Source organism: Salmo salar, chromosome 07 (genome assembly GCF_965601325.2).
Source record: "Salmo salar chromosome 07, fSalSal1, whole genome shotgun sequence".
NCBI classification, from domain to species: Eukaryota; Metazoa; Chordata; class Actinopteri; order Salmoniformes; family Salmonidae; genus Salmo; species Salmo salar.
The window spans coordinates 14,432,950-14,505,038 of NC_138297.1; the positions used below are offsets into that span (position 1 = coordinate 14,432,950).

Below are 72,089 nucleotides of genomic sequence, written 5' to 3' on the forward strand. Positions count from 1 at the left end.
TCCTCTAACCCTTCTCCTCTCATCTCTCTCCTCAAATCTCTCTCCTCTAACCCTTCTCCTCTCTCCTCTAATCTCTCTCCTCTAACCTCTCTCCTCTAACCTCTCTCCTCTAATCTCTCACCTCTAACCCTTCTCCTCTCTCCTCTAATCTCTCTCCTCTAATCCCTCTCCTCTAATCTATCTCCTCTAACCTCTCTCCTCTAATCTCTCTCCTTTTATCTCTCCTCTAATCTCTCTCCTCTAACCCTTCTCCTCGCTCCTCTAATCTCTCTCCTCTAACCTCTCTCCTCTAAACCATCTCCTCTAATCTCTCTCCTCTAAACCATCTCCTCTAACCTCTCTCCTCTAACCTCTCTCCTCTAATCTCTCTCCTCTAATCTCTCTCCTCTAACCCTTCTCCTCTCTCCTCTAATCTCTCTCCTCTAACCCTTCTCCTCTCTCATCTAATCTCTCTCCTCTAACCTCTCTCCTCTAACCTCTCTCCTCTAATCTCTCTCCTCTAACCCTTCTCCTCTCTCCTCTAATCTCTCTCCTCTAATCTATCTCCTCTAAACTCTCTCCTCTAATCTCTCTCCTCTAACCCTTCTCCTCTCTCCTCTAATCTCTCTCCTCTAACCCTTCTCCTCTCTCATCTAATCTCTCTCCTCTAACCTCTCTCCTCTAACCTCTCTCCTCTAATCTCTCTCCTCTAACCCTTCTCCTCTCTCCTCTAATCTCTCTCCTCTAATCTCTCTCCTCTAACCTCTCTCCTCTAACCTCTCTCCTCTAATCTCTCTCCTCTAACCCTTCTCCTCTCTCCTCTAATCTCTCTCCTCTAATCTATCTCCTCTAACCTCTCTCCTCTAATCTCTCTCCTCTAACCCTTCTCCTCTCTCCTCTAATCTCTCTCCTCTAATCTATCTCCTCTAACCTCTCTCCTCTAACCCCTCTCCTCTAATCTCTCTCCTCTAACCTCTCTCCTCTAATCTCTCTCCTCTAACCTCTCTCCTCTAATCTCTCTCCTCTAATCTCTCTCCTCTAATCTCTCTCCTCTAACCTCTCTCCTCTAACCCCTCTCCTCTCACCTCTCTCTTGCATGTTTGCCTTTCTTTCCATTCTCTCTTCTCCAGCCTCCCTTTTCCCTCCTTTCCTGTACCTCCTCTCTTCTCCATTCTCTATTCTTCCGCCTGCTGCTGGAGTGGAATCAGGACCTCAGGACCCACCTGGAGCTCCAGACATCACTTCTCAGCCAGGAACAGCTCTCTCTCTCTCTTTCCTTCTCTCTAGCTCTCTGATGGGGCCTACTGTATGTTTGTTTATTTGGTATACTTTGCCTCCAGAGAGAAAGAAAGAAAGAGAGAGAGAGAGAGAGAGAGAGAGAGAGAGAGAGAGAGAGAGAGAGAGAGAAAGAAAGAAAGAGACATGGAGAAAGAGAGAGTGAGAAAGAGAGAGAGAAAGAAAGAAAGCAAGATAGAGCTCCTGAGATCCCAGACCTTTTTGAGGAGGAGAGCAGAAGCTCCTCCAGACCAAAGGCAAACACTGGGCCAAAAGCCAGTAGTAGGTCACTCCAGTCTTCAAGAGAGACCCTAAATGTTTTCCCTATCAATCCATCTCTCTCTTCTCTGCTTTCTCTTGCTAGGTAGACATTAAAATTACAGGAAGGTTGTATCATCCCTAAAGCTGGACAGTTTTTAGAACCTTGTTTTGGAACTGCGACGACTCTCCGGTGGGGACCGCTGGCGAAGGGGGTTGCTGGCGAAGGGGGGTCGCCCTAATTCATCGTACGGGCAGAGGAAACAGGTCTTGTTGATACAGCCATTCGAGTCAACTGGATAACACATTAGGCCATACTAACTGGATCTGTGCTCTGCACCAGCTGTGCACGTGGCCAGAGAAACCATGCTGAGGTAACAACGTGAGCCCCCTAATAGGTATCGCATAGCCGTATTGGGAAGTGATTTACCTGAGCGGTGTGTAAACTTAATTATTAACCAGTCAACTTTGTTTAGGATATTGAGTATTATTTCGATAGTTCGTTGATTTTAGTTGGGTTTTGAGTTCCAACAACAGCCTATGACATACTGAACCAATGGAGACTGTGTGCTTAGAAGCCCACCTGTGTTTTTCTTCAACACAGGAGCCCTATTCTGGCCGGACATGTTGAGAGATCAAAGGTCAAATTGGGGCTCATATGGTCCTCGAATCAGAACACAGGGAACTGTCCTCTCTCTTCTTCTGCTCTTGCTCTCCTCCTCATCCTTCACTCATTTGCCCATTTGTCTCTTTTCTTTCAATATCATCCTCACTGACTTTGTCAGGTTGTATTTATCCATTCTTCTTACCTTCACCCCTCACACCTCCACCCCTCACACCTCCACCCCCACACCTTATCTTGATGTGAGATTACAAACCAGAACCCACATGATCTAATAAAATGAATGGCGCTGGCGAGGATGGCAGCTGTCTTATTGGCTCTTAACCAACCGTGCTATCTTGATCGTTTTTTTCACATTGTTTGTAACTTATTTTGTACATAATGTTGCTGCTACCGTCTCTTATGACCGAAAAGAGCTTCTGGACATCAGAACAACGATTACTCTCCTCAAATTGGACGAATCATTTTCTTTAATGAGTCGGACGGGAAGGATATACTCCAAACACCCGAATGGGCCCTCATCCCCGTCATTCGTTGGAGAAAGAAACTGAGATTTCGCGGGAAAGTGATCGGGGTGCCTTGTGAGGATCAGGCGACGAGTGGCTAATCTGACTTTTCCATCCTTCCTGCTAGCTAATGTTCAATTGCTGGAAAATAAATGGAATGATGTATATCCTACCAACGGGACATTAAAAACTGTAATATCTTATGTTTCACCGAATCGTGGCTGAACGACGACATTAATAACAGCTGGCGGGTTATACACTCTATTGGCAGGATAGAACAGCAGCCTCTGGTAAGACACGGGGCGGGAGCCTATGTATATTTGTAAACAACAGCTGGTGCACGATATCAAAGGAAGTCTCAAGGTTTTGCTCACCTGAGGTACAGTATCTCAAGATAAGCTGTAGATCACACCATCTACCTAGAATTTTTTCATCTGTATTTTTCATAGCTGTCTGCATACCACCACAGACCGATGCTGGCACTAAAATCGCACTCAATGAGCTGTATACCGCCATAAGCAAACAGGAAAACGCTCCTCCAGAGGCGACGCTCCTAGTGGCCGGGGACTTTAATGCAGGGAAACTTAAATCAGTTTTACCAAATTTCTATCAGCACGTTAAATGTGCAACCAGCGGGGAAAAAAACTCTAGACCACCTTTACTCCACCCACAGAGATGCGTACAAAGCTCTCCTCCATTTGGCAAATCTGACCATAATTATATTGTCACGTTCGTCATAATAATGGTCGGACCAAGGCGCAGCGTGAGTAGCGTTCCACCTAATTTATTAGAAAGTGAAACTTTAGAAAAATACAAAACAAATAAAAAATAAACGAACCGTGACTACAATGCAACTACACATAAACAATATCCCATAACCCCCAAGTGAAAAACAAGCTACTTAAGTATGATCCCCAATTAGAGACAACGATTACCAGCTGCCTCTAATTGGGAATCATACCCAATCACCAACATAGAAAAACAAACCTAGAACCCCACATAGAAATAATAAACTAGACTAAAACCCCCAGTCAGGCCCTGACCTACTCTATCATAGAAAATAAGAGCTTTCTATGGTCAGGACGTGACATATATCCTCTTGACTCCTGCTTACAAGCAAAAACTAAAGCAGGAAGCACCAGTGACTCGGTCTTTAAAAAAGTGGTCAGATGAAGCAAACAGGTCAACATTCACAAGACCGCAGGGCCAGACGGATTACCAGGACGTGTACTCCGAGCATGCCCTGACCAACTGGCAAGTGTCTTCACTGACATTTTCAACCTCTCCCTGTCTGAGTCTGTAATACCAACATGTTTCAAGCAGGCCACCACAGTCCCTGTGCCCAAGAACACTAAGGTAACCTGTCTAAATGACTACCGACCCGTAGCACTCACGTCTGTAGCCATGAAATGCTTTGAAAGGCTGGTATTGGCTCACATCAACACCATTATCCCAGAAACCCTAGACCCACTCCAATTTGCATACCGCACCAACAGTGACCTGGCGGGTTGCATCACTGCCTGGTATGGCAACTGCTTGGCCTCCGACCACAAGGCGCTACAGAGGGTAGTGCGTACGGCCCAGTACATCACTGGGGCCAAGATTCCTGCCACCCAGGACCTCTATACCAGATGGTGTCAGAGGAAGGCCCTAAAAATTGTCAAAGACTCCAGCCACCCAAGTCATAGACTGTTCTCTCTACCATCGCATGACAAGCAGTACCGGAGCGCTATATCTAGGTCCAAAAGGCTTCTAAATAGCTTCTACCCCCAATCCATAAGACTCCTGAACATCTAATCAAATGGCAACCCAGACTATTGGCATTGCCCCCCCCCCCCCCCCCCCCTCCCTCTTTTATGCTGCTGCTACTCTCTGTTAAGAATAATCACTTTAATAACTCTACGTACATGTACATATTACCTCAATTACCTCGACACCGGTGCCCCGCACATTGACTCTGTACCGGTACCCCCTGTATATAGCCCCGCTATTGTTATTACTGTTGCTCTTTAATTATTTGTTATTCTTATCTCTTACTTTTTGGGGGGTATTTTCTTAAAACTACATTGTTGGTTATGGGCTTGTAAGTAAGAATTTCACTGTAAGGTCTACACCTGTTGTATTCGGCGCATGTGACAAATTCAATTCAATTTGATTTGATTTAATCAGGTCTTTTGGGTGTTGGCTGAAAGCTAGCTATGCTTCTACAGACTCTTGTCTTGTCTTCGTCTCGTATTCCCAACGCACAACACAGCTAAGGGGATTGTGCAATAAGCACAATAAGCACAATCAGACAAAACGAGGGAGATGAAACAACTGAACCTGCTGATCTCAGATCAGATAACACCAGCATGTGGGTCCACTTAGCAGGGATGACTTTCACTCAACACCCAATACCTGAGTGGGCAACCAGACATTGCTGTCATGAAAAAATTGATATTACTCGATTTCGGTTGCAAGTAACACCTCCAACTCAACGGACCTTACAGGTGGGGACTTCGTGCTTGTTCTTGTCCATCACCATAGTACACCATAGTAACACAGTCACATCCAGACAGTGATTCTACTAGGAAAATACCTGAATTCACCAGAGCACGACCAAACAAGGCTTTTTCTCTCAGCCCGGTCGGTGAGTCGTCTTGTCTATGCTGGGGCATGTCTGACACGCCAACAAAGCAGTAGGGAGCTGGCTTGGACAGCCGCCCATCGATGGAAAGGAGAAAACAAGCATCATTTCACCATCGTGTCTCAATAAACACCATCTATAGAGTTCTTAACAAGTCTGAATAGCAACAAGTCTGAATATCAACAAGTCTGAATATCAACAGTCTGAATATCAACAAGTCTGAATATCAACAAGTCTGAATATCAACAGTCTGAATATCAACAAGTCTGAATACCAACAGTCTGAATATCAACAGTCTGAATATCAACAGTCTGAATATCAACAGTCTGAATATCAACAGTCTGAATATCAACAGTCTGAATATCAACAGTCTGAATATCAACAGTCTGAATATCAACAAGTCTGAATATCAACACGTCTGAATATCAACAGTCTGAATATCAACAGTCTGAATATCAACAAGTCTGAATATCAACACGTCTGAATATCAACAGTCTGAATATCAACAGTCTGAATATCAACAAGTCTGAATATCAACAAGTCTGAATATCAACAAGTCTGAATATCAACAGTCTGAATATCAACAGTCTGAATATCAACAGTCTGAATATCAACAGTCTGAATATCAACAAGTCTGAATATCAACACGTCTGAATATCAACAGTCTGAATATCAACAGTCTGAATATCAACAGTCTGAATATCAACAAGTCTGAATATCAACAAGTCTGAATATCAACAGTCTGAATATCAACAGTCTGAATATCAACAAGTCTGAATATCAACAAGTCTGAATATCAACAGTCTGAATACCAACAGTCTGAATATCAACAGTCTGAATATCAACAAGTCTGAATATCAACAGTCTGAATATCAACAGTCTGAATATCAACAAGTCTGAATGTCAACAGTCTGAATATCAACAAGTCTGAATATCAACAGTCTGAATATCAACAGTCTGAATATCAACAGTCTGAATATCAACAAGTCTGAATATCAACACGTCTGAATATCAACAAGTCTGAATATCAACAAGTCTGAATATCAACAGTCTGAATATCAACAAGTCTGAATATCAACAAGTCTGAATATCAACAGTCTGAATATCAACAAGTCTGAATATCAACAAGTCTGAATATCAACAGTCTGAATATCAACAGTCTGAATATCAACAAGTCTGAATACCAACAGTCTGAATATCAACAGTCTGAATATCAACAGTCTGAATATCAACAAGTCTGAATATCAACAGTCTGAATATCAACAGTCTGAATATCAACAGTCTGAATATCAACAGTCTGAATATCAACAAGTCTGAATATCAACACGTCTGAATATCAACAGTCTGAATATCAACAGTCTGAATATCAACAAGTCTGAATATCAACACGTCTGAATATCAACAGTCTGAATATCAACAGTCTGAATATCAACAGTCTGAATATCAACAAGTCTGAATATCAACAAGTCTGAATATCAACAAGTCTTAATATCAACAGTCTGAATATCAACAGTCTGAATATCAACAGTCTGAATATCAACAAGTCTGAATATCAACACGTCTGAATATCAACAGTCTGAATATCAACAGTCTGAATATCAACAGTCTGAATATCAACAAGTCTGAATATCAACAAGTCTGAATATCAACAGTCTGAATATCAACAGTCTGAATATCAACAAGTCTGAATATCAACAAGTCTGAATATCAACAGTCTGAATACCAACAGTCTGAATATCAACAGTCTGAATATCAACAAGTCTGAATATCAACAGTCTGAATATCAACAGTCTGAATATCAACAAGTCTGAATGTCAACAGTCTGAATATCAACAAGTCTGAATATCAACAGTCTGAATATCAACAGTCTGAATATCAACAGTCTGAATATCAACAAGTCTGAATATCAACAGTCTGAATATCAACAAGTCTGAATATCAACAAGTCTGAATATCAACAGTCTGAATATCAACAAGTCTGAATATCAACAAGTCTGAATATCAACAGTCTGAATATCAACAGTCTGAATATCAACAGTCTGAATATCAACAAGTCTGAATATCAACAGTCTGAATATAATATCTACAGTATATTGCTAAGGTCATAGAGAAAACTTCATTTCCATTTCTCTGCTCCTGACTAGAACAAGAAACTTCTTAAGTTTTCTCCCCATTTTCAATGGGAATGATTGGCGTGTTTGGCGGACATGAAGCGCTCCATAAAACAGCTAGTTTTGGCCCATTAAACCCAGGAGCTGGCCTGTGATTTGTACTGAGAGGAAATAAACTCTGTGTTCCTACTGCTGTTTTTAAATCAGCCCTGTAGTGTGCCTGTAGCTCATTATAACCATAATTATCTGTGATTGGATTAGCCAGCCATTTTGAATGGATAGCCACAGGGGTAACAGGGGTCATGCAGCATCTCAGTCAGGAGATCAGCTGACTGACTCATTACATTTGTTGGAGGGATGGATAAGTTATTTCCAGATGATCGGGTCAGCCGCTTGACCGCACCCCGTCTCATTTGATGAAGGTGGTTCACATTCCCTCCATATCGGCAGATCAGGGATAGTTATATACAGTACTACAGTACATTTCGCCGTAGGGACCTTCACCTCCCACATTGGTATTTCCCATAACACACTCTGGAATGTCTGACAATGACTATGCAACTTGGTAAAAAGTCTCACAGCTATTCAAAGGCAGGAAATCATGAATGTCTTGTGTAAATGTCTTTAATTGTTGGTGCAGAGAGCTATCAGAAGGTGGGCCGGTTTATCACAGAACCTGTCGTTCCAGCGAATCAAATACGCTTTCTTCAAAGCCCCAGCAGGAAGCTTCATTATTCTTTGGCAGTTTGGGGAGGCTTTTTTCATCTTCCCCTCCATATGTAAAATGAGTCACCTCAACAGGGAGGCAATTATGCAGGAAGACAGCTCAGTGGGAATGTGCTGAGAGGTTGGTTCCTGGAACAGATTGTGGGCTGGCAGGCCCCAGCATCTGCCAGTGTCTGTGTGGGGTGCCTACATGCATGGGCATTTGCACTTTAAGTCTAAAATGTCTCTGTAAAACAAATTCCTTGGAAATAGGACATACAGAGTCTTCCAATCTTCCAAAGCCAAGGGGATTTTACCTCACACACACAAACACACACATGTCTGGCTCCTTGCATCCTGTATGCCATCGCATCATCATTGTGGGCCAGTCCGGCCGGTGCATCATCGTGGGCCAGTCCGGTTGGTGCATAGAGTGGAAGCAGGTACAGTCACCGTTTGTGCCTAGTTACATCCAAATTTGGATCGCTAGACATTCTGGAGCCATTCTCCTATTTACACTAAGTCATTGGTGTCTGTCAACCTTGTTTGCCAAGCAGAAAATGAATTCACGTCTCAGACACCTTCTCTCGGGGTGGTTATGTGGGTCCATGCATTAACTCTCACTGGATCCTAGAGTCTGTTTCAGAGGCTTTCATGGACACACACACACACACACACACACACACACACACACACACACACACACACACACACACACACTGTACAATCCCACCACCGCCTCCTCCCCAGACACCTCTGGCCCAATTCACAAACTCACCAGCTCTTTATATGAAACTCAGTCAGTATCATAAAACTAAGTCTAGTTTCGTAGTACTGCTTGATTTAACCGGTGGCTGAATCCCTCTAAGAAAATAAACCATTTTTCTCTGACACCAAGTCTACTCCAGCCAAGTGGGCTGCACATTTTGGTTTATGCCCTAGCCCTACACAGCTGATTCAAATAATCAAAGCTTGATGATAAGTTGGTTATTTATAATGGCGCCGGAGGAGTTGGCTGCCGTTTTACGGGCTCTTAACCAATTGTGCTATTTTGTGTGTTTTTTCGCATTGTTTGTAACTTATTTTGTATATAATGTTTCTGCCACCATCTTTAATGACCAAAAAGAGCTTCTGGATATCAGAACAACGATTCATTACCTCGAACTGGACAAAGATTTGTTCTTTAACAAGTCGGATGCAAAGGATTTACTGCTGATACCGGACCAGGCCCAAATCCCTGTATTCACATGAAGAAGAGACGCCAATACAGGGGACGCAGGTGCCTTGTGAGAATTCGTCGGCGAGTGGGTAACCCGCCTCGACCATCTGTACTATTGACCAATGTGCAATCATTGGAAACTAAACTGGATGAGCTCCGTTCAAGACTATCCTACCAACAGGACATTAAAAACTGTAATATCTTATGTTTCACTGAGTCGTGGCTGAACGACGATATGGATAATATACAGTTGGCTGTGTTGTCCAGTTATTGAGGGGTGGAGGGTTGTGTCTACTTGTCAATATCAGCTGGTGCACCAAATCTAATAATAAGGAGGTCTCAAGGTTTTGCTCACCTGAGGTAGATTATCTCATGATAAACTGTAGACCACACTATTTACCAAGAAAGTTCTCATCTATGTTTTTCGCAGCTGTCTATTTACCACCACAAACCGATGCTGGCACTAAGACCGCACTCAACGAACTGTATAAGGCCATAAGCAAACAATAAAATGCTCATCCAGAGGCGGCGCTCCTAGTTGCTGGGTACTTTAATGCAGGGAAACTTAAATCCATTTTACATAATCTCTACCAGCATGTCACATGTGCAAAAGCCTTGAGACATGGATTGTGTATGTGTGCCATTCAGAGGGTGAATGGGCAAGACAAAAGATGTAAGTACCTTTGAACAGGATACGGTAGTATGTGCCAGGCGCACCGGTTTGTGTCGAGAACTGCAACGTTGCTGGGTTTTTCATGTGTATCAAGAATGGTCCACCACCCAAAGAATGTCAAGCCAACTTGACACAACTGTGGGAAGCATTGGAGTCAAGATGGGCCAGCATCCCTGTGGAACTCTTTCGACACCTCGTAGAGTCCATGTTCACGACGAATTGAGGCTGTTCTGAGGGCATAAGGGGGTGCAACTCAATATTAGGAAGGTATCCTTAATGTTTTGTATACACTCAGTATATATACAGTTGAAGTCAGAAGTTTACATACACCTTAGCCAAATACATTTAAACTCAGTTTTTTCACAATTCCTGACATTTAATCCTAGTAAAACTTCCCTGCTGTAGGTCAGTTAGGATCACCACTTTATTTTAAGAATGTGAAATGTCAGAATAATAGTAGAGAGAATGATTTATTTCAGCTTTTATTTCTTTCATCACATTCCCAGTGGGGCAGAAGTTTACATACACTCAATTAGTATTTGGTAGCATTGCCTTTAAATTGTTTATTAACTTGGGTCAAACGTTTCGGGTAGCCTTCCACAAGCTTCCCACAATAAGTTGGGTGAATTTTGGCCCATTCCTCCTCACAGAGCTGGTGTAACTGAGTCAGATTTGTAGGCCTCCTTGCTCACACATGCTTTTTCAGTTCTGCCCACAAATTTTCTATATGATTGAGGTCAGGGATTTGTTATGGCCACTCCAATATCTTGACTCTGTTGTCCTTAAGCCATTTTGCTACAACTTTGGAAGTATGCTTGGGGTCATTGTCCATTTGGAAGACCCATTTACGACCAAGCTTTAACTTCCTGACTGATGTCTTGAGATGTTGCTTCAATATATCCACATAATTGTCCCTCCTTATGATGCCATCTATTTTGTGAAGTGCACCAGTCCCTCCTGCAGCAAAGCACCCCCACAACATGATGCTGCCACCCCCGTGCTTCACGGTTGGGATGGTGTTCTTCGGCTTGCAAGCCTCCCCCTTTTCCCTCCAAACATAACAATGGTCATTATGGCCGAACAGTTCTATTTTTGTTTCATCAGATCAGAGGACATTTCTCCAAAAAGTACGATCTTTGTCCCCATGTGCAGTTGCAAACCATAGTCTGGCATTTTTATGGCGATTTTGGAGCAGTGGCTTCTTCCTTCCTGAGCGGCCTTTCGGGTTATGTCAATATAGGACTCGTTTTACTGTGGATATAGATACTTTTGTACCTGTTTCCTTCAGCATCTTCACAAAGTCCTTTGCTGTTGTTATGGGATTGATTTGAACTTTTCGCACCAAAGTACGTTCATCTCTAGGAGACAGAACGCGTCTCCTTCCTGAGTGGTATGACGGCTGCCTGGTCCCATGGTGTTTATACTTGCGTACTATTGTCTGTACAGATGAACGTAGTACCTTCAGGCGTTTGGAAATTGCTTCCAAGGATGAAACAGACTTGTGGAGGTCTACAATTTTTCCCATGATGTCAAGCAGTTTGAAGGTAGGCCTTGAAATACATCCACAGGTACACCTCCAATTGACTCAAATGATGTTAATTAGCCTATCAGAAGCTTCTAAAGCCATGACATCATTTTCTGGAATTTTCTTAGCTGTTTAAAGGCACAGTCAACTTAGTGTATGTAAACTTCTGACCCACTAGAATTGTGATATAGTAAATTATAAGTGAAATAATCTGTCTGTAAATAATTGTTGGGAAAATTACTTGTGTCATGCACAAAGTAGATGTCCTATCTGACCTGCCAAAACTATAGTTTGTTAACAAGAAATTTGTGGAGTGGTTGAAAAATGAGTTTAAATGACTCCAACCTAACTGTATGTAAACCTCCGACTTCAACTGTTTATACAGTGCATTCGGAAAGTATTCAGAACCCTTGACTTTTTCCACATTTTGTTATGTTACAGCCTTATTCTAAAATGTATTAAATAAAACATTTTCCTCATCAATCTACACACAATACCCCAAAATGGCAAAGCGAAAACAGGTTTTTAGAAATGTTGGCAAATGTATTAAAACAGAAATACCTTATTTACATAAGTTTTCAGCCCCTTAGCTATAAGACTCGAAATTGAGCTCAGGTACATCCTGTTTCCTTTGATCATCCTTGAGATGTTTCCAGTGGCGATTTTAGCATGTAAATCTTGGTGGGGCAAAAAATTAAAATGTGGGATGCATGCCAACAAAGCCAGTACGCAACACAACACTAAATAATACATTAATAGCACTTTAACGGTGACATTAATGAGCGAGTGAGCAACGACGATATAACTATTTGTTCAGCACTTTTGAAATGTACAGCGACAGAATTCAGAACATGGGCCGTTCGTGCAGTGTACTCCCTGTACAACAAGTCAGAACCGTAGGATAAATAAAGGGGGAATATTAACAAACAATGAAAGCTCTTACAATATTCAATGATTACATTTCTCTAAAACAGGTTATAGGCTACATGTGCACAACCAAGTTAGAACAGTAAGCGAAGTTATGAGGTGAAAATAGACCAAATGATTAGGGTGAGGCACATTGAACGGCGTTTGGGTCTTTGCATATCAAAAAAGATACACGTCATATAACAATATCTGATGCATCAAATAACACAATTCTATTATAGAATGTTGTGTGTGCTGAATTTGCACATGCAAGTCAAGCGCCACCACTACAATAAGTAGCACTGTCAAAGCTGTACAAAAAAAGTTGGCAAACAAGCACACACCGGGCCACGAACGATGTGTTTACAATACCACGATGGTGAAAATAGACCAAATTATTAGGGTGAGTCACATGGACTACTAACAGCTTAGTACACAACATACACTTAGTATTACTTTCTTAGCTACAGTATACATAAATCCCTTGCATATTACATCATTTATGCAGCAGCATACAAGACATTTTTGGACTCACCTTGTGAAGGTGGAGCAGCAGTCCCTTGTGAGCAAATTTTGTTGTCAAAATCTGCCATTCTCTGGATTTATGGTGGGAACTCTGAGAAAAAAAACACACAGCCACTCCATTGAATAGCAGGCTAACATTAGTGGTTGCTTTGCAATGCTTGCAGTTAGCCACTGATTCCTTCCAAATGAATTTGCGATTTCCAACTTGTTGTGTAATATTTATGTCCAATGGCCGATGAGCACCGATGCATTTTATCTATAATTTCTCTTCATTATTTATCTTCATATGACAATGATTAATAAGGATTTACCAGTAGATTGTCGACTTGATTCATGATGATGACTGCTAGCGAAGACTTTGAAAGTAAGATGTTGACATGATCAGTCCAATAAAAGCTACTGTTCTTATAACGTTATTTGACGTCATATTATCTGTGGCCAATGACCTTGAGCCTTCTTGGATGGGCACTTCTAATATAACTCTATGGCAGGACCCAAAGGACTGAAATGTGGATGTCTACCCTTACTAAGCACTTAAACTTGGCGATGACGTACTGTCCCCTTGAGTGACAGAGCACTGAGCAAATCACGGCGCAATGCTCCTATTTTCTGCTGGCTCGCCCCACCACCACAGAAAGCACTGAGCTAGGCTGAAACACCTGCATTTGGGAGCTGCCTTACTGAAGAAAACAAAATAGAGACCATGTTTGTATATGGCTTTATTAACTAAATGATTATATTTTTAAAAAACTGATAAAAACTGATATGTGACACGTATTAATGCCAAAATAACATGCAAAACAGGCAAAGAAACATGTTTTTTTGTTGTTGTTGTAGCTAAACAGGTGGTTCTCAAAACAGATGGTGCTCTGCCCTACCTGCTCTGAATGACGGGTTGCCACTGGACATTTGATGTATGGTTTGCCCCCGGAGACCATGTGTGTACGCAGCTTTATTAACTGAATTATATATGTTTCCAAACTGATATGTGACACGTATTAATGCCCCACCTGCCCTGAATGACGGGTTGCCACTGGATGTTTCTATAACTTGACTGGAGTCTACCTGTAGTGAATTCAATTGATTGGACATGATTTGGAAAGGCACACACCTGTTAATGTAAGGTCCCACAGTTGACAGTGCATGTCAGAGCAAAGACCAATCCATAAGGTTAAAGGAAGTGTACGTAGAGCTCCGAGACAGGATTGTGTCAAGGAACAGATCTGGGGCAGTGAACCAAAAAATGTTTGCAGCATTGAAGGTCCCCAAGAACACAGTGGCCTCCTCCAAGTTTGGAACCACCAAGATTCTTCCTAGAGCTGGGCACCCGGCCAAACTGAGCAATTAGGGTAGAAGGGCCTTGGTCAGGGAGGTGACCAAGACCCTGATGGTCACTCTGACAGAGCTCCAGAGTTCCTCTGTGGAGATGGGAGAACCTTCCAGAAGGACAACCATCTTTGCAGCACTCAACCAATCAGGCCTTTATGGTAAGCGTCACAACTGGAAGAAACCTGGCACCATCCCTACGGTGAAGCATGGTGGTGGCAGCATCATGGTGTGGGGATGTTTTTCAGCGGCAGGGACTGGGAGACTCGTCAGGATCAAGGGAAATATGAACGGAGCAAAGTACAGAGAGATCCTTGATGAAAACCTGCTCCAGGGCACTCAGGACCTCAGACTGGGATGAAGGTTCACCTTCCAACAGGACAACGACCCTAAGCACACATCCAAGACAATGCAGTAGTGGCTTCGGGACAAGTCTCTGAATGTCCTTGAGTGGCCCAGGCACAACCTGGACTTGAACCTGATTGAACATCTCTGGAGAGACCTGAAAATAGCTGTGCAGTAACGCTCCCCATCCAACCTGACAGAGCTTGAGAGGATCTGCAGAGGAGAATGGGAACAACTGGTGTGCCAAATAGGTGTGCCAAATACAGGTGTGCCAAACTTGTAGCGTCATACCCAATAAGACTCAAGGCTGTAATCATTGCCTAAAGTGCTTCAAAAAAGTACTGAGTAAAGGGTCTGAATACTAAATGTGATATTTCCATTTGTAATTTTTATAAATTTGCAAACATTTGGAAAAACCAGTTTTTGCTTTGTCATTATGGGATATTGTGTGTAGATAGTTTCCCCCCCCCCTCTTCAACGTAATACATTTTAGAATAAGGCTGTAACATAACAAAATGTGGATTGAGTCAAGGGGTCTGAATACTTTCCGAATGCACTGTATCGCCCCAAAATTTTTATTACAAACTTTGTGACTGACACCGGGGGCAAACCATACATCAAATGTCCAGTGGCAACCCGTATTTTAAGAGCAGGTAGGGCAGAGCCTGTTTTGCATGTTATTTTGGCATTAATACGTGTCACATATCAGTTTTTATCATTACATTTTTTTTTGTTGAATCATTTAGTAATAAAGCCGTATACAAACATGGTCTCTATTTTGCTTTCTTGAGTAAGGCAGCTCCATAATGCAGGTGTTTCAGCCTAGCTCAGTGCTTTCTGTGATGGTGGGGCAGCCAGCGTAAAATACCGAGAGGAGGGGTTGGTAATGTTCTCTAGTTGCGCAGTGATTGGCTCAGTGTTCTGTCACTCATGGGGACACTACATCACTGCAAAAGCTACGGGGAGAGCTCGAAAATTCAAGCCCTTTGGGTGCTGCAATAGATTTATATTAGAAGTGCCCATCCAAGAAGGCTCAAGGTCATTGGCCACAGATAAAATGACGTCAAATCATGTTATATCTACCGTAGTATGATTCATCATCATGAATCAAGTCGACAATCTACTGGCAAATCATTTTCAATCCTTGTCATATTAAGAGAAATTATAGATTAAATATAGCGGTGCTCATCGGCCATTGGACATAAACGTTACACAACAAGTTGGAAATCGCAAATTCAACAATTAGGGGTTTGGAAGGAATCAGTGGCTAACTGCAAGCATTGCAAAGCAATCACTAGTCTGCTATTCAGTGGAGTGGCTGTGTGGTCCAAATCTTGAGTTTAAGGGTCTCTTTTCCAAGCTTAAAAGGATAAACATTAAACATTGGCCATGCTGTCAATCCAGCATGACTTCTGTCATGTTCAAAACAACTGGAAACTCTGAAAAAAACGAGCTCCGATTGGGAAAATATGTTTTTGAACGGTCATCCAACTCTGAATTTCAAGTCGGGAACTAAGGCCTCTTTCTAGTGCTCCGACCTGAAGATCAGTGATGTCATGATTCAACCTTGTTTTTTTCCTGAGTTCCCAGTTGTCTTGAAAGCACCATAAATCCAGAGAATGCCAGACTTTGATGACAAACTTTGATGACAAAATTTGCCCACAAAGAACAGCTGCGTCGTCTTCCTGTTCAAGTAAGCACAGCACAACAAGGTGATTCCAAAAATGTCTTGTATACTGACGCATAAATTATGTAATATGCCAGGGAGATATGTATACTGTAGCTAAGAAAGTAATACTAAGTGTATGTTGTGTAGTAAGCTGTTAGTAGCCCATGTGCCTCACCCTAATAATTTGGTCACTTTTCCCTTCCTAACTTAGTCAACTGTTCTGACTTGGTGGTGCACATGTAGCCTATAGCCTATTTTAGAGAAATGTCATCATCAAATATTATAAGAGCTTTCATTGTCTGCTTATATGCCCACTTTATTTATCCTACGATTCTGACTTGGTGTACAGGGAGAATACTGTAAGAACGGCCCATGTTCTGAATTCTGTAGATGTACATTTCAAAAGTGCTATACAAATAGTTATATTGACTACGTCTGTCCTAGCTTGCTCTATAATGTCTTAATCAAAATTACGGCTTGCCTCTTATCCGCTCGTCATCCCCTTATGCCATAGTTTTTACATCTCAATTATCAGTAGAAACCACATTTATTCTTCGGGATCGGTGTCCCTTCCACAGGACAGTTGAGCTAACGTAGGCTAATGCGATTAGAATGAGGTTGTAAGTAACAAGAACATTTCCCAGGACATAGACATACAGTTGAAGTCGGAAGTTTACATACACTTAGGTTGGAGTCATTAAAACACATTTTTCAACCACTCCACAAATTTGTTGTTAACAAACTATAGTTTTGGCAAGTCAGATAGGACATCTACTTTGTGCATGCCACAAGTAATCTTTCCAACAATTGTTTACAGACCGATTATTTCACTCATAATTCACTGTATCACAATTCCAGTGGGTCAGAAGTTTACATACACTAAGTTAACTGTGCCTTTACACAGCTAGGAAAATGCCAGAAAATGATGTCATGGCTTTAGAAGCTTCTGATAGGCTAATTGACATCATTTGAATCAATTGGAGGTGCACCTGTGGATGTATTTCAAGGCCTACCTTCAAACTCAGTGCCTCTTTGCTTGACATCATGGGAAAATCAAAAGAAATCAGCCAAGACCTCAGAAAAAAATTGTAGACCTCCACAAGTCTGGTTCAATATTGGGAGCAATTTCCAAACGCCTGAAGCTCCCACGTTCATCTGTACAAACAATAGTACGCAAGCATAAACACCATGGGACCAGGCAGCCGTCATACCGCTCAGGAAGGAGACGCGTTCTGTCTCCTAGAGATGAACGTACTTTGGTGCAAAAAGTGCAAATTAATCCCAGAACAACAGCAAAGAACTTTGTGAAGATGCTGGAGGAAACAGGTACAAAAGTATCTATATCCACAGAAAAACGAGTCCTACCTCGACCTAACCTGAAAGGCAGCTCAGTAAGGAAGAAGCCACTGCTCCAAAACCGCCATAAAAGAGCCAGACTACGGTTTGCAACTGCACATGGGGACAAAGATCGTACTTTTTGGAGAAATGTCGTCTGGTCTGATGAAACAAAAATAGAACAGTTTGGCCATAATGACCATCGTTATGTTTGGAGGAAAAAGGGGGACGCTTGCAAGCCGAAGAACACCATCCCAATCATGAAGCACGGGGGTGGCAGCATTATGTTGTGGGAGTGTTTTGCTGCAAGAGGGATTGGTGCACTTCACAAAATAGATGGCATCATGAGGAAGGAAAATGATGTGGATATATTGAAGCAACATCTCAAGACATCAGTCAGGAAGTTAAAGCTTGGTCTTCCAAATGGACAATGACCCCAAGCATACTTCCAAAGTTGTGGAAAAATGGCTTAAAAGGACAACGAAGTCAAGGTATTAGAGTGGCCATCACAAAGCCCTGACCTCAATCATATAGAAAATTTGTGGGCAGAACTGAAAAAATGTGTGCGAGCAAGGAGGCCTACAAACCAGACTCAGTTACACCAGCTCTGTCAGGAGGAATGGGCCAAAATTCCCCCAACTTATTGTGGGAAGCTTGTGGGAGGCTACCCGAAATGTTTGACCCAAGTTAAACAATTTAAAGGCAATGCTACCAAATACAAATTGAGTGTGTGTAAACTTCTGACCCACTGGGAATGTGATGAAAGAAATAAAAGCTGAAATAAATCATTCTCTCTACTATTATTCTGACATTTCACATTCTTAAAATAAAGTGCTGATCCTAACTGACCAACGGCAGGGAATTTTTACTAGGATTAAATGTCAGGAATTGTAAAAAACTGAGTTTAAATGTATTTGGCTAAGGTGTATGTAAACTTCTGACTTCAACTGTATCTGATATTCTCAGAAAGCTTAAATTCTTGTTAATTGAACTGCACTGTCCAATTTACAGTAGCTATTACAGTGAAAGAATACCATGCTATTGTTTGAGGAGAGTGCACAATTTTGAACATGAAAAGTCATTAATAAACAAATTAGGCACATTTGGGCAGTCTTGATAGAAAATCTTTAACCGAAATACAATGGGTCATTGTATCAGCCTAAAAGTGTGCAAATTCACTGATGCCATCTAGTGGCCCAAATCTAAATTGCATCTGGTCTGGAATAATACATTATGGCCTTTCTCTTGCATTTCAAAGATGATGGTACAAAACAAATACAAAAGAACGTTTTTTTTTTTCTTTGTATTATCTTTTACCAGATCTATTGTGTTAAATTCTACTACATTCCTTTCACATTTCCATAAACGTCAAAGTGTTTCCTTTCAAATGGTACCAAGAATATTCATATCCTTGCTTCAGGGCCTAAGCAACAGGCAGTTAGATTTGGGTATGTCATTTTAGGCAAACATTTTAAAAAGGGCCTAATCCTTAAGAGGCCAAGTCAGCCATATCAGCTATGTTTTTTAAGGCAGTAAATAAGGCTGAATTAACTGTTTCGCTGCCAGACAAGGCTCCACTGATATCCAGGTGTAGCAGTAGTAAGGCGTTGGGACTCTGCTGTAGGCACTAAAAGTTTGTGGGCACCATTTGTCACCGTTATAATGCAATTAATGTATTGTTAGTGTTGTGTTGTGTTGTCAAGTGGCTTTGCTGGCATGCATCTAACACATTTTTTTAGAGTTTGCCCCTCCAAGATGTACAAGCTAAAATCGCCACTGCAAATGTCACTCCTTGCAGGTCTGAAAATCCAGAGAAGTAAAACATGTTGATTTCTTCTAGGAGTTATGGGGAAACAAATCAATTATATTCGAGAAGACGGTTGAAATGGATTCCATTATTTGCAATGACACTGTCACTCACAACCCAATAGGTTGACGCAGATGTTTTATCGTAGCTCACTGCCCAACTCCCATTTACATATGTGGATTTTGGGAGAGAGAGTCAGACAGGGATGTTGAAATGACAGAACGCAGAGGCAGTGTCAAAACGCTGCATGAATTGAGCTTTCAGTTCTGCGGTGTTGAGCAGCTGACAGTGAAGCGCGACGAGAGCGCACACACGGAACAGGACCGGAGCTGGCAGCGCGTGCTGGCATGTCAGGGTGGTTCTTGAAAAGCAGATTCGCCGTTGCTGAGAGAGGAGGACCATTCGGATGGAAAGAAACTGAGCTCCAAAAACCAACCTGTCGAGCGACGTCCCACGTCCCAGACGAAACAATGAGGTTCGGGATTGATTTTTGGACTGTTTGCAGAGCAAGACAGTGACGTAAATCCAATGACTTTGGTAAGAACCACGTTTCAAACGAGGAATAAAACATTCCGACGGAAAGATGTGTTTTACATTCCACAAGTTTAGATGAACGTTTAGGTGACTTCAAAGACACTAACTGCAGAATTTGAAGTGACTGGACTGGTATATCGTCGGCCTCCGAACACAAACGCTATCATTGGTCTAGAGTAGCAGAATAGTCTTATTGAGAACAATGTGAACCCACTTCTGTTATCCCGGAACATGTGCAGCGCGCCACACGCTGTGTCCATTATGACAAACAGCAACTTTGTTGCAATGTGCAATGTAGCAAACAATGATGCTTTTCTTTTTTCGAGAGAGTGATATAATAATTCGAATGTTTTGGTTTTGATGCAGCGTAAACGAAGGGGGTGAAAATGTTTCTCTTCAGTGTCCTGGCAAGTTTATTCGCGTTTACTTCACCAACATGTGGCTATCAGATGTCATGGGAAAATTGGAATGGCAATTTGCAAAACCGAGTGAATGAACTTGACAGTCGAACTACTCAACCTCACATCATTTTCATCCTGGTGGATGACCAAGGCTTCCGGGACGTGGGCTACCATGGGTCCGAGATCAAAACCCCAACTCTGGACAGGCTGGCAGCGCAGGGAGTGAAACTGGAGAATTACTACGTGCAGCCTCTCTGCAGCCCCTCCAGGAGTCAATTAATGACCGGCAGGTACGTTTATCCTACTGTCTAGTGGCCATTCAGATGTGGTCAATGCACAATGCAAGTGTTATAAATGTGTTGAAAGTGTTATAAATGTGTTAAAGTCAAGAGGTGAGTAACTTTCTGATTAGACCAGCACACGCGTGAGTCGGAGTGGCCATCACATGCATGTTGATTTTGTCCATCCTCACCAACACCATGACAGGTTAAAATACCAAAACCAACTGTGAACCAACTACATTCATTTGATGGCAGGTCGAAACACACTTGAAACATTCATGGACATTTAGCTAGTTAGCTGTTGCTAACTAGTTTGTCCTAGGAGATGAACATTGGGTTATTTTACTTGACATGCATATGGGCCTCTTTTTAGCTGGTTCTTTGTCTAATTTTTACCAGGAGTCATAAAAAATAGTGTGTTTCTCTACTTCGATGAATAATCAACATATAAAAAGGGAAACCTCGTTCGTTTTTAGATGGTGGTCTTTAATCTTCCCGAGTGGCACAGAGGTCTAAGGCTAGAGTGCTAGAGGCGTCACTACAGACCCTGGTTCGATTACAGGCTGTATCACCACCAGCCGTGATTGCGAGTCCCATAGGGCGGCGCACAATTGGCCCAGCGTCGTCCGGGTTAGGGTTTGGCCAGCGTAGGCTGTCATTGTAAATAAGAATTTGTTCTTAACTGACTTGCTGAGTTAAAAAAAAATAAAAAAAATAATGAAACGATTGAATAACGTGTATGTGTGGGTAAAATGATTGAATAACGTGTATGTGTGGGTAAAATGCTTGAATAACGTGTATGTGTGGGTAAAATGATTGAATAACATGTATGTGTGGGTAAAATGATTGAATAACGTGTATGTGTGGGTAAAATGATTGAATAACGTGTATGTGTGGGTAAAATGATTGAATAACGTGTATGTGTGGGTAAAATGATTGAATAACGTGTATGTGTGGGTAAAATGATTGAATAACGTGCATGTGTGGGTAAAATGATTGAATAACGTGTATGTGTGGGTAAAATGATTGAATAACGTGTATGTGTGGGTAAAATGATTGAATAACATGCATGTGTGGGTAAAATGATTGAATAACGTGTATGTGTGGGTAAAATGATTGAATAACGTGTATGTGTGGGTAAAATGATTGAATAACGTGTATGTGTGGGTAAAATGATTGAATAACATGCATGTGTGGGTAAAATGATTGAATAACGTGTATGTGTGGGTAAAATGATTGAATAACGTGTATGTGTGGGTAACATGATTGAATAACGTGTATGTGTGGGTAACATGATTGAATAACGTGTATGTGTGGGTAACATGATTGAATAACGTGTATGTGTGGGTAAAATGATTGAATAACGTGTATGTGTGGGTAAAATGATTGAATAACATGTATGTGTGGGTAAAATGATTGAATAACGTGTATGTGTGGGTAAAATGATTGAATAACGTGTATGTGTGGGTAAAATGATTGAATAACATGCATGTGTGGGTAAAATGATTGAATAACGTGTATGTGTGGGTAAAATGATTGAATAACGTGTATGTGTGGGTAAAATGATTGAATAACGTGTATGTGTGGGTAAAATGATTGAATAACGTGTATGTGTGGGTAAAATGATTGAATAACGTGTATGTGTGGGTAAAATGATTGAATAACATGCATGTGTGGGTAAAATGATTGAATAACGTGTATGTGTGGGTAAAATGATTGAATAACGTGTATGTGTGGGTAAAATGATTGAATAACATGCATGTGTGGGTAAAATGATTGAATAACGTGTATGTGTGGGTAAAATGATTGAATAACGTGTATGTGTGGGTAAAATGATTGAATAACGTGTATGTGTGGGTAAAATGATTGAATAACGTGTATGTGTGGGTAAAATGATTGAATAACGTGTATGTGTGGGTAAAATGATTGAATAACGTGTATGTGTGGGTAAAATGATTGAATAACATGCATGTGTGGGTAAAATGATTGAATAACGTGTATGTGTGGGTCAAATGATTGAATAACATGCATGTGTGGGTAAAATGATTGAATAACGTGTATGTGTGGGTAAAATGATTGAATAACGTGTATGTGTGGGTAAAATGATTGAATAACGTGTATGTGTGGGTAAAATGATTGAATAACGTGTATGTGTGGGTAACATGATTGAATAACGTGTATGTGTGGGTAAAATGATTGAATAACGTGTATGTGTGGGTAAAATGATTGAATAACGTGTATGTGTGGGTAAAATGATTGAATAACGTGTATGTGTGGGTAACATGGATGGTGAGGTTTGCATTTAATCCATCGTCATCCCAGAGCGTGTCTGGTTATTGTGTCCTCTCATTCAAACCTATTAACTCATTTCCACAAATTCTGCCTTAATACAGGCGAGGTGGTCAACATGTAGTAGGTGTAATTATTGTACACTTGATTACAAGAGTTAAAATCCCTTGGAGCATTATAACTGTTTTGCACTGGAGTTTAATAGAAGGACCCTGTGAAAGGCAATGTGACTATAAAGTCTATGCAGACCGACTGCAGAGTCACTGTGTTTTCAAGACACTGAAATGCAAAAGCACACCGTATAAAAATGCTGGAAGCGCAACAAGATTGCAGCAAATGAAATTACAAAACACATAATTGGATGCCGGAGAACAAGGGTGCACGTCAGCACAGTAACAACTTAACTGTTTGCAAGTGGAGCCACTCTTGTCTTCCTCTATAGCAACCAGCTTGTGTTTTGGGTCCACGGACGGCAACGCCACAGATATATTAAAGAGCAGGGGTGAATACATAAGGGTAGCCTGATTGTGGTTTCACTTTGTACTGTAGTTTATATGCCCACTTTATTTATCCTACGATGTTTCACATTTCACATCAGCATATCTTTCTCTCTCTCTCTCTCTCTCTCTCACACACACACACACACACACACACACACACACACACACACACACACACACACACACACACACACACACACACACACACACACACAGGACTGTCCCTATAGAGATGCCTGCCTACGCCAGCATCTGTTTCGCTCCTTAGGAAACGGGAAGGTTGCTAGGCACCTCTTCTGGCTAGCGTCCGGGAAAATAAGGAGAAAAGTGTCCCCCTTTTGTCCACTCCACTCACCCCTCTTGTACAGTAAAAAGGGCTGATACTGTGGTAGTAGCATCCATATGGAAATGTAGGTGTATATTCTATTATGTTGCCAGGTTACTTCTGGGAGAATGATTGCAAGAGAGTGGTGGTGGGGGGTTGTATCTGTGATTCAAAACAGAAGGGGCTCCTCCAAAGAGGAGATTAGGGGCCCTTTAGAAGTGGTGTGTGTGTGTGTGTGTGTGTGTGTGTGTGTGTGTGTGTGTGTGTGTGTGTGTGTGTGTGTGTGTGTGTGTGTAGGTGTGTGTGTCACTAATGTGCGGACAGCTATGGTACTGCAGTGTGCTATGTGCTGTAGGGACCAGACTGTGTTGATTTACCCTCCATGCCTTGCGGTGGGACTTCAGCAGATTGTCTGGCCAGTGATCCGTTTTATAGGGAGGTTCAAATGTCAAGATGTTCATGCTTTTCCCCGTTTGCGGGCTACAATATTAGTAACTTGAATATAGTGCTGGTTGTTGTGATCTTTAAACTTTTGTTCGACACTTAACGTCTGTATTGGACTGTACTCTACTGTACTCTACTGTACTCTACTGTTCTGTATTGGGCTGTATTGGACTGTACTCTACTGTACTGTATTGGACTGTACTCTACTGTACTGTATTGGACTGTACTCTACTGTACTGTATTGGACTGTACTCTACTGTTCTGTATTGGACTGTACTCTACTGTACTGTATTGGACTGTACTCTACTGTTCTGTATTGGACTGTACTCTACTGTACTGTATTGGACTGTACTCTACTGTTCTGTATTGGACTGTACTCTACTGTTCTGTATTGGACTGTACTCTACTGTTCTGTATTGGACTGTACTCTACTGTACTGTATTGGACTGCACTCTACTGTACTGTATTGGACTGTACTCTACTGTACTGTATTGGACTGTACTCTACTGTTCTGTATTGGACTGTACTCTACTGTTCTGTATTGGACTGTACTCTACTGTTCTGTATTGGACTGTACTCTACTGTTCTGTATTGGACTGTACTCTACTGTACTGTATTGGACTGTACTCTACTGGACTGTATTGGACTGTACTCTACTGTACTGTATTGGACTGTACTCTACTGTTCTGTATTGGACTGTACTCTACTGTTCTGTATTGGACTGTACTCTACTGTACTGTATTGGACTGTACTCTACTGTACTGTATTGGACTGTACTCTACTGTACTGTATTGGACTGTACTCTACTGTTCTGTATTGGACTCTACTCTACTGTACTCTACTGTACTGTATTGGACTGTACTCTACTGTACTGTATTGGACTGTATTCCGATAGTTGCAGTAATTCCGTTACAGATTGTTTTGCTCCCCCATTATAAACCACCCTTATACACCAGAGAGCCATAGATTTGAAATGTGTTTTTCTCAACTGTCACCATATGTACAGGTTGTCTTGCTTCATAAATATTCATCTCTAGCTAGGGGACTGAATATGACTGACAGGTCAAAATAAACATCCAGATATCCTGGCGCACGTTGACATGTATGGTAAGGAAGTTCAAGTAGAGCTAATATCAGCCATTTCTTCATTCTGATTCCCCATGTCACTGCCTCTGACTGGCCATTACAGGGAAGAGGTTAGTGCTTTATACTGGTGAGAAAGAGAGAGATTACTGTGTTTACATCGTAGGAGCTGGTGGTGAGGCCTTTCAGTGGAAAGAGCAGCTGATGAAACATCCTTGCATGAAGCCCGATGAAGCAGATTTCTGGACTGTGAAGCACTCTCTATTGAATATGCTTTTAGTTCAGGAGTAGGTCTGCACAATCATCCCAGAATCTCTCTCAGCCCTCTTGTTCAACCCCGACGCTCCCCCTCCCCTTACGACCATGCCCACACACTATCGTTGCGGTCACTGATCCTAAAAAGAGAAGCTATCGTTGTGATGAGGACAGTGTTCTATGGGTAGCAGGGGGTTTTCCAGAATCAACTGGTTCTGTAGAGTTAGAGAGGGTCAGGATTGGATGTTTTCTGTCCCACTCAACCTGGACACCAGAAAGAAGCCCAGCTTGATCCTTCACACACACACAGGTGCCCACTGTCTCCTGCCCTCTGGACCTTCTTTATCAGACATCAGTGACCTGCTGGCAGCATGCAAGACTGACCCTGCTCCTTTAAAAAACACATTTCAGTCTTCACCTCCGTCTACCTCATCAGGGTATCTAGACTGAGATAACGTTATGGAGAAGAGTAGGAGACAGACAAGTGAACCATCATTGTGCTGCTGAGGTAATGCACTTAAAACGTCCCCCATGACAGGAGCTGCAGAACAGATTGGTACAGTTCCTGACCTCTCAGCAGCAACTCTGAACGCGAGCGCCACGACCTATTAAACGATTGGAGGCTGTAGTGGAGCGCTTTCCTCCAAGTTCAGCGACTAATTTGACTATTCAAACCCTGTGAACTCAGATATTCACTGGTCTCCCGGAGAGTCCAACGAGTGATGCCAAGGAAAAGGCAGAGGTTGCATTGGCCTGGAAGTGGGTCTGGTGTTCTTTTAAAGTTGAAGAATGTGGACTATGTCTGCGGAATGCGTCAGACATGGCAAGACAATGGATGGTGCTGAAGATCAGTTTCTCTGAAATACCTTCTCAGCGAAACAAGGCGGCTGGGACAAAGGAACTTTGTAAACACTTCTGTCAGTGTCAAAGATTGAGTATTTAACAGCTTGAGAGACAACAACAAACATGTCCAGACAGAGCAGACGTGTGACCTCTATCGCAGGTTTTTAGAGCCCCAATGTGGAATTAGGCGTTCAGGAAAAAAAAACTAATTTTCTTTGTCAAAACTTTGGAAACTTCGCACAGATGTAGGATTTTAACTTGATCACCCTGTTGCTGTTGAACTTCCAGAGTGGCGCAGCGGTCTAAGGCACGGCATCTCAGTGTAAGAGGCGTCACTGCAGTCCCTGGTTCGAATCCAGGCTGTATCACATCCGGCCGTGATTGGGAGTCCCATAGGGCGGCGCACAATTGACCCAGCATCGTCTGGGGTAGGCCGTCATTGTAAAAAAAGAAATGTTAAACTTGTAAGGTGAGGTTTAAAAAGGCTTCTGAAGTTTGTAATTTCCACTTTGAAATTTCAGACTTTATTTTTACCTTACGAAAAAAGTTCAATCCCAACAAAAAATGTAATTAATTATAATCCACATAATAATTCACATTTCCTGTTGCTGCAGGATTATGTTCCTGCTGTAGCAAACTGGTTCAAATTAAGATCCTACATCTGTATAACTCCAAATGGACATCCTCAGACACACTCCTTTAATATCGATTTATACGTGGCCAGCCTAATAAAAACGATTGTTAAGGGAGCCAGAATACCTTTCCTCCTCCTCCTCATCTCCTGAAACATATACTCTCTCTCCTTCTCTCTATCTCCCTCCCCCCTCTCTCTTTCACTCCCTCCCTCCCTGCTTCCCACGGGGGACGACTCAGCGGTCACTCTTGACAACCTGCCAAGCAGGAGGAATCGACGTAAAGCTAAATTAAATGTTGCTATCAAAGGCCCACATCTCTGATGAACCGCTGTCAGTCAACAAACAAATAATTAGGACTGCACCCCAGGTGCCTTCTGGGTCGCGTGGAGAAGATTGCCAATGTGGATAGCAACCAACTTTTAAGGGCAGCTTTGTAAGACCAAACACTGTGTTCTCTTACAGTGTCTTGGCGCTGTAAGTTGTAACTATCAAACACAGAGCTACTTTTATCCCTTTTACCTCTCACCCCAGTCAAGTCTCATCTTCCACTTCTCCAGACCCTATGCTGACTCTGTCCACAGTCTCCCTGCTTCTCTCACTCATTCACCCACCTCCTGTCCCTGACTCTGTCCACAGTCTCCCTGCTTCTCTTACTCACCCACCTCCTGTCCCTGACTCTGTCCACAGTCTCCCTGCTTCTCTCACTCACCCACCTCCTGTCCCTGACTCTGTCCACAGTCTCCCTGCTTCTCTCACTCATTCACCCACCTCCTGTCACTGACTCTGTCCACAGTCTCCCTGCTTCTCTCACTCATTCACCTCCTGTCCCTGACTCTGTCCACAGTCTCCCTGCTTCTCTCACTCACCCACCTCCTGTCCCTGACTCTGTCCACAGTCTCCCTGCTTCTCTCCCTCACCCACCTCCTGTCCCTGACTCTGTCCACAGTCTCCCTGCTTCTCTCCCTCACCCACCTCCTGTCCCTGACTCTGTCCACAGTCTCCCTGCTTCTCTCACTCACCCACCTCCTGTCCCTGACTCTGTCCACAGTCTCCCTGCTTCTCTCACTCACCCACCTCCTGTCCCTGACTCTGTCCACAGTCTCCCTGCTTCTCTCACTCACCCACCTCCTGTCACTGACTCTGTCCACAGTCTCCCTGCTTCTCTCACTCATTCACCTCCTGTCCCTGACTCTGTCCACAGTCTCCCTGCTTCTCTCACTCATTCACCCACCTCCTGTCGCTGACTCTGTCCACAGTCTCCCTGCTTCTCTCACTCATTCACCCACCTCCTGTCACTGACTCTGTCCACAGTCTCCCTGCTTCTCTCACTCACCCACCTCCTGTCCCTGACTCTGTCCACAGTCTCCCTGCTTCTCTCACTCACCCACCTCCTGTCCCTGACTCTGTCCACAGTCTCCCTGCTTCTCTCACTCACCCACCTCCTGTCCCTGACTCTGTCCACAGTCTCCCTGCTTCTCTCCCTCACCCACCTCCTGTCCCTGACTCTGTCCACAGTCTCCCTGCTTCTCTCACTCACTCACCCACCTCCTGTCCCTGACTCTGTCCACAGTCTCCCTGCTTCTCTCACTCATTCACCCACCTCCTGTCCCTGACTCTGTCCACAGTCTCCCTGCTTCTCTCACTCACCCACCTCCTGTCCCTGACTCTGTCCACAGTCTCCCTGCTTCTCTCACTCACCCACCTCCTGTCCCTGACTCTGTCCACAGTCTCCCTGCTTCTCTCCCTCACCCACCTCCTGTCCCTGACTCTGTCCACAGTCTCCCTGCTTCTCTCCCTCACCCACCTCCTGTCCCTGACTCTGTCCACAGTCTCCCTGCTTCTCTCCCTCACCCACCTCCTGTCCCTGACTCTGTCCACAGTCTCCCTGCTTCTCTCACTCATTCACCCACCTCCTGTCCCTGACTCTGTCCACAGTCTCCCTGCTTCTCTCACTCACCCACCTCCTGTCACTGACTCTGTCCACAGTCTCCCTGCTTCTCTCACTCACCCACCTCCTGTCCCTGACTCTGTCCACAGTCTCCCTGCTTCTCTCACTCATTCACCTCCTGTCCCTGACTCTGTCCACAGTCTCCCTGCTTCTCTCACTCATTCACCCACCTCCTGTCCCTGACTCTGTCCACAGTCTCCCTGCTTCTCTCACTCACCCACCTCCTGTCGCTTCACTGAGCATTCAGTTTTTTTTCTCTCCTTCACCCCATATACTCACTCCATCCCTGCACACTGGGTTGTAGAGCTAATACACACTGGGTTGTAGAGCTAATACACACTGGGTTGTAGAGCTAATACACACTGGGTTGTAGAGCTAATACACACTGGGTTGTAGAGCTAATACACACTGGGCTGTAGAGCTAATACACACTGGGTTGTAGAGCTAATACACACTGGGCTGTAGAGCTAATACACACTGGGCTGTAGAGCTAATACACACTGGGTTGTAGAGCTAATACACACTGGGTTGTAGAGCTAATACACACTGGGTTGTAGAGCTAATACACACTGGGTTGTAGAGCTAATACACACTGGGTTGTAGAGCTAATACACACTGGGTTGTAGAGCTAATACACACTGAGTTGTAGAGCTAATACACACTGGGTTGTAGAGCTAATACACACTGGGTTGTAGAGCTAATACACACTGGGCGGTATAGCTAATACACACTGGGTTGCAGAGCTAATACACACTGGGTTGTAGAGCTAATACACACTGGGTTGTAGAGCTAATACACACTGGGCTGTAGAGCTAATACACACTGGGTTGCAGAGCTAATACACACTGGGTTGTAGAGCTAATACACACTGGGTTACAGAGCTAATACACACTGGGTTGTAGAGCTAATACACACTGGGTTGTAGAGCTAATACACACTGGGTTGTAGAGCTAATACACACTGGGTTACAGAGCTAATACACACTGGGTTGTAGAGCTAATACACACTGGGTTGTAGAGCTAATACACACTGGGTTGTAGAGCTAATACACACTGGGTTGAAGAGCTAATACACACTGGGTTGTAGAGCTAATACACACTGGGTTGTAGAGCTAATACACACTGAGTTGTAGAGCTAATACACACTGGGTTGTAGAGCTAATACACACTGGGTTGTAGAGCTAATACACACTGGGTTGTAGAGCTAATACACACTGGGTTGTAGAGCTAACACACACTGGGTTGTAGAGGTAATACACGCTGGGTTGTAGAGCTAATACACAGTGGGTTGTAGAGCTAATACACACTGGGTTACAGAGCTAATACACACTGGGTTGTAGAGCTAATACACACTGGGTTGTAGAGCTAATACACACTGGGTTGCAGAGCTAATACACACTGGGCTGTAGAGCTAATACACACTGGGTTACAGAGCTAATACACACTGGGTTGTAGAGCTAATACACACTGGGTTACAGAGCTAATACACACTGGGTTGTAGAGCTAATACACACTGGGTTGTAGAGCTAATACACACTGAGTTGTAGAGCTAATACACACTGGGTTGTAGAGCTAATACACACTGGGTTGTAGAGCTAATACACACTGGGTTACAGAGCTAATACACACTGGGTTGTAGGGCTAATACACACTGGGTTGTAGAGCTAATACACACTGGGTTGTAGAGCTAATACACACTGGGTTGTAGAGCTAATACACACTGGGTTGTAGAGCTAATACACACTGGGTTGTAGAGCTAATACACACTGGGTTGTAGAGCTAATACACACTGGGTTGTAGAGCTAATACACACTGAGTTGTAGAGCTAATACACACTGGGTTGTAGAGCTAATACACACTGGGTTGTAGAGCTAATACACACTGGGCAAAATATAGCTAATACACACTGGGTTGCAGAGCTAATACACACTGGGTTGTAGAGCTAATACACACTGGGTTGTAGAGCTAATACACACTGGGCTGTAGAGCTAATACACACTGGGTTGCAGAGCTAATACACACTGGGTTGTAGAGCTAATACACACTGGGTTACAGAGCTAATACACACTGGGTTGTAGAGCTAATACACACTGGGTTGTAGAGCTAATACACACTGGGTTGTAGAGCTAATACACACTGGGTTACAGAGCTAATACACACTGGGTTGTAGAGCTAATACACACTGGGTTGTAGAGCTAATACACACTGGGTTGTAGAGCTAATACACACTGGGTTGAAGATCTAATACACACTGGGTTGTAGAGCTAATACACACTGGGTTGTAGAGCTAATACACACTGAGTTGTAGAGCTAATACACACTGGGTTGTAGAGCTAATACACACTGGGTTGTAGAGCTAATACACACTGGGTTGTAGAGCTAATACACACTGGGTTGTAGAGCTAACACACACTGGGTTGTAGAGCTAATACACACTGGGTTGTAGAGCTAATACACACTGGGTTGTAGAGGTAATACACACTGGGTTGTAGAGCTAATATACACTGGGTTGTAGAGGTAATACACGCTGGGTTGTAGAGCTAATACACAGTGGGTTGTAGAGCTAATACACACTGGGTTACAGAGCTAATACACACTGGGTTGTAGAGCTAATACACACTGGGTTGTAGAGCTAATACACACTGGGCTGCAGAGCTAATACACACTGGGCTGTAGAGCTAATACACACTGGGTTACAGAGCTAATACACACTGGGTTGTAGAGCTAATACACACTGGGTTACAGAGCTAATACACACTGGGTTGTAGAGCTAATACACACTGGGTTGTAGAGCTAATACACACTGAGTTGTAGAGCTAATACACACTGGGTTGTAGAGCTAATACACACTGGGTTGTAGAGCTAATACACACTGGGTTACAGAGCTAATACACACTGGGTTGTAGGGCTAATACACACTGGGTTGTAGAGCTAATACACACTGGGTTGTAGAGCTAATACACACTGGGTTGTAGAGCTAATACACACTGGGCTGTAGAGCTAATACACACTGAGTTGTAGAGCTAACACACACTGGGTTGTAGAGCTAATACACACTGGGCTGTAGAGCTAATACACACTGGGTTGTAGAGCTAATACACACTGGGTTGTAGAGCTAATACACACTGGGTTGTAGAGCTAATACACACTGGGTTGTAGAGCTAATACACACTGGGCTGTAGAGCTAATACACACTGGGTTGTAGAGCTAATACACACTGGGCTGTAGAGCTAATACACACTGGGCTGTAGAGCTAATACACACTGAGTTGTAGAGCTAATACACACTGGGTTGTAGAGCTAATACACACTGGGTTGTAGAGCTAATACACACTGGGCTGTAGAGCTAATACACACTGGGTTGTAGAGCTAATACACACTGGGTTGTAGAGCTAATACACACTGGGTTGTAGAGCTAATACACACTGAGTTGTAGAGCTAATACACACTGGGTTGTAGAGCTAATACACACTGGGTTGTAGAGCTAATACACACTGGGCGGTATAGCTAATACACACTGGGTTGCAGAGCTAATACACACTGGGTTGTAGAGCTAATACACACTGGGTTGTAGAGCTAATACACACTGGGCTGTAGAGCTAATACACACTGGGTTGCAGAGCTAATACACACTGGGTTGTAGAGCTAATACACACTGGGTTACAGAGCTAATACACACTGGGTTGTAGAGCTAATACACACTGGGTTGTAGAGCTAATACACACTGGGTTGTAGAGCTAATACACACTGGGTTACAGAGCTAATACACACTGGGTTGTAGAGCTAATACACACTGGGTTGTAGAGCTAATACACACTGGGTTGTAGAGCTAATACACACTGGGTTGAAGAGCTAATACACACTGGGTTGTAGAGCTAATACACACTGGGTTGTAGAGCTAATACACACTGAGTTGTAGAGCTAATACACACTGGGTTGTAGAGCTAATACACACTGGGTTGTAGAGCTAATACACACTGGGTTGTAGAGCTAATACACACTGTGTTGTAGAGCTAACACACACTGGGTTGTAGAGGTAATACACGCTGGGTTGTAGAGCTAATACACAGTGGGTTGTAGAGCTAATACACACTGGGTTACAGAGCTAATACACACTGGGTTACAGAGCTAATACACACTGGGTTGTAGAGCTAATACACACTGGGTTGCAGAGCTAATACACACTGGGTTGCAGAGCTAATACACACTGGGCTGTAGAGCTAATACACACTGGGTTACAGAGCTAATACACACTGGGTTGTAGAGCTAATACACACTGGGTTACAGAGCTAATACACACTGGGTTGTAGAGCTAATACACACTGGGTTGTAGAGCTAATACACACTGAGTTGTAGAGCTAATACACACTGGGTTGTAGAGCTAATACACACTGGGTTGTAGAGCTAATACACACTGGGTTACAGAGCTAATACACACTGGGTTGTAGGGCTAATACACACTGGGTTGTAGAGCTAATACACACTGGGTTGTAGAGCTAATACACACTGGGTTGTAGAGCTAATACACACTGGGTTGTAGAGCTAATACACACTGGGTTGTAGAGCTAATACACACTGGGTTGTAGAGCTAATACACACTGAGTTGTAGAGCTAATACACACTGGGTTGTAGAGCTAATACACACTGGGTTGTAGAGCTAATACACACTGGGCAAAATATAGCTAATACACACTGGGTTGCAGAGCTAATACACACTGGGTTGTAGAGCTAATACACACTGGGTTGTAGAGCTAATACACACTGGGCTGTAGAGCTAATACACACTGGGCTGTAGAGCTAATACACACTGGGTTGTAGAGCTAATACACACTGGGTTACAGAGCTAATACACACTGGGTTGTAGAGCTAATACACACTGGGTTGTAGAGCTAATACACACTGGGTTGTAGAGCTAATACACACTGGGTTACAGAGCTAATACACACTGGGTTGTAGAGCTAATACACACTGGGTTGTAGAGCTAATACACACTGGGTTGTAGAGCTAATACACACTGGGTTGAAGAGCTAATACACACTGGGTTGTAGAGCTAATACACACTGGGTTGTAGAGCTAATACACACTGAGTTGTAGAGCTAATACACACTGGGTTGTAGAGCTAATACACACTGGGTTGTAGAGCTAATACACACTGGGTTGTAGAGCTAATACACACTGGGTTGTAGAGCTAACACACACTGGGTTGTAGAGCTAATACACACTGGGTTGTAGAGCTAATACACACTGGGTTGTAGAGGTAATACACACTGGGTTGTAGAGCTAATATACACTGGGTTGTAGAGGTAATACACGCTGGGTTGTAGAGCTAATACACAGTGGGTTGTAGAGCTAATACACACTGGGTTACAGAGCTAATACACACTGGGTTGTAGAGCTAATACACACTGGGTTGTAGAGCTAATACACACTGGGTTGCAGAGCTAATACACACTGGGCTGTAGAGCTAATACACACTGGGTTACAGAGCTAATACACACTGGGTTGTAGAGCTAATACACACTGGGTTACAGAGCTAATACACACTGGGTTGTAGAGCTAATACACACTGGGTTGTAGAGCTAATACACACTGAGTTGTAGAGCTAATACACACTGGGTTGTAGAGCTAATACACACTGGGTTGTAGAGCTAATACACACTGGGTTACAGAGCTAATACACACTGGGTTGTAGGGCTAATACACACTGGGTTGTAGAGCTAATACACACTGGGTTGTAGAGCTAATACACACTGGGTTGTAGAGCTAATACACACTGGGCTGTAGAGCTAATACACACTGAGTTGTAGAGCTAACACACACTGGGTTGTAGAGCTAATACACACTGGGCTGTAGAGCTAATACACACTGGGTTGTAGAGCTAATACACACTGGGTTGTAGAGCTAATACACACTGGGTTGTAGAGCTAATACACACTGGGTTGTAGAGCTAATACACACTGGGCTGTAGAGCTAATACACACTGGGTTGTAGAGCTAATACACACTGGGCTGTAGAGCTAATACACACTGGGCTGTAGAGCTAATACACACTGAGTTGTAGAGGTAATACACACTGGGTTGTAGAGCTAATACACACTGGGTTGTAGAGCTAATACACACTGGGCTGTAGAGCTAATACACACTGGGCTGTAGAGCTAATACACACTGGGTTGTAGAGCTAATACACACTGGGTTGTAGAGCTAATACACACTGGGTTGTAGAGCTAATACACACTGGGCTGTAGAGCTAATACACACTGGGCTGTAGAGCTAATACACACTGGGCTGTAGAGCTAATACACACTGGGTTGGTTGATGAAGTGAACCTGTGGATAAGTGAAGCAAGGCCAACGTGTGAATAAGGGAATGAAGAATGTGTTAGGTAGGGTCTGGAAGAGAACGTATGATAGCGTTTAAGAGGAGTGTCAAGGCGGTAGCAGCAGAGTTAGATTGAAGGGGTGGTGTCAGTCAGAGAGATAGTGGAAGGCTGAGTGAATAGAAGTGAGGAGGGGGAGGGAGGGAGGAAGGGAATAAGCCAGAGAGATAGTGGAAGGCTGAGTGAATAGAAGTGAGGAGGGGGAGGGAGGAAGGGAATAAGCCAGAGAGATAGTGGAAGGCTGAGTGAATAGAAGTGAGGAGGGGGAGGGAGGAAGGGAATAAGCCAGAGAGATAGTGGAAGGCTGAGTGAATAGAAGTGAGGAGGGGGAGGGAGGGAGGAAGGGAATGAGCCAGAGAGATAGTGGAAGGCTGAGTGAATAGAAGTGAGGAGGGGGAGGGAGGAAGGGAATGAGCCAGAGAGATAGTGGAAGGCTGAGTGAATAGAAGTGAGGAGGGGGAGGGAGGAAGGGAATGAGCCAGAGAGATAGTGGAAGGCTGAGTGAATAGAAGTGAGGAGGGGGAGGGAGGAAGGGAGGAAGCCAGAGAGATAGTGGAAGGCTGAGTGAATAGAAGTGAGGAGGGGGAGGGAGGAAGGGAATAAGCCAGAGAGATAGTAGAAGGCTGAGTGAATAGAAGTGAGGAGGGGGAGGGAGGAAGGGAATAAGCCAGAGAGATAAGGCTGAGTGAATAGAAGTGAGGAGGGGGAGGGAGGAAGGGAATAAGCCAGAGAGATAGTGGAAGGCTGAATGAATAGATGTGAGGAGGGGGAGGGAGGAAGGTGTCGTGTCTTTGGCTATGCCGGATTAAGTGATATGACATGCTAACCTATAAAATTCTTTCTCTAATTAATATTACCTGATTAAGCTAATCATGTAAATGTAATTAACTAGAAAGTCGGGGCACCACGGAAGAACGTTTATAGAGCCGTTATCTTCCGAATAAACTCTTAAAATACTTAGTAATACTTTACATCGATAGCAGTCAATATTAACCCTTATCTTATTTTCAGTCTCATAATGAAAGTTGTAAATTCTTGGCTATCTTCACGAACCCTGGCTAACAAGTTGAATCAGCAATACCAAATTGGGTTTAATTATTTATTTACTAAATACCTAAACTAATCTCACAGAATTACATATACACAGAATACAAATGATGTCATACAGAAAACGTCCTGGTGGACGGAACCTGTATGATGGCTGGTTACACAAAGGAAAGGGGGTTGGGCTTGAATGAAAGAGCGGGAAGACTTAGGAACGAAGAAACAGCAGCTATGCTATCGTAAATACATTATGTTATGCATTCTAAATTACCGCCCATTTGGAAAAGGAAAATGCAATAAATATTTACTCTGAGCTGCGCTTCGGTAGATTGGTCGTAGATGCTGGCCGGGTTGGCCAACAGATCTTCCTGTCCTCGGAAGAATGTCTCTGGTGGTAAATTGGATACGTGGTGGTATCTTCGTCCGTCTGTTAGACTGGATCCGTCGTCCGTCCTTTCCTAGCCCACGTCTACAGCGGCCGCTGCTAACTCAATCGCTAGGAAGTATCACTTCTGTAGTGAATAAGCTCAAAGTTCATACCATTCGCCATCAAAGCTCACGCCGAGGTTGGCTTAGTTCTGTACTTGACCTGTGTGTCCTTCTAACGTAGAGGCTGCAGACCTCACGTACTGGAACAACGGTTATCTTTTCATCAAAGGCTTATATAGTGGAGAGGGGGAAGGATGTGTTTCATCGTTTATAACCCCTGTCTCTTCACAGGGGTGGGCCACTGATCAAGCAGGGCACTTTCCTTATGAAAACCCAATTCTCTCATTTGGAAGCTAAAATTACATTTAATCTCCTAACAAACAATTTCAATATCAAACATTTCAATTGCATAACAATTCCATGTGACTCTGATAATTAGAGGGTGTATACTTTCCCAGGTACAGTTTATGTCGTCCTGTCATCAGTCATAATGTCTCAGATGACAACCGAACTGACATCCATACACATTACGTTCCAAAGCATATTTCCAACTGGTTTTATTAACAAAATATGGTTCCTTTCCCCATTTGTTTGATGTTCCCAGACTCTCTATATTTAACAGGACAGCAGTCCTTCAGGACAGCAGTCCTTCAGTAGGGTCAGAGAGGGGAAGGGAGAAAGGTATTTATGGGGGGGGGGGGGGGTCATAAACCTTACCCACAGGCCAACGTCATGACAAAGGGAATGAGCCAGAGAGATAGTGGAAGGCTGAGTGAATAGAAGTGAGGAGGAGGAGGGAGGAAGGGAATGAGCCAGAGAGATAGTGGAAGGCTGAGTGAATAGAAGTGAGGAGGGGGGGGAGGAAGGGAGTAAGCCAGAGAGCCACACTGCTCCAAGGCTGAATTTTATAAGCTTTAGAAAGCAGAGGAGAGGCTGCTTATTTGAACCATATGTAGGGAGGACGTGGAACAGTTACATGGTTGGCCCATGCAGCCGGGCCCGGGCCCAGGGATAGTGATGGTTTGGAAGCAGGTACAGGCCTAGAACTCGGAGGCTGGGTGGCCTAGTAGTTGTTTCCCCTTGTGCCTTGTGGGACTCTGTGTTTGCAAGCTGCGTTTGGTGATTTGTGTTTAATGGCGTGTGCGTTTTGTTGGCCTAGTGGTCCAGTGGTTGTGTAAAGAAACCAAAGAGACAGCTAGTGTGATTACAGGGAAGGGAAGCAAAACTAGGAAACAATTGCTAAAGGTTTTTACTGCCTGGCATGACTCCTCGTTGGGCATCGAAAGTGGAGCTGGCTGGCCTTCAGCCCTCAACCTTTGACGCCTAGAGAATGTTCATGCCATGAAATATGTTACAAGGTGTTTGTAAATGGGCTGTATTCAACATGGTGTGGGGCTGGGCTAGTGGGACACATCTTCAATATGCTCATGACTCCAGTTATCTTTTTAAGGGCCTAGAAAGTACAACTGTCCTTCAACCACTCAAGACCCGTACAAAGTCCAGGCCAATGCACCATTCCCTTGAAATCCCCAAATCCTATAGGTATAGATAGATATAGACCAGAATACTTTGGAATTCCACCTTGTGCCAGTCCACATCAAGATCTTCTGTTCAGATGACTGATCTATGTAGGAATCAGAGATTCCATGCATGACATGACATTCTCATTACACGTCAGTAACCTTTTGGTATGTGAGCACCAGCAACGCACAAGACTCCGGAGGGTTAGGAGCATATGATGATCTCACGAGCTTTCTTGCTCACACAAGCTCCCTCCCTCCCTTTCGCATGAACACAGACACACACAGCTCTAGGATGCATCTGCACTTGTAGTTGTGTCCCATTGTGATTTTGTGGGGCTTGATCATCTGGAAGTTAAGATACCCTCAGGGAGATATTGTTCTTTCCTCTCAATCCTAGATTTCAAACCTTGGCTTTAACACGAAGCTGGACAAATAAAAACAAATTAAGTGACGGCATGGAATGGAATATTGATTATATGCGCCGATAGAATCTAAACAAAGTGCTCCATGTCTGGCAGAGAGGGAAGATAATGTAGCAGAAAACCTCCAGAAACAATGTTTTATGGACATTTATCGACAAAGGAAGAGAATAAATATGGACATGTAATTGCTTGTGAAAAGAGCTATACGGAGATAATGGCCTATAGGTGCAAACTAAAGCATTTTATGAAAGCTTGCTCTGCACATTCTATCTAGCGTTGTAAAGTCTGTTGAGATAAAGTCCACATATGTCGATTAATATATTATAGCTGTAGTCGAAGCCTACAAGCTCAGCTCCAAGTTCCACTACGGACCTCCAAAGAGCTCACTTCATTGAGTCTCTCTAGTCTCTACCCTAAGACAGATGTTGGTTCCCCCTCCTCTCTCTCTTTCCCATCCATCTATTAGTTCTTTGTAGACATATTGGATCCAGCTAATGATATTCAGTCAGCACAACAATGCTTCCTTTATTCCCCAGTGGGTGTATTTGTTGTGGAGTGGTGGGCAACAGTCCCCTGCTCAGACTACTAACTGGTGAGAAGCCATCATGCCAGGCCCACATGAAATCAACAAACAATCTGGTTCCCAGATCATCCCAGGCCCACATGAAACCAACAAACACTCTGGTTCCCAGATCATCCCAGGTCCACATGAAACCAACAAACACTCTGGTTCCCAGATCATCCCAGGTCCACATGAAACCAACAAACAATCTGGTTCCCAGATCATCCCAGGCCCACATGAAACCAACAAAAACTCTGGCTCCCAGATCATCCCAGGTCCACATGAAACCAACAAACACTCTGGTTCCCAGATCATCCCAGGTCCACATGAAACCAACAAACAATCTGGTTCTCAGATCATCCCAGGTCCACATGAAACCAACAAACACTCTGGTTCCCAGATCATCCCAGGTCCACATGAAACCAACAAACACTCTGGTTCCCAGATCATCCCAGGTCCACATGAAACCAACAAACACTCTGGTTCCAAGATCATCCCAGGTCCACATGAAACCAACAAACACTCTAGTTCCCAGATCATCCCAGGTCCACATGAAACCAACAAACACTCTGGTTCCCAGATCATCCCAGGTCCACATGAAACCAACAAACACTCTGGTTCCAAGATCATCCCAGGTCCACATGAAAACAACAAACACTCTGGTTCCCAGATCATCCCAGGTCCACATGAAACCAACAAACACTCTGGTTCCAAGATCATCCCAGGTCCACATGAAACCAACAAACACTCTGGTTCCCAGATCATCCCAGGTCCACATGAAACCAACAAACAATCTGGTTCCCAGATCATCCCAGGCCCACATGAAACCAACAAACAATCTGGTTCCCAGATCATCCCAGGTCCACATGAAACCAACAAACAATCTGGTTCCCAGATCATCCCAGGCCCACATGAAACCAACAAACAATCTGGTTCCCAGATCATCCCAGGCCCACATGAAACCAACAAACAATCTGGTTCCCAGATCATCCCAGGTCCACATGAAACCAACAAACACTCTGGTTCCCAGATCATCCCAGGTCCACATGAAACCAACAAACACTCTGGTTCCCAGATCATCCCAGGTCCACATGAAACCAACAAACACTCTGGTTCCCAGATCATCCCAGGTCCACATGAAACCAACAAACAATCTGGTTCCCAGATCATCCCAGGTCCACATGAAACCAACAAACACTCTGGTTCCCAGATCATCCCAGGTCCACATGAAACCAACAAACAATCTGGTTCCCAGATCATCCCAGGCCCACATGAAACCAACAAACACTCTGGTTCCCAGATCATCCCAGGCCCACATGAAATCAACAAACACTCTGGTTCCCAGATCATCCCAGGTCCACATGAAACCAACAAACAATCTGGTTCCCAGATCATCCCAGGCCCACATGAAATCAACAAACACTCTGGTTCCCAGATCATCCCAGGTCCACATGAAACCAACAAACACTCTGGTTCCCAGATCATCCCAGGTCCACATGAAACCAACAAACACTCTGGTTCCCAGATCATCCCAGGTCCACATGAAACCAACAAACACTCTGGTTCCCAGATCATCCCAGGTCCACATGAAACCAACAAACAATCTGGTTCCCAGATCATCCCAGGCCCACATGAAACCAACAAACAATCTGGTTCCCAGATCATCCCAGGTCCACATGAAACCAACAAACAATCTGGTTCCCAGATCATCCCAGGCCCACATGAAACCAACAAACAATCTGGTTCCCAGATCATCCCAGGCCCACATGAAACCAACAAACAATCTGGTTCCCAGATCATCCCAGGTCCACATGAAACCAACAAACACTCTGGTTCCCAGATCATCCCAGGTCCACATGAAACCAACAAACACTCTGGTTCCCAGATCATCCCAGGTCCACATGAAACCAACAAACACTCTGGTTCCCAGATCATCCCAGGTCCACATGAAACCAACAAACAATCTGGTTCCCAGATCATCCCAGGTCCACATGAAACCAACAAACACTCTGGTTCCCAGATCATCCCAGGTCCACATGAAACCAACAAACAATCTGGTTCCCAGATCATCCCAGGCCCACATGAAACCAACAAACACTCTGGTTCCCAGATCATCCCAGGCCCACATGAAATCAACAAACACTCTGGTTCCCAGATCATCCCAGGTCCACATGAAACCAACAAACAATCTGGTTCCCAGATCATCCCAGGCCCACATGAAATCAACAAACACTCTGGTTCCCAGATCATCCCAGGTCCACATGAAACCAACAAACACTCTGGTTCCCAGATCATCCCAGGTCCACATGAAACCAACAAACACTCTGGTTCCCAGATCATCCCAGGTCCACATGAAACCAACAAACACTCTGGTTCCCAGATCATCCCAGGTCCACATGAAACCAACAAACACTCTGGTTCCCAGATCATCCCAGGTCCACATGAAACCAACAAACACTCTGGTTCCCAGATCATCCCAGGTCCACATGAAACCAACAAACACTCTGGTTCCCAGAACATCCCAGGTCCACATGAAACCAACAAACACTCTGGTTCCCAGATCATCTCAGGCCCACTTGAAACCAACAAACACTCTGGTTCCCAGATCATCCCAGGCCCACATGAAACCAACAAACACTCTGGTTCCAAGATCATCCCAGGCCCACATGAAACCAACAAACACTCTGGTTCCCAGATCATCCCAGGTCCACATGAAACCAACAAACACTCTGGTTCCCAGATCATCCCAGGTCCACATGAAACCAACAAACACTCTGGTTCCCAGATCATCCCAGGTCCACATGAAACCAACAAACACTCTGGTTCCCAGATCATCCCAGGTCCACATGAAACCAACAAACACTCTGGTTCCCAGATCATCCCAGGTCCACATGAAACCAACAAACACTCTGGTTCCCAGATCATCCCAGGTCCACATGAAACCAACAAACACTCTGGTTCCCAGATCATCCCAGGTCCACATGAAACCAACAAACACTCTGGTTCCCAGATCATGCCAGGCCCACATGAAACCAACAAACACTCTGGTTCCCAGATCATCCCAGGTCCACATGAAACCAACAAACACTCTGGTTCCCAGATCATCCCAGGTCCACATGAAACCAACAAACACTCTGGTTCCCAGATCATCCCAGGCCCACATGAAACCAACAAACACTCTGGTTCCAAGATCATCCCAGGTCCACATGAAACCAACAAACACTCTGGTTCCCAGATCATCCCAGGTCCACATGAAACCAACAAACACTCTGGTTCCCAGATCATCCCAGGTCCACATGAAACCAACAAACACTCTGGTTCCCAGATCATCCCAGGTCCACATGAAACCAACAAACACTCTGGTTCCCAGATCATCCCAGGTCCACATGAAACCAACAAACACTCTGGCTCCCAGATCATCCCAGGTCCACATGAAACCAACAAACAATCTGGTTCCCAGATCATCCCAGGTCCACATGAAACCAACAAACACTCTAGTTCCCAGATCATCCCAGGTCCACATGAAACCAACAAACACTCTGGTTCCCAGATCATCCCAGGTCCACATGAAACCAACAAACAATCTGGTTCCCAGATCATCCCAGGTCCACATGAAACCAACAAACACTCTGGTTCCCAGATCATCCCAGGCCCACATGAAACCAACAAACAATCTGGTTCCCAGATCATCCCAGGTCCACATGAAACCAACAAACACTCTGGTTCCCAGATCATCCCAGGTCCACATGAAACCAACAAACACTCTGGTTCCCAGATCATCCCAGGTCCACATGAAACCAACAAACACTCTGGTTCCCAGATCATCCCAGGTCCACATGAAACCAACAAACACTCTGGTTCCAAGATCATCCCAGGCCCACATGAAACCAACAAACAATCTGGTTCCCAGATCATCCCAGGTCCACATGAAACCAACACTCCCTGGTTTGCATTCTGCTCTGGTGCCAGAATGGGTTCCTCTCTGGTGCCAGTATGGATTCCTCTCTGGTGCCCCAATGGATGGTGAACATTAAATGATCGTTTCCATTTCTATCCTCACGGTCTTTAAAGATGAATTCTGATATATCAATATCTTAAATGTTATATTTAAAAATGAATATATCATTTTAAGGTCTCCATTTGTTATTTGCCAGTATTGAGAATCTCAGGACCCATTCAGATGTACTTAACACCGATGCTTCCTCAGTGTCTTTTACAACATACAGCTCCTTTCCTTTAGAAAGACACTAGGCGCTCTGTTTGTGGCTGGCGTTAAGCCAGCGTAATTGTCAAAAGCACACTCGTTAGTGTTTTTGACCTGGTAAAGCCGTCATTTTTCTATTTTCAAACCCTAGAGCCAGGATTGGTAATTTACCTGTTTTATATGAGCTCGCTTGTGCTGAGGTGGGGAGGCAATATCTGAGGTGTGTCCTTAAAAACGTGTGCCGAAGTGACAATTTCAGTATGCTCTGATGGGGATATTTAAGACCAAGCGAAAGCTGGTTTTAGCAGTAACGGGTTGGTTAAGGCATGGATTTTGACAGCAGAAGCGCTGCCTATCCAGCCGTGACGCACAGTACCCATATGCACATGGAACAAGACATATGTGCTTTTTTTGTTCCCAATTTGTTCCCAACCCCAAGTTCAGCCTTTCCCCAACCACTTAAAAAAATGTGTGCCTTCATGTGAGAAGTTATCATGAATATTCATTTTGGGGGTGGGTAAACATACTTGTACCAGATCCCAACACTTTCTCACTAAAGCATACTTACCAGAAGTCCAGTGGTACGCTCTGATAATAAAATGATGTGCATCACGAGCAAATATGGCTCTGTACAGTTCTCACAGTGATAAGGCTCAGTACAGTTAGCTCACAGTGATAAGGCTCTGTACAGTTCTCACAGTGATAAGGCTCTGTACAGTTAGCTCACAGTGATAAGGCTCTGTACAGTTAGCTCACAGTGATAAGGCTCTGTACAGTTAGCTCACAGTGATAAGGCTCTGTACAGTTAGCTCACAGTGATAAGGCTCTGTACAGTTAGCTCACAGTGATAAGGCTCTGTACAGTTAGCTCACAGTGATAAGGCTCAGTACAGTTAGCTCACAGTGATAAGGCTCTGTACAGTTAGCTCACAGTGATAAGGCTCTGTACAGTTAGCTCACAGTCATAAGGCTCTGTACAGTTAGCTCACAGTGATAAGGCTCTGTACAGTTAGCTCACAGTGATAAGGCTCTGTACAGTTAGCTCACAGTGATAAGGCTCTGTACAGTTAGCTCACAGTGATAAGGCTCAGTACAGTTAGCTCACAGTGATAAGGCTCTGTACAGTTAGCTCACAGTGATAAGGCTCTGTACTGTTAGCTCACAGTGATAAGGCTCTGTACAGTTAGCTGACAGTGATAAGGCTCAGTACAGTTAGCTCACAGTGATAAGGCTCTGTACAGTTAGCTCACAGTCATAAGGCTCTGTACAGTTAGCTCACAGTGATAAGGCTCTGTACAGTTAGCTCACAGTGATAAGGCTCTGTACAGTTAGCTCACAGTCATAAGGCTCTGTACAGTTAGCTCACAGTGATAAGGCTCTGTACAGTTCTCACAGTCATAAGGCTCTGTACAGTTAGCTCACAGTGATAAGGCTCTGTACAGTTAGCTCACAGTGATAAGGCTCTGTACAGTTAGCTCACAGTGATAAGGCTCTGTACAGTTAGCTCACAGTCATAAGGCTCTGTACAGTTAGCTCACAGTGATAAGGCTCTGTACAGTTCTCACAGTCATAAGGCTCTGTACAGTTAGCTCACAGTGATAAGGCTCAGTACAGTTAGCTCACAGTGATAAGGCTCTGTACAGTTAGCTCACAGTGATATGCGGAAATGTGCCTTTTGAATTTTGTATAACGTCAGTAGTCTAGTCAAGGAAGCATCATGCAAATATCTTGTACCACCCAGCACATCTAGCAGGGAATGTATTTCATACCGACCACTCCCTTGAGATGATGTGCCTCTACATCGAGATGGGTGCAATTGCAGTCTGCAGTTTGGGACGTTCCTGCGTTATTCTTGACACTTCTCCCAGTCATATTTAAGGTTAGAACTACCTTTCTAAGTGTTCTGATACTTCTAGCTTGGAGTTATATTTTTATGATAACATAGCTACAGTATTTGACTTTTTAATGTGTATAGTATTGCTTACTAGGTGTGTCCAATCAATTTTGTAACCACTCCCTCTTCAAATTAGGGCTGATTGGAAAAGCTGTTCAAAAGAGGACATTGTATTATTTCTTTGTACTCCCTGACGAAGGCCATGCAGCCGAAACGCGTTGGATTTTTAAAACCTTGTTTCTATTGAACATGCCATACTAATAAAGGCATTTTAATCAATTATATGAAGAGTACCTTGGTCCTCCTTTCTTTTTGATGACCAATTTACCCCTTTTACCAAAGAGCACCTTCTGTCTACCAAAATGTACTATTGTGTACCTTAGTAGCGCTTCCCTTCCTCCTCTTTCTACTAGCAGTCGCCAAGTAGTCCAGACTATCGATAAAGGGTTTCTCGTGAGACCACAATCACTAAAGCTTTATTAAAAGACAAAACTGTGAGTGGACATCCCCTTTTTATCTACGTAGGCTGTTACATTATTTTAGACAGCTCCTGTTGTTATTGTGGATGTACGTACAGTACAAACCCTTCCATCTAGGTTAAATGCCCATCATGGAATGAGATAAATGTTTCTAAAGAATGTCACCGGGTTAAGTTATTTTCCTTTAACAATTTGTATTGTATTTGTTTTTGATTAAAAAGCAAGGCCCTTTACCCTGCTATAAGGAAGTCTTTCTGATCCTGCGTTAGCCAAGGAGCCGATACATAAAAGGTTTATGCTTGTGAGGCTTTTTCCGACATGCTTTTGCATTGTTCCTAATTCACATAGGCCTACCTGCAGTGAACACTCCGTTCCGCTTGTATATATCGATCCCCATTTCCAAACGGCGCCTCCTGTTCGGTTACCAAACACATTCTCCTCCAAACCAAAGTTTCTGTTCTATAACACCATATCAACAGCAGGCCTAGGCTATATCTGGCTTGTCTCACAAGCCATGTCTCACACATGTCTCACACATGTCTCTCCCAATTTACAGGAGCCTAGTATTTTTAATTTGAGGAGAGTGCGATGCCTAAGTCCTATACTCGTTGAAGCCAATTACAACAATGTTGACTGTCAACAGTCCAAACATACTGAGCCAACACTGGATGTTTTTGTTTTATGTTACTGTAACCTATGCTATTTAATAAACTGTAGTATCCATCCACAATGAACTAGGCCAAGAATATTCCGTGCCCCCAGACGAATTGGAGATGATGACAACTCAAAGACCGCCAGTAACCGACAAAACTTGAGACAAACGAATGCCGTATGAAACAATGGAACGCCTTAATTGACTAGTGAGTGGCCAAGCCCTCATCACACCTACAACTTGTTTATTTATCAAAACCCAGCTCTTTTCACACTACCGGCAGCTATTGCGCTCATAATAATGGCTATGAAAATTGTGAAAATATTTCGGACACACCCCAGGACCAAAAGTGCTACCACCAGGGTTTATATTTCTCATTGCATTAGGTTTGTTAAAATAGAGCCCTTGGGGTTTAAATGACAGATGTTGGGTGTACTATGTTGGGTATACTATGTTGGGTATACTATGTTGGGTATAATGTCCCTATCTCTGCTTGTTGAATGTACTGTAATTACACTACAGTCTTATGGAGATGGGAACAAACAGCAACACTCCTACCAAGTGTGTTGTTAATGGTCGATATTCGCTACCATAGTGGCCGTGCAGCGTTCATTGAGAGACACATCTGCCACACAGCGGTTTAGGAGGAGAAGGAGAGGTGGAGGAGGAAGTGGAGGAGAGGTGGAGAAGAGGAGGAGGAGGAGAGGTGGAGGAGAGGAGGAGGAGAGGTGGAGGAGGAGGTGAAGGAGAGGAGGAGGAGAAGTAGATGTGGAGGAGAGGAGAAGGAGAGGTGGAGGAGGAAGTGGAGGAGAGGTGGAGAAGAGGAGGAGGAGGAGAGGTGGAGGAGAGGAGGAGGAGAGGAGGAGGAGGTGAAGGAGAGGAGGAGGAGAAGTAGATGTGGAGGAGAGGAGAAGGAGAGGTGGAGGAGGAAGTGGAGGAGAGGTGGAGAAGAGGAGGAGGAGGAGAGGTGGAGGAGAGGAGGAGGAGAGGAGGAGGAGAGGTGGAGGAGGAGGTGAAGGAGAGGAGGAGGAGAAGTAGATGTGGAGGAGAGGAGAAGGAGAGGTGGAGGAGGAAGTGGAGGAGAGGTGGAGAAGAGGAGGAGGAGGAGAGGTGGAGGAGAAGAGGAGAGGTGGAGGAGAAGGAAAGGTGGAGGAGGAGAGGAGAAGGAGAGGTGGTGGTGGTGGAGGAGGAGGAGAGGTGGAAGAGAGGAGGAGAGGTGGAGGAGAAGGAAAGGTGGAGGAGGAGAAGGAGAGGTGGTGGTGGTGGAGGAGGAGGGGTGGAAGAGAGGAGGAGGAGAGGTGGAGGAGAAGGAGAGGTGGAGGAGGAGGTGAAGGAGAGGTGGAGGAGAAGGTGAAGGAGAGGTGGAGGAGAAGGAGAGGTGGAGGAGAAGGAGAGGTGGAGGAGGAGGTGAAGGAGAGGTGGAGGAGAAGGAGAGGTGGAGGAGAAGGAGAGGTGGAGGAGAAGGTGAAGGAGAGGTGGAGGAAAATGAAGGAGAGGTGGAGGAGAAGGAGAGGTGGAGGAGAAGGAGAGGTGGAGGAGGAGGTGAAGGAGAGGTGGAGGAGAAGGAGAGGTGGAGGAGAAGGTGAAGGAGAGGTGGAGGAGAAGGAGAGGTGGAGGAAAAGATGAAGGAGAGGTGGAGGAGAAGGGAGGTGGAGGAGAAGGAGAGGTGGAGGAGGAGGTGAAGGAGAGGTGGAGGAGAAGGAGAGATGGAGGAGAAGGAGAAGTGGAGGAGGAGAAGGAGAGGTGGAGGAGGAAGTGGAGGAGGAGGTTGAGGTGGAGGAGAGATGAAGGAAAGGTGAAGGAGAGGTGGAGGAGAAGGAGAAGTGGAGGAGGAGAAGAAGAGGTGGAGGAAGAGGTGGAGGAGAGGTGGAGGTAGAGGAGAGATGAAGGAGAGGTGGAGAAGGAGAAGTGGAGGAGGAGAAGGAGAAGTAGAGGAGGAGAAGGAGAGGTGGAGGAGAAGGAGAGATGGAGGAGGAGAAGGAGAGGTGGAGGAGGAGGTGCTCCACATATTCAGTTCACTGAGACAGACAGTCCTCCCACCTGACTGACTCCTGAGGCATAGTATACTGTAATGTATGGAGTTACACCTTCTGGAACAGCGGGGACTCTGAAGCAACACAAACACACATGCATACACACACATAATAACATACACACTATACACACGTACACATGGATTTAGTGTTGTAGATATGTGGTAGTGGAGAAGGGGCCTGAGGGCACAGACTTAGTGTGTTGTGAAATCTGTTATGAATGTATTGTAATGTTTTAAAAATTGTATAAGTGCCTTAATTTGACCAGATCCCTGGAAGAGTAGTTGCTGCCTTGGCAGGAACTAATGGGGATCCATAATAAACCCCAGGAAGAGTAGCTGCTGCCTCGGCAGGAACTAATGGGGATCCATAATAAACCCCAGGAAGAGTAGCTGCTGCCTTGGCAGGAACTAATGGGGATCCATAATAAACCCCAGGAAGAGTAGCTGCTGCCTTGGCAGGAACTAATGGGGATCCATAATAAACCCCAGGAAGAGTAGCTGCTGCCTTGGCAGGAACTAATGGGGATCCATAATAAACCCCAGGAAGAGTAGCTGCTGCCTTGGCAGGAACTAATGGGGATCCATAATAAACCCCAGGAAGAGTAGCTGCTGCCTTGGCAGGAACTAATGGGGATCCATAATAAACCCCAGGAAGAGTAGCTGCTGCCTTGGCAGGAACTAATGGGGATCCATAATAAACCCCAGGAAGAGTAGCTGCTGCCTTGGCAGGAATTAATGGGGATCCATAATAAACCCCAGGAAGAGTAGCTGCTGCCTTGGCAGGAATTAATGGGGATCCTTAATAAATAGAAATACAAACAGAGACTACACCATTACCCTCACCACCACTTTTTTCTGATGTCCATTAGCTAATCCCTGTTCTGTCATTTAGCATGCAAACACACACGCAGGCATACGCACACACCCACACACACATACAGCTCGCACACATACGCAAACCACACACACCTAATGTCATTTTGCAAACCCTGGTCAGCATCTGTCTGACAGTTTAATGCTGTGTGAAAATGTTAAGTGAATGACCTAGGGGAACAACCAATTAAGTCTAAAACTGCTAAGAACATTCCAATGTTTCATCAACTAAACTAAATGTTTTCCAGGGAATTAATAGCCAGTTTCCCTAAAACACATACAGTAATGCTATCTGCTATTAAAGTTCAAGTTAAGTCAAGGGCAAGATTTTACTGCAGTGAGTACACTACAGTATTTGCATTTCCAAGATAAAGTTTTCTAAAATGACATGCAAAGACTTGAATAGAACTGTGTCCAAGTGTGAATAAAGCGAGTGTTTGGTGCTGTGGATACGTTTGAAATCATTTAAGATACAGCTAAGAAAGCCCTGGTTCGCAGACCACCACATGCCTTCCCTCCAAATGAAGCCTCCTTTTTCAAAGTGCACACTGACCGCTTATGTTATTTACCATTTCCCTGGTGAGTGATTGCCCTTTTGCCACTGGCCACAGCAGAGAAAGAGGGATGAGTGTAGAAGGGGAGGAGGGGAAGGCAAGGAGGAAGGGAGAGAAAAAAGGGATTGAGGTAGTCTGGCTTTCTCTGTCTGATAGCAGGAGAGTCAGACAATGATGAAGTCAGTTCGGGGGTAATTGTAGCTGATATGTCATTTCACCACTACAATGACTTCATCCTCTGGCATATTGCTCTTGGACATCTCCTGTCTAACTCGCTCAGCTGTCAGTCTAAACCTGTTGGCTTTGGATTAAGTCCATTGCAATTAGAATTAGATTGAATAATGCATACTGTGTGTTATACCTAGCTGATTCTGTGCCGTCTCATTGCATTTCAAATGTCTGTGAAAGGATTCATTGTCAAGTGAAAGAAACAACCTAATCTGTCGTTTTAGAAACTTAAACTGGGGGAATTGTCAATGTATTACCAGAACCTTGGCAGACTGTTTGGTTTATTTGATTGGGAATCATACCGTATCATATTCAAATTGTAGAAAAATGATCTTTCTAGTATAGCCTATAACTATCTGGAACTATTTCTGTGCACATCATAATACCATAGAACTCTACAATTCAAGCATAGAATTCCAAGGATTCGAGGTTGAGGAAGCCAAGCTAACGGGTGTATGTCAGATAGTGAGGAAGGAGAAATCCCAACACCATGGTAGAATCATGGCAGGCACATACCTGTCGTACCACAACACTGCATCCAACTATATTATATTTAACTGTAAATGTTAGCAAACGCTTTATTTGATGTATGACTGGTTTTGGATACTCTGACTGGCCAGATGAGGATGGTCTCTCCCTCGGCGCTCTGGTTCTTCACAATGTTTATCCAAACTAGCTATGTTTCCTAGACACTGTCACCTTGGCCTTCTCTTTGGAGGTGTACTTTGTAGCATAGGTCATAGATAAGATTTGCTTGGTCGATTGGTTGATTGACTAACAGCCTTTCTTTTCTCTGTGTCACATGCAGGTACCAGATCCACACAGGCCTCCAGCACTCGGTCATCAGGCCCACCCAGGCCAACTGCCTGCCCCTGGAGAATGTCACACTACCCCAAAAGCTCCGGCAGGCAGGCTACGCCACGCATATGGTGGGAAAGTGGCACCTGGGCTTCTACAAGCGTGGCTGCATGCCCACTCAGCGCGGCTTCGACACATTCTTTGGGTCCCTATTGGGTAGTGGTGACTACTACAGCCACTATAAATGTGACGGTCCCGGCATGTGTGGCTATGACCTGCACGAAGGGGAGGAGGCGGCCTGGGAACAGGATAGGGGCCGATACTCAACCTTGATGTTCACCCAAAAAGCTGTGGACATCCTGGCACACCACAACCCCCAGAAACCCTTATTCCTCTACTTGGCCTTTCAGGCAGTCCATTCTCCGCTACAGGTGCCCGCTCGCTACCTGGAGCGCTACAAGTCCATCCCTAACTTACATCGTCGCAAGTACGCCGCCATGGTGTCCTGCCTGGATGAGGCCGTCCACAACCTCACGCTGGCACTGAAGCGCTACGGTTTCTACCACAATACGGTGATAGTGTACTCGTCAGACAACGGGGGCCAGCCCATGGCTGGGGGCAACAACTGGCCCCTCAGGGGGAGCAAGGCCACCTACTGGGAGGGGGGCATCCGGGCTGTAGGCTTCGTTCACAGTCCCCTGCTACTGAACAAGGGGACCCGATGCCGGGCGTTGATCCACATCACAGACTGGTTCCCCACCCTGGTGACCCTAGGGGAGGGGACCCTGGACGAAGATCTCAACCTGGATGGCTACGACGTGTGGGAAGCCATCAGCGAGGGCCGCCAGTCCCCCCGCCACGACATTCTGCACAACATCGACCCCATCTACACCAAGGCAAAGAACGGCTCATGGAAGGCCGGCTATGGCCTCTGGAACACGGCCATCCGAGCCGCTCTCCGGGTGGGCCACTGGAAGCTTCTCACGGGGGTGCCTGGCTACAGCGACTGGGTCCCTCCGCAGACCTTCTCCAATCTGCTTCTGACCAACCGCTGGCATAACGAATATGTCCGCTGGGACCAGGGGAAGTCCGTCTGGCTGTTCAACATCATAGCCGATCCCTACGAGAGAGTGGACCTGTCTCTACGCTACCCACACATAGTGAAGAAGATGCTAATGCGGCTAGCACAGTATAATAGGACGGCCATCCCGGTGCGCTACCCGGCTAAAGACTCCCGCTCCAATCCTAACTTCAACGGAGGGGTGTGGGGACCCTGGTACAAAGAGGATGAAGATGATAGAGAGACTAACCTCCTTACCAACAACCTGGCCAAGAAGAGGCGGAAGAAGAAAGCGAAGAAGAGGAAGCTGAAGGACTGAAAGAAAGGTGGAGGACTAGTCTTTTTATTTATTGCTGTGACTTTTTGTTGTGAAAGACTTTTAGATGGTCAGATCTCAGGGATTGACACACGATGGGTCTTTAAAGATTGTCCTGCTCAATGATTTGAAGACTTTAATGGACTGGTGCTTTGGATATTACATGAACTCAATGGACAAATGGACCTATATTTGCCTCAGAGAGTAGGCTTTAAGGAAACAACCCACTTTAATCACTACTGTCAGACCCAGCACCTATGACCTCAAGACTATGGGTTAGGGCCTTTAAATAATGTTTATTTTTCTAGTTTTTGATTGCATGCTTGAACTTCTATGACCTTCCGATTTTTATTAGATTTCTGACATTTAGGCAAAGAGAAAATAAATATAGAATGAATCTTTGTCGACAGCACCATATATTTGGGCTAAAGAAAAATAAAAAAGATTAATAGTTATATTATATTAGCTGTTGATTGCAGTGTTGCAAGAAAATGAAAACAAAATGTAGGATTTATATTGGATAGTCAACTTAGATTTACTCTCTTTCATGAGTACAGTCCGTCTGAACTTAAAACAATCTATGTTCTCCCCATTAGTTCTGTCTAGTCTGGCACCAGGTAAACCTGAATGTAAAACAAATTGGCTAACAAAATAAAATAAATTGATGCAGATCTCTGTTTTTCTCATTCTCTCATTCCACCTCTGTCTTTCTCACCATCTTTCTTTCTCTGTAATTCCACGTCTCTCTCTCCCTCTCTCTCGCTCTCTCTCGCTCAACGTCTCAAGTAGAGGTCGGCCGATTATGATTTTTCACCGCCCGATGCCGATTATTGGAGGACCAAAAGGATGCCGATTAATCGGCCGATTTTTTTATTTATTATTATTTTTATATATATATATTTATTTATTTGTAATAATGACAATTACAACAATACTGAATGAACACTTATTTTAACTTAATATAATACATCAATAAAATCAATTTAGCCTCAAATAAATAATGAAACATGTTCAATTTGGTTTAAATAATGCAAAAAAAAGTGTTGGAGAAGAAAGTAAAAGTGCAATATGTGCCATGTAAGAAAGCTAACGTTTAAGTGCCTTGCTCAGAACATGGGAACATATGAAAGCTGGTGGTTCCTTTTAACATGAGTCCTCAATATTCCCAGGTAAGAAGTTTTAGGTTGTAGTTATTATAGGAATTATAGGACTATTTCTCTCTATACGATTTGTATTTCATATACCTTTGACTATTGGATGTTCTTATAGGCACTTTAGTATTGCCAGTGTAACAGTATAGCTTCCGTCCCTCTCCTCGCTCCTACCTGGGCTCGAACCAGGAACACATCGACAACAGCCACCCTCGAAGCAGCGTTACCCATGCAGAGCAAGGGGAACAACTACTCCAAGTCTCAGAGCGAGTGACGTTTGAAACGCTATTAGCGCGCACCCCGCTAACTAGCTAGCCATTTCACATTGGTTACACCAGCCTAATCTTGGGAGTTGATAGGCTTGAAGGGGTGGGTATAATTTGTGGAACGTTCCAACAGGAATCTGTTCCAAAAAACGTAAAGTAAAAGTTGCCAACCAACAACGCATACAAAGTAGCAACGCATACAAACCTAGCTAACTAGCTGCCAAATACAGTGGGGCAAAAAAGTATTTAGTCAGCCACCAATTGTGCAAGTTCTCCCACTTAAAAAGATGAGAGAGGCCTGTAATTTTCATCATAGGTACACTTCAAATATGACAGACAAAATGAGAAAAAAAATACAGAAAATCACATTGTAGGATTTTTAATGAATTTATTTGCAAATTATGGTGGAAAATAAGTATTTGGTCAATAACAAAAGTTTATCTCAATGCTTTGTTATATACCCTTTGTTGGCAATGACACAGGTCAAACATTTTCTGTAAGTCTTCACAAGGTTTTCACACACTGTTGCTGGTATTTTGGCCCATTCCTCCATGCAGATCTCCTCTAGAGCAGTGATGTTTTGGGGCTGTCGCTGGGCAACACAGACTTTCAACTCCCTCCAAAGATTTTATATGGGGTTGAGATCTGGAGACTGGCTAGGCCACTCCAGGACCTTGAAATGCTTCTTACGAAGCCACTCCTTCGTTGCCCAGGCGGTGTGTTTGGGATCATTGTCATGCTGAAAGACCCAGCCACGTTTCATCTTCAATGCCCTTGCTGATGGAAGGTTTTCACTCAAAATCTCACGATACATGGCCCCATTCATTCTTTCCTTTACACGGATCAGTCGTCCTGGTCCCTTTGCAGAAAAATAGCCCCAAAGCATGATGTTTCCACCCCCATGCTTCACAGTAGGTATGGTGTTCTTTGGATGAAACTCAGCATTCTTTGTCCTCCAAACACGACGAGTTCAGTTTTTACCAAAAAGTTATATTTTGGTTTCATCTGACCATATGACATTCTTCCAATCCTCTTCTGGATCATCCAAATGCTCTCTAGCAAACTTCAGACGGGCCTGGACATGTACTGGCTTAAGCAGGGGGACACGTCTGGCACTGCAGGATTTGAGTCCCTGGCGGCGTAGTGTGTTACTGATGGTAGTCTTTGTTACTTTGGTCCCAGCTCTCTGCAGGTCATTCACTAGGTCCCCCCGTGTGGTTCTGGGATTTTTGCTCACCGTTCTTGTAATCATTTGGACCTCACGGGGTGAGATCTTGCGTGGAGCCCCAGATCGAGGGAGATTATCAGTGGTCTTGTATGTCTTCCATTTCCTAATAATTGCTCCCACAGTTGATTTCTTCAAACCAAGCTGCTTACCTATTGCAGATTCAGTCTTCCCAGCCTGGTGCAGGTCTATAATTTTGTTTCTGGTGTCCTTTGACAGCTCTTTGGTCTTGGCCATAGTGGAGTTTGGAGTGTGACTGTTTGAGGTTGTGGACAGGTGTCTTTTATACTGATAACAAGTTCAAACAGGTGCCATTAATACAGGTAACAAGTGGAGGACAGAGGAGCCTCTTAAAGAAGAAGTTACAGGTCTGTGAGAGCCAGAAATCTTGCTTGTTTGTAGGTGACCAAATACTTATTTTCCACCATAATTTGCAAATAAATTCATAAAAAATCCTACAATGTGATTGTCTGGATTTCTTTTTCTCATTTTGTCTGTCATAGTTGACGTGTACCTATGATGAAAATTACAGGCCTCTCTCGTCTTTTTAAGTGGGAGAACTTGCACAATTGGTGGCTGACTAAATACTTTTTTGCCCCACTGTAGGCATCAACTCACCACGTAGCTTATTCTTAATGTTTGTCCATAGGCAACCAGAGTGAGGACAGACATTTTTCGTAATAAACGTGATGAGTGAAAAACGCAATGAAATAGACCGCTCCCTACCTGGTATCTTATTCTGCCGCTATACAATTTTGTATGCGTTGTTTTTTGGCAACCTTGTTATTTACGAAGTTTTTGAAATAGATTCCTGTTGGAACGTTCCACAAATTATACCCACCCGGCTTGAAGTCATAAACAGCGCAATGCTTGAAGCACAGCGAAGAGCTGCTGGCAAAACGCACGAAAGTGCTGTTTGAATGAATGCTTACGAGCCTGCTGGTGCCTACCACTGCTCAGTCAGACTGCTCTATCAAATCATAGACTTAATTATAATATAATAAACACACACAAATTCGAGCATCAGGTCATTAATATGGTCGAATCCGGAAACTATCTTCTCGAAAACAAAAGTTTTTTCTTTCAGTGAAATACGGAACCATTCTGTATTTTATCTAACAGGTGGCATCCCTAAGTCTAAATATACCTGTTACATTGCACAACCTTCAATGTCATGTCATAATTACCTAAAATTCTGGCAAATTTGTTTGCAACGAGCCAGGCGGCCCAAACTGTTGCATATACCCTGATTGCGTGCAATGAACGCAAGATAAGTGACACAATTTCAAGTTAGCAGGCAATATTAACTAAATATGCAGGTTTAAAAATATATACTTGTGTATTGGTTTTAAAGAAAGGCATTGATGTTTATGGTTAGGTACATTGGTGCAACGACAGTGCTTTTTTCGAAAATGCGCTTGTTAAATCAACACCCGTTTGTCGAAGTAGGCTGTGATTCAATGAGAAATTAACAGGCACCGCATCGATTATATGCAACGCAGGACACGTTAGATAAACTAGTAATCTCATCAACCATGTGTAGTTAACTAGTGATTATGTTAAGATTGATCGTTTTTTATAAGATAAGTTTAATGCTAGCTAGCAACTTACTTTGGCTTCCTGCTGCCCTCGCGTAACAGGTAGTCAGCCTGCCATGCAGGATCCTCGTGGAGTGCAATGTAAGGCAGGTGGTTCGAGCGTTGGACTAGTAACCGGAAGGTTGCAAAAATGAATCCCCGAATCCCCCCTGAACAAGGCAGTTAACCCCCGTTCCTAGGCCATCATTGAATATAAGAATGTGTTCTTAATCTGACTTGCCTAGTTAAATAAAGGTGTAAAAAAAAATATACCGATTGTTATGAAAACTTGAAATTGGCCCTAATTAATCGGCCATTCCGGTTAATCGGTCGACCTCAAGTCTCAAGCATTTATTTAAATTTTTATCAGACCCATTTGTCTCATATTTCGGGCGGCAGTCAGTGTTTATTTGTGAACGGAAAACTTTGTAGTGAAAAATACTATAAAGCTCAAATTTATCAGATTTATCAGTCTTAGTGTTGAACAGTAAAACGTTCAAGGGAAAAACAGAAATCCCATTAATGGGAACAACTGACATGGGATGGGTAGAGGAACGTAACTCGCAACCAATACGTCAAAGTGTTTCATTTGACTTCCTGTTCCATGGCGTGGTCAATAGACGTGTACACATGCACAAACGCACACTTATTTATTTTCTTTTGTAATTTGATCTTTTTTTTTTTTACTTCTTTATCGCCCCAATTTCATGGTATCCAACTGGTAGTTACAGTCTTGTGTCATCGCTGCAACTCCCGTACGGACTCGGGAGAGACGAAGGTCGACAGCCGTGTGTCACATCCTGACCAGCAGAGGGCGTAATTGTGTTAGTCTTGGTCAGGATGTGGCAGGGGGTTTGTGTTTGTTAAATGTTGTGTGGGTGATTGGACTCCCAATTGAAGGCAGGTGTGTTGAGTTGCCTTTGATTGGGAGTCCTATATAGGAGTGTGTGTTTTTCTTTGGGGTTGCGGGTAGTTGTCCTTGCACTGCGTTGTATGTGCCTGCAAGACTGTTGCTGTCGTCTTTATTGTTTTTGTCCAGTGGATACTTTACTCCTTTTTTTTTAATTAAAAAACATGAGTATCCACATACCTGCTGCGCCTTGGTCCATTCTTGAAGACAACTCTTACAGAACTACCCACCACCAAAGGACCAAGCAGCGGAAGAGGAGGAAGCCACAGGAGAACAGGGTGGATGAATGGACATGGGAGGACGTCCTGGACGGCAAGGGAGTCTACACTTGGGAAGAGATCCTGGCCGGAAGGGATCGCCTCCCATGGGAACAGGTGGAGGCACTCAGGAGAGTGGAGGCAGCTGGACAGAGGAACCAACGCAAACGTTATGCTGGAACACGGCTGGCGAGGAAGCCGGAGAGGCACCCCCAATAATTATTTTTGGGGGGGCACACGGGTAGTTTGGCCAGGCCAAGGAAGAGCCGTAAGCCAGCTACCCGTGATTACAGGGAGGTGCGTATGAGGTGGAGGGCGCCATGTTACGCTGAGGTACGCACCATCTCGCCTATACGGACGCACAGGCCAGTCCGCCCTGTACCAGTGCCCCGCATGTGCCAGGGTGAGGTGAGCATCGAGCCGGAAGGGGTGATGCCAACCCTGCGCTCAAGACCGCCAGTGCGCCTCGACGGTCCGGTGTTTCCCGCTATACGCACTAGCATGGAGGTGCGTGTCTCCAGGCTGGCACGTCCAGTACCAGCCCCACGCATCAGGCGTCTAGTGCGTCAGCCCAGCCTCGCCAGTCAAGAGTCGCCAAAGCTGCCCGCCAGTCAAGAGTCACCAGAGCTGCCCGCCAGTCAAGAGTCACCAGAGCTGCCCGCCAGTCAAGAGTCACCAGAGCTGCCTGCCAGTCAAGAGTTGCCAGAGCTGCCCGCAAGTCAAGAGTCGCCAGAGCTGCCCGCCAGTCAAGAGTCGCCAGAGCTGCCCGCCAGTCAAGAGTCGCCAGAGCTGCCCGCCAGTCAAGAGTCGCCGGAGCTGCCCGCCAGTCAAGAGTCGCCGGAGCTGCCCGCCAGTCAAGAGTCGCCGGAGCCGCCCGCCAGTCAGGAGCCGCCGGAGCCGCCCGCCAGTCAGGAGCTGTCGGAGCCGCCCGCCAGTCAGGAGCTGCCGGAGCCGCCCGCTAGTCAGGAGCTGCCGGAGCCGCCCGCTAGTCAGGAGCTGCCGGAGCCGCCCGCTAGTCAGGAGCTGCCGGAGCGGCCCGCTAGTCAGGAGCTGCCGGAGTGGCCCGACTGCCCGGAGCTGCCAGAGTGGCCCGACTGTCCTCCGGCCCAGCCCGAGTGGCCCGTCTGTCCTCCGGCCCAGCCCGAGTGGCCCGCCTGTCCTCCGGCCCAGCCCGAGTGGCCCGCCTGTCCTCCGGCCCAGCCCGAGTGGCCCGCCTGTCCTCCGGCCCAGCCCGAGTGGCCCGCCTGTCCTCCGGCCCAGCCCGAGTGGCCCTCCTGTCCTCCGGCGCAGCCAGAGTGGCCCGCCTGTCCTCCGGCCCAGCCCGAGTGGCCCGAGTGGCCCGCCTGTCCTCCGGCCCAGCCCGAGTGGCCCGCCTGTCCTCCGGCCCAGCCCGAGTGGCCCGCATGTCTTCCGGCCCAGCCCGAGTGGCCCGCATGTCTTCCGGCCCAGCCAGAGTGGTCCGTCTGCCAGGGTCAGCCCGAGTGGCCCGTCTGCCCGGCGCAGCTATCGGCGCCACCGAAGTGGGCGATGCCGACGGTAGAGCGAGGTCCACGTCCTGCACCTGAGCCACCTCCAGGATAGGTGGGTTGGGGAGGGAGGGTGTAGCACAGTGCCGTCGGTGACGGCAGCCACCCTCACTTCCCTCCCTTATTGTTTAGGGGTTATTGTTTATTGGTTTTGTTGGGGTATTGGGGATTTTTTTGTGTTTTCTTTTTTTAGGTGCATTCCGGGGTCTGCACCTTGAGGGGGGGGGGTACTGTCACGTCCTGACCAGCAGAGGGCGTAATTGTGTTAGTCTTGGTCAGGATGTGGCAGGGGGTTTGTGTTTGTTAAATGTTGTGTGGGTGATTGGACTCCCAATTGAAGGCAGGTGTGTTGAGTTGCCTTTGATTGGGAGTCCTATATAGGAGTGTGTGTTTTTCTTTGGGGTTGTGGGTAGTTGTCCTTGCACTGCGTTGTATGTGCCTGCAAGACTGTTGCTGTCGTCTTTATTGTTTTTGTCCAGTGGATACTTTACTCCTTTTTTTGAAATTAAAAAACATGAGTATCCACATACCTGCTGCGCCTTGGTCCATTCTTGAAGACAACTGTTACACCGTGCGTCCTCCAAAACACAACCCAACCAAGCCACACTGCTTCTTGACACAATGCCCACTTAACCTGGAAGCCAGCAGCACCAATGTGTCGGAGGAAACACAGTACACCTGGCGACTGGGTCAGTGTGAACTGCGCCCGGCCCACCACAGGAGTCGCTAGTGCACGATGGGACAAGGACATCCCTGCTAGCCAAACCCTCCCCTAACTTGAACGACGCTGGGCCAATTGTGCACCGCCCCATGAATCTCCCGGTCGCGACCGACTGCGACGGAGCCTGGACTCGAACCCATAATCTCTAGTGGGACAGCTAGCACTGCGATGCAGTGCCTTAGACCACTGCGCCACTCGGGAGGCCGAACGCACACTTTTTGATGAGGTACGCACCCCAACGTTTAAAACACAAAAGAGGTGCCATTGCTTCGTTTTATTTGTATTTTATGGCCAAATCAGTCATTTAATGATGCCAAATGACTGTTAAATGCCCCCTAAAGCTATATACAATGCTTGATGATGATAGATCCCATCTAAATGTATTTCTATAAAAGTGTGTTGTTGTGAAGTGCTGCTCTTTACATGCATTCCACATGCTCGTATTAATGTGAGCCTTGTGCTTGGTGCTATTACTGGTGGTGCTACAATTGAGTAAAGAGACCCATTTCTGTAGCTTTTTCTTTTCTCTCCTGTAAATCTAAAATGTCTTATTGTTTTTAATCATGACCAGATCCCCATGCTAAGCCGCTCTCCCCATGGGATGCACGGCAGGTCATAGCTCAAGAATGTAACCAGGACGACCAAATTGTTTGCTACTTTAAATCCAAATGACAAAGTAGAATTCCACAAAGTGGAATACCGGAATGCTAGCTCGGATTCCAACTAACCCAACAAGGTCTAGAAATACAATCTTTCCATACTATTGGATGGTCCCCATCCAGACAGCCAGAGATAGGGGCTTGCCGCTGGAACCCTCCCCAGGGCGTGATACACTCTTCTCCCATACAGACCACCCCACCTCCCCCTAACTCAATCCGTGCCAAGTCATGATCTCAAGCTACACCACATAAACCCCCCTCTATTGTGGGTTTACCGGGGATAACCGACCGAGAAGAGTGTTTCCAATTCACATGACCTGACAAGAAAAAACCCTGCCCCATTGTCAAAGCACAGATGAAAAGGGAAGCCATCTTCAATAATAAAAATAATATTTTGTCATAGCCTATAAATAGGACCCAGAGTTTTACCTGACCAGGTCATGAGATCAGGAAAAACTCCAGGCTCCAGAAAAGACAGGTAGGAATTTTGCCACACCACTTTTGAACCTGTGGTGCCACCTCTGTTTTTATCCATATATACACTATATACACATTATATACACATACCTCTGATTTTATCCATATATACACTATATACACATTATATGCACACCTCTGTTTTTATCCATATATACACTATATATACACACCTCTGATTTTATCCATATATACACTATATATACACACACACCTCTGTTTTATCCCTATATATACACTATATATACACACCTCTGATTTTATCCATATATATACACTATATATACACTCACCTCTGTTTTTATCCATATAGACATTATATATACACTATAAATACACTATATATACACACACACCTCTGTTTTATCCATATATACACTATATATACACACCTCTGTTTTTATCCTTATATACACTATATATACACTCACCTCTGTTTTTATCCATATAGACAGTATATATACACTATATATACACTATATATATACACACCTCTGTTTTTATCCTTATATATACTATATATACACTCACCTCTGTTTTTATCCATATAGACACTATATATACACCATATACACTATATATACACACCTCTGTTTTATCCATATAGACACTATATATACACTATATATACTGCTCAAAAGAATAAAGGGAACACTTAAACAACACATCCTAGATCTGAATGAAAGAAATAATCTTATTAAATACATTTTTCTTTACATAGTTGAATGTGCTGACAACAAAATCACACAAAAATAATCAATGGAAATCCAATTTATCAACCCATGGAGGTCTGGATTTGGAGTCACTCAAAATTAAAGTGGAAAACCACACTACAGGCTGATCCAACTTTGATGTAATGTCCTTAAAACAAGTCAGAATGAGGCTCAGTAGTGTATGTGGTCTCCACGTGCCTGTATGACCATCCTACAACGCCTGGGCATGCTCCTGATGAGGTGACGGATGGTCTCCTGAGGGATCTCCTCCCAGACCTGGACTAAAGCATCCACCAACTCCTGGACAGTCTGTGGTGCAACGTGGCGTTGGTGGATGGAGCGAGACATGATGTCCCAGATGTGCTCAATTGGATTCAGGTCTGGGGAACGGGCGGGCCAGTCCATAGCATCAATGCCTTCCTCTTGCAGGAACTGCTGACACACTCCAGCCACATGAGGTCTAGCATTGTCTTGCATTAGGAGGAACCCAGGGCCAACCGCACCAGCATATGGTCTCACAAGGGGTCTGAGGATCTCATCTCGGTACCTAATGGCAGTCAGGCTACCTCTGGCGAGCACATGGAGGGCTGTGCGGCCCCCCAAAGAAATGCCACCCCACACCATGACTGACCCACCGCCAAACCGGTCATGCTGGAGGATGTTGCAGGCAGCAGAACGTTCTCCACGGCGTCTCCAGACTCTGTCACGTCTGTCACATGTGCTCAGTGTGAACCTGCTTTCATCTGTGAAGAGCACAGGGCGCCAGTGGCGAATTTGCCAATCTTGGTGTTCTCTGGCAAATGCCAAACATCCTGCACGGTGTTGGGCTGTAAGCACAACCCCCACCTGTGGACGTCGGGCCCTCATACCACCCTCATGGAGTCTGTTTCTGACCGTTTGAGCAGACACATGCACATTTGTGGCCTGCTGGAGGTAATTTTGCAGGGCTCTGGCAGTGCTCCTCCTGCTCCTCCTTTCACAAAGGCGGAGGTAGCGGTCCTGCTGCTGGGTTGTTGCCCTCCTACGGCCTCCTCCACGTCTCCTGATGTACTGGCCTGTCTCCTGGTAGTGCCTCCATGCTCTGGACACTGCACTGACAGACACAGCAAACATTCTTGCCACAGCTCGCATTGATGTGCCATCCTGGATGAGCTGCACTACCTGAGCCACTTGTGTGGGTTGTAGACTCCATCTCATGCTTTTTCAAACAGCAATTTGCATCCTGCAGCACTAATTCCAAAAAGTTTAAGGACACTGTAAAGTCCATGGAGAATAAGAGTACCTCCTCCCAGCTGCCCACTGCACTCAGACTAGGAAACACTGTCACCACTGATAAATCCACGATAATCAAGAATTTCAATAAGCATTTCTATACGGCCCGCCATGCTTTCCACCTGGCTACCTCACCTCAACCCCGGCCAACAGCTCTGCACCCCCCGCAGCAACTGGCCCAAGCTCCCCCCCCCCCCCTTCTCCTTCACCCAAATCCAGACAGCTGATGTTCTGAAAGAGCTGCAAAATCTGGATCCCTACAAATCAGCTGGGCTAGACAATCTGGACCCTCTCTTCCTAAAATTATCCGCCGCCATTGTTGCCTGAGGTGCACCCATGACCAGCTCGGATACCAGATTGCATAGTGGAGAAGTTACGGTGGGATTCAAAATGATCAGTGATCTGTTTGTTCACTTGGCTTTCGAAGACTTGAGAAAGGCAGGGCAGGATGGATATAGGTCTGTAACAATTTGGGTCTAGAGTGACTCCCCCTTTGAAGACTGTTCAACCTCTCTTTCGTATCGTCTGAGATTCCTAAAGATTGGAAAGCGGCCGCGATCATCCCCCTCTTCAAAGGCGTCAGCTGTCAGAGCAGCTTACCAATCGCTGCAGCTGTACACAGCCCATCTGTAAATAGCCCATCCAACCAACAACCTACCTCATCCCCATATTTGTTTTTGTTTTTCTGCTCTTTTGCACACCAGCATTTCTACTTGCACATCCTCATCAGCACATATATCACTCCAGTGTAAATTGCTAAATTGTAATTACTTTGCCACTATTGGCCTATTTATTGCCTTACCTCCTTACTTCATTTACACACACTGTATACAGATTTTTCTATTGTGTTATTGACTGTACGTTTGTTTATCTCATGTGTAACTCTGTGTTGTTATTTTTGTCACACTGCTTTGCTTTATCTTGACCAGGTCGTAGTTTTAAATGAGAACTTGTTCTCAACTGGCCTACCTGGTTAAATAAAGGTGAAATAAAAATAAATCAATAATAATATGTGGCCCATGAGAGATCAGATTCCTATTTTTCAGCGGCTCCTTTGCCCCCTGGAACTCATCAATGAAACGGTTTAAGCCATGACCCTCTCTCTCTCTTTTTCTCTCTCTCTCCATTTTCTTGTGATTCTTGGTAATAAAATCCGTATTTTTTGGGGAACAAAAACTGTGGGTACAATCCTTCCCGTAACTGTTTTGGGTAAAGGCGATCCATCAATCCAAGGTTAGGGTTAGTTCATAAAGCCTTGATAAACAGACCATTACCACCCATTTGGAATAATATAAGTTTAATAACACAGTAATACACTTTGATCTGTGTTAAGTAATATATCATAATTATTGTGGTAACTTTTCATTCAGCACTCATGCGAACAGCCATGTCTGTACGGTTTGGGTTTCTGCATGATCAAGGTGCAAATTAGAGAAGGCCGGATCAGCTGGCAATGACTACATCTGAACACCTTGACACAGCTAAGATCCTGCTGTACATCGTCTCCCTCTCTCTCTCTCTCTCTCACGCTCTCTGAGCGATGAAAGATGATACAAAATGCCGTGCAGCTGTTGTCCAACGAAGAAAAAAATACAGAGATGTAATAATCCATGTGAAATCTCGTAAATGCAACCAAAAATGGCAAATGTAATTGGCACTCTTGCAAAAGCACACACACCGCAAACACTGCAAGTCTGCACTCCCAAATCTCTTGGCAGGAATGTCACATTCCAATCAGGAGAAGTAATGGAGTTTTTAATAAGGGGTTCTATGGGATTAAAGATGGCCGCCGCCCCACTCATATTTGTCAATGGTGTAATGTGGTTTCCACTAGTTACTACAGCCACAAAGTAAAAATGTGCTATATTGTAAAAATTCATGAAAACAAAAAATATAATTTGGGTCTTAATTGAAGGTTAGGGTTAGGCATAAGGTTAGCAATGTGTGGTTAAGTTTAGGTTAGGTCACTGTTCTGCAACAATCTTAAACAATGGAAGTATTTTCTGTGCCAGACCGAAGGGTTAATGTTTGCTTTATAAATGTTGTTTTACGTTCTAAATCGAGAAAAACATGCTAAAATGCTAACAAAATTCGCTCTGGAGCATTATAAAGTGATATAAAACAAAACAAAAATAAGTTTGGAGATTTGTATTACATATTTCAATAATCAAATCTTAGAATTAAACAATCAAGGCCTTTAAACACTTGTTGGACAATAATTGTAAAAATGAAATGCCTTATATGGAGTTGTGATGATTCAATCATTTTTATATTTTATTAAGATGTTGTTCCTTTACATAGTGTGATAGCTGATACTTTGGTCTATCAAAATATATACTTAACATTTTTTAAATATTAAGACAAATATTTGTGGGAAAAAAGTTGAGATTGTCCCGTCTTTCAAGAATCCCTGAGCTCTAAAACAGCAATTTTCTTCAGTCCTAATGGCAAAATGTGTAAAAAAGCATGGGATTATCTTTAGTGCTGTTCATTTAGTCTTTCTTCCCCATAAAAATGTTTAAACTAATAATAATTTGGTGGGGGGGACGCTCTGCCCAGGAGGAAGACGCTCCGCCCAGGAAGTGTCTTCAAGGTTAGTGATAGGATGTTATATCCATTGCCTGTGGGAACAGGAGCTGCCTTGCTTTGTTATTATGGGAAGTTTATGTAGGAACACACATTGTACACACACTTTGCGTGTCATACCTGCACCTGGAAAAACATAGTGTTCTGTTGTAATGCAAAATTACAGCTCCACATACACAACTGAGTTAAGCCTAAATATTAACAGTGACATTTATTGGTCCTTGTGTGGAGTGTGGGCGTTGGTGTGTGTGTGCTTAAGTACATGTGTGCTTCTGTCTGTATAGTGTGTGTGTGTGTGTTTGTGTGTATGGACGTATGTGTTTTGCAGAGACTGCATTCACGGTAAACACTGAATATGTCGGCTCAGTCTGAAATTACCTTTAAATTTCAATCACACTATATCGCAGATCTTTGATTGAATCTATCCCCTAGTTCTATCCCTCTCCCCTCACTTGTCAGCGTTTGTCCCCTTCTGCCTCTATTTCAATCCCTCACTCTCTTCTTTGTCTACTCTTCTCCTGCTTGTCTTTCCATAGTCTTCTCCCTCCCTCTCTCCTTCCTTCCCCCCTTTCTCCCATTCTAACACAGGCCCAGGCCTGTGGTGGTGCTAGCCCTCCAGCTGTGATGTCAGCTTTAAGCTCTCTCCAATGAGGGCCCCAACACCCCCACCCCCAGTGGACCTATCGGTCTCTCAACAGCATGCTCTCTATCAGATCCGCTGACCACACGCCCTACTCTGCCCACTGAGAGCTGGGCTGTACCATTAGCCACAGGGGGGAACGCCTTCTACTCCCATACAGAATACACCATGACAACGGCCAGGAGGATTTCCTCCTCCACTCTGACCCGGAGTCACTGATTATACTGGCAAGGACACTCTAAAGACTACACCCTCAACAATGAATGCGCTGACCAAAGGTTAAGGTTGAATCAAATCATCAACTCACCAGTCACACACAACACTCAGAGGTGTGATGATGTCATAGATTATGGCTTTCTGTAACTTTGGTTGCAGGTTCGCAGGACGAACCATGAGAAAGGAATATCTCTATATGTCTATATCATAGGATATGCAGGAACTAGTGCTTCTGTTTACAATGATGTCATGGGTGACCCCTTCTGATCCTAGCCGTCTGTTGACCCTGGCCACTACCCATAGCTGACAATGGAAGGCAGGTCCAAGCGTGGAACAAGCATGTTTCCCAGGTTGAAAGGCAGATTTATTTTGCCAAATGACCAATGATGTAACCTATGATGGTTGATGATTCACTGGCTCATCCTTCTTTGATTAATCACATTCAGTTTCTCAAAACACACATTGAATGTTTAGTTTGTCCATTGAGAGACTACAGAGAAATATGCTAATTCAGACAAACATGCAGACTATTTACTCTTATGTCCTTCATTGGCAGATGAAGGAAATTATGAATATCTGTTATGAAAATGAATTTATTATGAATATATTATGAATATTCCCAATCCAAATGATGCGTATGAGATCAGTCTTCCGCTGTTTCTCTGTCATCATGTATGAAACAGAAAGCAGACTAGGCGCCAGCAGGTTTTCACAGCGTTGTCTGTATCAGTGCTTCCCAAACTGTGGGGCGCATCGCAATTAAAATGAAATAAAAAAATGTCACCTTGTACATTCTACTATTACAACTTTCAAAAGTAAGTTGAAAGCTGGACTGAGTTCCTTTAAATACAGTATATATATATATATATATATATATATATATATATATATATATATATATATATATATATATATATATATTTAAAGGAACTCAGTCCAGCTTTCAACTTACTTTTGAAAGTTGTAATAGTAGAATGTACAAGGTGACATTTTGTAATTGGGTAGTGCATCATCAGTTTTCCTCTTGTCATGTCAATCATTGCAGACCTTAGAGAGCTATTTATAACTTGTCAGAAATGTCCAGATCAACTAGTCCATGCCAGCTAATATTTTATAGCTAGGTTTTTTTAACCCATATATTGTGATCACAAACACACGCGCACGAACGGACGCACACACGGACACACATGGACGCAGGCGTGGATGCATGCACGCACACACATATATGGAAGGAGTATAGCATCAGGTACCAGAGTGCCAAGTCTAGGACAAAAAGGCTTCTCAACAGTTTTTATCCCCAAGCCATAAGACTCCTGAACAGGTAACCAAATGGTTACCCGGACTATTTGCATTGTGCCCCCCAACCCATCTTTTTATGCTGCTGCTTCTCTCTGTTTATCATATATGCATAGTCACTTTAACTATACATTCATGTACATACTACCTCAATTGGGCCGACCAACCAGTGCTTCCGCACATTGGCTAACCGGGCTATCTGCATAGTGTCCCACCACCCGCCAACCCCTCTTTTAGACTACTGCTACTCTCTGTTCATCATATATGCATAGTCACTTTAACTATATCTACATGTACATATTACCTCAATCAGCCTGACTAACCGATGTCTGTATGTAGCCTCGCTACTTTTATAGCCTCACTACTGTAGATAGACTGTCTTTTTACTGTTGTTTTATTTCTTTACTTACCTATTGTTCACCTAATACCTTTTTTGTACTATTGGTTAGAGCCTGTAAGTAAGCAATTCACTGTAAGGTAACCTGTTGTATTCAGCGCACGTGACAAATAAACTTTGATTTGATTTGAGGTAGTGAAGAGTTGGGTAAGTTGAGCCATTTTTTACATTCAGCATCACTCCATCAAGGGAAATAGTATTCTTTCTAACAAATATATCTGCATAGATTTCAGGATGTGTAAAATAATCAGAATTCATGTAAACGTGACAGGTTTGAAAACAGCTTATGGGGTAAGTATGGGGTAAGGTGAACCGCGGGACAGGGTAAGTTAAGCCTCTTACACATTTCTGTACTAAATGAAATATTACCACGACCTTTTTAAAACCATGTCTATCTTTATTTCCCAAACACAATTCAACACAATCACAATCGCTTTTTTGTCTTCTAATCATTTTAAGCATATTTTAACACAGGCTTAACACCTAATAAACACTTTGTACTGTTTTAAAACACTTTTAACATAGGCTAAGCCTGTTGTTACCTTACATTCCAACAATAATGCCTTGCATTAAGCCTGGGAAGAAAACACTTCAATTTGCTAAACTTTCCATATGCTCAACTTACCCCATGTTCATTGGCTTAACTTACCCCAAGGCAAATATTTTGACTATATTAGCCCACACAGGTACAAGGATGACCTTTCATCCTAGGTTTAAGACCTCATATCGAAGCTTATAGAGACCACAACAGATGTATAGAACAGTCTTAAAATGATCTACTTTGGTTTAGATACAAGCATTATGAAACCTCTAACACAATCAATTCTTCTGTTTTTTGGACCAAACTTGCTTAGCACTTTTTCCATGTGGTTTTTGCTTCACAGACATCATGAAATGATGATCTCTTCCTAAATATTTAGTATAATGATTGTGGTTTCCTAGAAACAAGGGTGGCTCAACTTACCCCACTTTCCCCTAGGCATTATGTACTGCCAGTCACCCCTAACATGTAAATAAATAGGAGGTTTGACTGACTCTCCCTTTTTATTCTGAAACAAATGATCCTGATTTCTTCCTCCTAATATGATCAGAGTCTGGCCATAGCCTGACATTCTCCTCATATGGTCTGAGTCTGGCCATAGCCTGACATTATGATCATATGGTCTGAGTCTGGCCATAGCCTGACATTCTCCTAATATGGTCAGAGTCTGGCCATAGCCTGACATTATCCTCATATGGTCTGAGTCTGGCCATAGCCTGACATTCTCCTAATATGGTCAGAGTCTGGCCATAGCCTGACATTATCCTAATATGGTCAGAGTCTGGCCATAGCCTGACATTATCCTAATATGGTCAGAGTCTGGCCATAGCCTGACATTATCCTCATATGGTCAGAGTCTGGCCATAGCCTGACATTCTCCTAATATGGTCAGAGTCTGGCCATAGCCTGACATTCTCCTAATATGGTCAGAGTCTGGCCATAGCCTGACATTATCCTCATATGGTCAGAGTCTGGCCATAGCCTGACATTATCCTCATATGATCAGTCTGGCCATAGCCTGACATTATCCTCATATGGGCAGAGTCTGGCCATAGCCAGACATTTTCCTAATATGGTCAGAGTCTGGCCATAGCCTGACATTCTCCTAATATGGTCAGAGTCTGGCCATAGCCTGACATTATCCTCATATGGTCAGAGTCTGGCCATAGCCTGACATTATCCTCACATGGTCAGAGTCTGGCCAAAGCCTGACATTCTCCGATTATGGTCAGAGTCTGGCCATAGCCTGACATTCTCCTAATATGGTCAGAGTCTGGCCATAGCCTGACATTATCCTCATATGGTCAGAGTCTGGCCATAGCCTGACATTCTCCTAATATGGTCAGAGTCTGGCCATAGCCTGACATTATCCTCATATGGTCAGAGTCTGGCCATAGCCTGACATTATCCTCATATGGTCAGAGTCTGGGCATAGCCTGACATTCTCCTAATATGGTCAGAGTCTGGCCATAGCCTGACATTATCCTAATATGGTCAGAGACTGGCCATAGCCTGGCATTATCCTCATATGGTCAGAGTCTGGCCATAGCCTGACATTCTCCAAATATGTTCAGTCTGGCCATAGCCTGACATTCTCCTAATATGGTCAGAGTGTGGCCATAGCCTGACATTATCCTCATATGGTCAGAGTCTGGCCATAGCCTGACATTCTCCTAATATGGTCAGAGTCTGGCCATAGCCTGACATTCTCCTAATATGGTCAGAGTCTGGCCATAGCCTGACATTATCCTCATATGGTCAGAGTCTGGCCATAGCCTGACATTTTCCTAATATGGTCAGAGTCTGGCCATAGCCTGACATTCTCCTAATATGGTCAGAGTCTGGCCATAGCCTGACATTATCCTCATATGGTCAGAGTCTGGCCATAGCCTGACATTATCCACATATGGTCAGAGTCTGGCCATAGCCTGGCATTATCCTCATATGGTCAGAGTCTGGCCATAGCCTGACATTCTCCTAATATGGTCAGAGTCTGGCCATAGCCTGATATTATCCTAATATGGTCAGAGTCTGGCCATAGCCTGACATTCTCCTAATATGGTCAGAGTCTGTCCATAGCCTGACATTATCCTCATATGGTCAGAGTCTGGCCATAGCCTGACATTCTCCTAATATGGTCAGAGTCTGGCCATAGCCTGACATTCTCCTAATACGGTCAGAGTCTGGCCATAGCCTGACATTATCCTCATATGGTCAGAGTCTGGCCATAGCCTGACATTTTCCTAATATGTTCAGAGTCTGGCCATAGCCTGACATTATCCTAATATGGTCAGAGTCTGGCCATAGCCGGACATTCTCCTAATATGGTCAGAGTCTGGCCATAGCCTGACATTATCCTCATATGGTCAGAGTCTGGCCATAGCCTGGCATTATCCTCATATTGTCAGAGTCTGGCCATAGCCTGACATTCTCCTAATATGGTCAGAGTCTGGCCATAGCCTGATATTATCCTAATATGGTCAGAGTCTGGCCATAGCCTGACATTCTCCTAATATGGTCAGAGTCTGGCTATAGCATGACATTCTCCTCATATGGTCAGAGTCTGGCCATAGCCTGACATTATCCTCATATGGTCAGAGTCTGGCCATAGCCTGACATTATCCTCACATGGTCAGAGTCTGGCCATAGCCTGACATTCTCCGATTATGGTCAGAGTCTGGCCATAGCCTGACATTATCCTCATATGGTCAGAGTCTGGCCATAGCCTGACATTCTCCGAATATGTTCAGTCTGGCCATAGCCTGACATTCTCCTAATATGGTCAGAGTCTGGCCATAGCCTGACATTATCCTCATATGGTCAGAGTCTGGCCATAGCCTGACATTCTCCTAATATGGTCAGAGTCTGGCCATAGCCTGACATTATCCTCATATGGTAAGAGTCTGGCCATAGCCTGACATTTTCCTAATATGGTCAGAGTCTGGCCATAGCCTGACATTTTCCTAATATGGTCAGAGTCTGGCCATAGCCTGACATTCTCCTAATATGGTCAGAGTCTGGCCATAGCCTGACATTATCCTCATATGGTCAGAGTCTGGCCATAGCCTGACATTATCCTCATTTGGTCATAGTCTGGCCATAGCCTGACATTATCGTCATATGATCAGAGTCTGGCCATAGCCTGACATTCTTCTAATATGGTCAGAGTCTGGCCATAGCCTGACATTATCCTCATATGGTCAGAGTCTGGCCATAGCATGACATTCTCCTAATATGGTCAGTCTGGCCATAGCCTGACATTATC

General features: G+C 44.3%; 1 protein-coding gene across 1 annotated transcript; it reads left to right on the forward strand.

Annotated features, from left to right (window-relative positions):
* The first annotated feature begins 19,567 nt into the window (after window positions 1-19,567).
* On the forward strand, window positions 19,568-53,065 carry LOC106608575 (arylsulfatase J-like). The gene is made up of 2 exons (XM_014206564.3): window positions 19,568-20,636; window positions 51,029-53,065. Exons 1-2 carry the CDS (start codon window positions 20,332-20,334, stop codon window positions 52,395-52,397), a joined length of 1,674 nt encoding a protein of 557 aa, XP_014062039.1. The 5' UTR covers window positions 19,568-20,331; the 3' UTR covers window positions 52,398-53,065.
* The last annotated feature ends 19,024 nt before the right edge of the window (window positions 53,066-72,089 follow it).

Coding starts and splice junctions, on each gene's coding strand:
- LOC106608575 (XM_014206564.3), top strand. CDS start 20,332: ATGTTTCTCTTCAGTGTCCTGGCAAGTTTATTCGCGTTTACTTCACCA. Junction 20,637..51,028: donor AGTCAATTAATGACCGGCAG/GTACGTTTATCC, acceptor TGTCACATGCAG/GTACCAGATCCACACAGGCC.